The sequence below is a fragment of the Ranitomeya imitator genome, chromosome 1 (genome assembly GCF_032444005.1).
Source record: "Ranitomeya imitator isolate aRanImi1 chromosome 1, aRanImi1.pri, whole genome shotgun sequence".
NCBI classification, from domain to species: domain Eukaryota; kingdom Metazoa; phylum Chordata; class Amphibia; order Anura; family Dendrobatidae; genus Ranitomeya; species Ranitomeya imitator.
This window is the reverse complement of record NC_091282.1, coordinates 766,765,780-766,837,868: the sequence shown is the minus strand read 5'-3', so window position 1 is coordinate 766,837,868 and position 72,089 is coordinate 766,765,780. Positions and strand designations below refer to the sequence as shown.

Below are 72,089 nucleotides of genomic sequence, written 5' to 3'. Positions count from 1 at the left end.
AATGAACTTTTTTGAATTTTTACCAAATGGCTGCAATGAAACAAAGAGTGAAAAATGTAAAGGGGTCTAAATACTTTCCGTACCCACTGCACATACATCCCCAATACCCATTGTGCCTTTCCACTAGTGCTGCTGACTTCTTCATCCCTGGGTTAATTGTCGCTACTCTGCCCTCATTCTTACTTTTTGCCCATTTTTTCATGTATTTTAAATGTGTGTATTTTTCAATTAACATTTCTTTAATTTTTAATCATGTAGCATTGACTCAGAGTTCTCTTTATGTGTAAATGAGACTATTAGTGTGAAGGGCTGAAAACATACCCTGACCTATTGCTTCTCACAGCTGAGGATTCGTTACAATTGTATCCAGTATAGGGAATTATAAACTGAAGACCTCAGCCGCACAAATCTCCCTTCTGCCCGGGTCTCTACAATGTATCAATCTGGAATTCAGGCTCCTGGTGCATTGTTTAGACTGATACACTGTAACAAACCCTCTGCTTAGAGAAGCATTCGCTCTTGCAGATGCCTCAAGACTGTGGAGCCCACCCTAAATTTACTGTTACAAGGGGTCTGTAGCCCCTGATCTTGGCCCTGGCAGGGGACAGTTCTTAGGAAGTGATTCCCGGTTCCTGTACTAGGTTATTATAAGCAGTTTTCATGGGAGATAGATAAAAATGAGTTTACATGATAAGACGCTTACAATTCTCCATATCTTTCCATGTCTTGGAGCTGACACCATGACACATCTTCAAATCCTCCGAATCTGAGGTCATCGAGCGCTGTCCTAATAAGGCCGGGGGGCCATAATCGCTAATCGTCTTGCCAGCACACTCATGTTACACTGTATCTTAAAAATATATTTATTTGTTGATGCCATCTTCTTAGAGCATTTTTGTCCTTTCACACAACACATGTAGCAAAGCACTGTCTCGCTATCTTCATCCACCAGAAGTTAATAACATACCAGCCTAATATGTCCAAGGACTGTCCTGGTTGTAGCATTCTGCAGCACTATAGGTGCTGGAACATCCTCTCCCTCACTTCCCAGCTTACATTGCTCCTCATTAGATGCCTCAGAGAAATTAGAAGAACCCTACGTACCCTCTGACCTTTTGGTTTTGTGAAGAGCCCTGGGCTAAATGACCACTCCACATCAAAACGTCGACAAGTTTGCTGACTACTTTTCTACATTTTTACCTAAAATCTTCCCCCCTCTCCCAAACTTGGGACTCTGTGAACCAGTTAAGATTCCTCTGACATGCACTTGTGGTCCTTCAAAATCTATAAGCTCTCGATTCCCCATCTTAGATTTATTCCGACCAGATGGGCTTTGTCCCTCACCGAGAGGCCGCTGAGAAGACCACGACCCTCTCACAAAAAAACCTTATTGTAGATGCCCAAAAGCACAGAGTTTCATCTCCTCCTGTGTAAGATATAAGCCCCTTCTTTCCTCATTTCACCAGATTTTAGATTGATGGCGCCCTCTCGGACACTATGGCCCCAGCCAGGACACTCATTGTCACACTTCTAACGTTTTGCGCTAGAGAATCCGTTATCCTCCATTCTGGGCATCATTAACGGAGAATAGGAACGTGTCTGGATTTTGCGATATATTAAGTGGCCATTTTTCGCTTTTGTTTGTTTTTTCCTGCCCTTCTTCTAAGAGCCATAACCTTTTATTTTTCCGTCCACATTTCTGTATGATGGTTTGTTTTTAGTGAGACGAGTTCTAGTTTTTAATGACACCATTCATTAATGTACTGACAAGCGGAATGTTTTTTGAAAATCCTTTTTAATGTCTTTTATACTTTTAATTAGTCCACTTAGGGGACTTGAACCTGTAATCACTTGATGGCTTATACAGTCACTGATGAATGTGCTATGGCACCCACTGGGTGATCGCTTTTTTTTTTTTGAGTGGGTTAATGGCAAAAAAAATGTAGAGCCGCCATGTTGAAAACCTTTCAAATGCCTGTCATGCTTAAGGGATCGGAGGTAGTTCCAATACTCATTATGCCAGCTGTATAACAGCCCACTCCTGTGCTTTAGGCCTGTCCCACACATCCAGATAATTCCGGTACCGGAAAAATCGGTACCGGAGTTATCCGAGTCCGTGTGCTCACGTGGCACATCAGTGTGGCACACGTGCGGCAGTCGTATGCTGCCCGTGTGCCGACTGGGTACCACACGGACCGTGCAGGAGACAGCGCTAGAGTTAAGCGCTGTCCCCTACTTTGGGTGCTGAATCCGGAATTCATTCCTTCTTCCCAGCAGGTTCGCTGGAGAGAAGGAATGAAAAATCATTGTTGTTTTTATTTTTTTTGTTGTTAAAATAAAGTTCCCGGTAATCTCCCCCCTCCCACCCCCTGTGCGCCCGCCCGCTCGCTGGCATTAAAATACTTACCCAGCTCCCTCGATGCTTCCTCTCAGCGTCGCAGCTTGTCCTGTATGAGCGGTCACGTGGTGCCGCTCATTACAGTGATGAATATGCGGCTCCACCCCTATGGGAGACACATTGATTTTAATGTGTCTACGTGAGTCAGTGTCTCCGGTACGTGAGGAAACTGTCACCTCACGTACTGGAGCCACTGACGTGTGAAACCGGCCTTATAGTGCTCGGTAAAGACCAAGCCCTAGATCCATAAACACTTTGTTTGGTTCATCTACAGAATAGATGAAAATTTTATGATTTCTGGGGGTCCGTCAACTGATCCTGAGACTGGGGTCTTGAAGTGTTACATTCATTCTCAATAGTGCTACCTCTGACATTCCCATAGACTAAGAACGGATCGGTGGTGCTCATGCTTATTTCGATGGGGATTAATCAGTTCCCCAATCTCAGGATAAGGCTGGGGTCTTATCACCTCCATATTTTGTCTCATCTGACAGGTTCAGGTTGATTAAGCCAAGTTTCATCATACTGTGTTCCAATTTTTTCAGATGCAGAGAAGATGGAAAAAATAATATCTCCATTCTGTGAGTCTGTTGAAATCGGACTGCAATCAGATGTCATCCAAGCGCAGTCTGATGTTTTCCTCTGACTTATTGGTTTGCATGGCCGAGTGCGATCCGAATATAAGACGCAAATTGTGCCTGCTGCAATGTTATCCTCGGCCAGATTCAATCAGAGAACAATATCGAACAAGTGCACAACCCCACAGAATAACATTGGCCAGAGTGGGTTTCGGATATTTTGTAGGATCACACTCGGACCGATAATATGGTCGTCTGCACCTGCTCTTAGTGAGATTTCGGATTCTCGGTCCCTCACCCGTGATCAGCAAGTGACCCCCTGTGACATCTGTGATTGAGGTCATATAGGCTTTCCCAGAAGCGGGTAGATTTCGGCAGAAGGCGATGACTCTGCGACTTGTGTTCACTGCTGATATTGCAGATGTCAATCTATCTGTGTTCCTCCGATAGCACGCAGCAGATCTGATCACCGGCCATGGAGGGGCGCCCTTATATCCAGCCAGTTTAATATAACTTTTATACTCCGTGTCTATTTCTCACCATTTCCCAGATCTTGGCTTGCTGTCAGTGAATGAATACCCACTGGTACTGTGCGCAGCTGGAGGTTTGCTACAATTGTATCCGGTCTAGAGCCTGGGACATGGTTACTCTCTAGCTGCACTGATACATTGTAGCAATGTGGATGTTGGCATCGTTGGATACATTATTAGGCTGCCATCACACTAGCAGTATTTGGTCAGTATTTTACCTCAGTATCTGTAAGCCAAAACCAGGAGTGGGTGATAAATACAGAAGTGGTGCATATGTTTCTATTATACTTTTCCTCTGATTGTTCCACTCCTGGTTTTGGCTACAAATACTGAGGTAAAATACTGACCTAATACTGATGGTGTGATGGCAGCCTGAGGCATGCCATCCTCTTTGGATCTGTTTTCAGCCTCTAGATGTAAGAACGGTTCCCATCCCGAGATTTGAGAAATTGGGACACAAAGTATATTAAAAAGTTGTAAAGCTTTCTTATTCTGCGGCTTTATGTTACGATCAGTGTTTACTTATCGTAAAGAAGTGACGTCCAGAAAATCGTTGTCAGCGTCGCCCCTCGCCATTATCAGGCCTGACCATAGGGACGATGAGAACTTCTTCTGCTGAAAACAAACTGCTGTTTTTCTTACTGATTTTACTCTTATCATATCGGGACAGAAGCGAATGAGGCCGGTAGGGATCTGTGGGATAGCTGAAAAACAATCCGGCAGCTGGGGGGATCAGCTGTGGCGGCGGACCCCTTTGTCTCCCCCCCTCTTCTCTCTACAAATTGCTGCATCAGCAAACTTTTTCTTAGAACTTTGAGTTTTTAACAAGAGTCTGCAAACTTCCTGCTGTCGTGAAGCCATTGCATCCTGCGCGCACGCTGGAGGTTGTACTTCCACAAATAAAATGTACCGGTATTTTATTTCTAAAAAAAAGTTTTATTGAAAGAATCTGAATCTGATTAAACCAGACCCCAAAATAAATGATTCCCTTTAGCTGTAAATTCATATACCTACAGCAAATTTTCTTAAAGGGATCCTATCAGTAGCCCAGGTCTTGCGTCGTCATCGGGACCTGACTGCACATGTGCAGAAGGATAGCCCAGGTTTCGCGCCGCTTCCAGTAATGATGACACTTGTGCGAGATCTCGGGCAGGGGGTCTAAAAACTACAACAGGATCCCTTTAAATCTATTATTTGTGGGGCATTAGCCAATAGGAATCTGAGTATATGTATATATTTACTAATAATTGCACACCTCTTTCCTAATAAACCGTGATCTCTTCCAGCTTTTGTCATCATATCACCAATCGGAGATGGATGGGATTTGTGTTGTCAGAAACCCAAAAGTCCAAAATCTCAGGGTTTTATTCCACTTGCAAGATTTGGACTTTGATTGCGTGCTGAAGTCTCCTTGTGTCAAAAAAAATAAAATCAAAGAAATGAAAATAAAATGGATATCTCCACATTCATGAAGGTATGGGAGAAAAAAAAGCCATGTCAGAATTGCTGTTTTCTTACATCTCTTTCCAAATAATAAAGATAAGAAAGTGACTTCTGTTCCCTAAAATGGTGCAAAAAAAAAGACTCCTCGCCCCACTAGAAACTAGCTCAAAAGTTGGCTCCAGTGAAAAATAAAATAAGTGTCAGTCTGACAATATGGTGCCACAAACCAAAGGTTTTTTTTATTTTTGAAGGTAAAAAAAAGAAAAAAAATGAATTACATTTTGTATTTCCAAAGTGGACAAATTCAGCTCAGTAAGTGTAAATAAAAAGCAAAATTGCTGTTTCTTTCTTTTTTTTTCACCCAATAAAGAATTATTTGACTTTTCCTGCATTTTTCATCAGTTTTCCCTTCTACAGGCTCTACATCTAATTTGCAGTCGACTCTAAGCTGGTGGGAGGAAACCTGCTGCTATGATCTCTACCCCAGAGGATATCTGCTCTTCTTTCCTCTTTTAGCACAAGCATGGTGGAAATTATACAGTAACACTGGGCTGTGTAGATGTGAGAGAGTACGGTAAATGGTCCAAGGACATCAAAAAAGACCTTTTAAAACTTATAATTGTTATTAGATATAGTTTAAAATTGTCTTGCCATTTGTGTCTTATGTAGATGATGTGAAATAGATGCTGCTAATATTAACTATAAGACCGGGGTCACATTTGCGAGTGTGATGCGAGAAACTCGCATCAATACCCGGCACTGCCGCCGGCACCCGGGACCGGAGCGTTCAGCTACATAGAAATACATGCAGCCGCATACTCCTGTCCCGAGAGCTGGGTAGTGATGCACCAGTGTAACCTCGTCCTAACGGCCCCTTTCCACTTGTGAGAAAAACGGACGAGTGCAATCCGATAAAAAATCGGATTGCACTCGGACCAATGTTTTTCAATAGGTGACATTCCATTTGCGATTTTTTTCCCAGCCGAAATCGGACTGAGAAAAATCTGTGTCGGCTGAGAAAAAAATCGCAGCATGCTGCGTATTGCTGAGATTCTCGGACGAGACTCGCCAATGCAAGTCAATGGGTGCGAGAAAAAAAACGCATGGAATACGGACCATCCGTATTCCATCCATTTTTTACGGATACCTTACCATTCTGTGGCACAGAACACTGTAAATAGTCCTGTAAATTACTGTATAAAAATAGTTGCAGAGAAAAAAAACGGATTGCATACGGATGTAAAAACGGATGATGCGATTAAAAAATCGCATTACACTCGCTTGACAACGTTACATCCGTTTTTTCGGTCCGTAAATCGGATCGTTTTTTTCTCACACAAGTGGAAAGGGGCCCTAATTGTGAGGAATTCATTATCTGTCAACCACCCTGGTTTTGCACATAGTGATGATGGTGATAAGTGTTTACACTATTGTCCTTGAACCAGAGAATCTGGAAACAGGGATCTGCAGGGGCAGCCATCGAGCAACCGGGACACCAATTGTCGTATCATTTAGGGTGCAGAGTAGACCCAGAGGTTAGGGCCTCCTAGGGCTTGTCAGGGTGGACATTTTTCTAATATTTGTGTCCTTGTTTGTTCTTTTTGTATTGTCTTTATATTTAAAAACATCTACTATATAATTGTCTAAGGGTCACTTCCGTCTGTCCTTTTGTCTCTCTGTCTGTCCCGGATATTCATTGGTCGCGGCCTCTGTCTGTCAAGGAAATCCAAGTCGCTGATTGGTCGCGGAAAAAAAGCCACGACCAATCAGCGACGGGCACAGTCCGGAAGAAAATGGCCGCTCCTTACTCCCCGCAGTCACTGCCCGCATACTCCCCTCCGGTCACCGCTAACACAGGGTTAATGCCGGCGGTAACGGACCGCGTTATGCCGTGGGTAACGCACTCCGTTACCGCCGCTATTAACCCTGTGTGTCCTCAACTTTTTACTATTGATGCTGCCCATGTGGCATCAATAGTAAAAAATCTAATGTTAAAAATAATAAAAAAACAAAAACCTGCTATTCTCACCCTCCGTTGTCCGCCGAGCCGCTCGCGGCTGCCGCCATCTTCCGTTCCCGGTGATGCATTGCAAAATTACCCAGAAGACTTAGCGGCCTCGCGAGACCGCTAAGTCATCTGGGTAATTTCGCAATGCATCCTGGGAACGGAAGATGGCGGCAGCCGCGCGCTCATCGCCTGCGCCAGTTCCGAAGGTGAGTATGTCACAACCACAATGGGCCCTCGGATCCAAAGGTGAGTATGTTTATTTTTTATTTTTTAACCTGTGACATACGTGGCTGGGCAATATACTACGTCACTGTGCAATATACTACATGGCTGGGCAATATACTATGTAGCTGGGCAATATACTACGTGGCTGGGCAATATACTACGTCACTGGGCAATATACTACGTGGCTGGGCAATATACTACGTGGCTTTGCTGTATACTACGTAGCTGGGCAATATACTACGTGGCTGGGCAATATACTATGTAGCTGGGCAATATACTACGTGGCTGGGCAATATACTGCGTCACTGGGCAATATTCTACGTGACTGGGCAATATACTACATGGCTGGGCAACATACTACGTGGCTCTGTGCTGTATACTACGTCGCTGTGCAATATACTACGTCACTGGGCAATATACTACGTGACTGGGCAATATACTACATGGCTGGGCAATATACTATGTGGCTCTGTGCTGTATACTACGTCGCTGTGCAATATACTACGTCACTGGGCAATATACTACGTAGCTGGGCAATATACTACGTGGCTGGGCAATATACTACGTCACTGGGCACTATACTACGTGGCTGGCCAATATACTATGTCACTGGGCAATATACTACGTGACTGCGCAATATACTACGTGACTGCGCAATATACTACGTGGCTGGGCAATATACTATGTGGCTGGGCTATATACTATGTGGCTGGGCAATATACTATGTGGCTGGGCAATATAGTATGTGGCTGGGCAATATACTACGTAGCTGGGCAATATACTACGTGGCTGGGCAATATACTACGTCACTGGGCAATATACTACGTGGCTGGCCAATATACTATGTCACTGGGCAATATACTACGTGACTGCGCAATATACTACGTGACTGCGCAATATACTACGTGGCTGGGCAATATACTATGTGGCTGGGCAATATACTATGTGGCTGGGCAATATACTACGTGGCTGGGCAATATACTATGTGGCTGGGCAATATACTATGAGGCTGGGCAATATACTACGTGGCTGGGCAATATACTATGTGGCTGGGCAATATACTACGTGGCTGTGCAATATACTACGTGGCTGGGCAATATACTATGTAGCTGGGCAATATACTACGTGGCTGGGCAATATACTACGTCACTGGGCAATATACTACGTGGCTGGGCAATATACTACGTGGCTTTGCTGTATACTACGTAGCTGGGCAATATACTACGTGGCTGGGCAATATACTATGTGGCTGGGCAATATGCTACGTGGCTGGGCAATATACTATGTGGCTGGGCAATATACTACGTGGCTGGGCAATATACTATGTGGCTGGGCAATATACTATGTGGCTGGGCAATATAATACGTGGCTGGACAATATACTATGTGGCTGGGCAATATACTACGTGGCTGGGCAATATACTATGTGGCTGGGCAATATACTACGTGGACATGCATATTCTAGAATACCCGATGCGTTAGAATCGGGCCACCATCTAGTATCTAATAAAAATGATACGTTTTAAAAGGTCTCTTTTTGATGGCGCTGTGTAGATGTCCAGCTTTGGGGTGAGATAAAAGACTTGTTAGAAAGCTCAGCAATATCTTTCCTCTGCTCCTCGCTACTCCTCTAGCCTCCATTTTCCGTAGAATATAGTGGGCTGTATCCAATGAGACACATGACAGTGAGGTGTCCATCCGTCTTGTTGCTTTCGGAGTGAATTGTGACGGGATGTGTGACAGAGCAGTCAGGAACAGTAGGCCAATGAACAATCCAACGACTTTTATGGAGTTGGAGAAAAGAGAACACCAAACGTGTTAAGAGTCTGCAAGGTGGCCACACAAAAGGGACAAATCCGGGGGCGCCACCTGGTAATCCGAAGCCAAGGAATCTGTAACAACAATCTATAGATTCGGTCTTCAAATCCAGCTGGATTGTAAGACATCACAATCCCACGTGGCAAATGATCTTCCGACTCCATTCATGTCACAGGACTTCGCAGTAGCTGCAGATCCTCGTCCTTCCCAAGACACAGCATCAACTAACTGAAAATGTGGATTATTGTCCTATCACTCTTGGGATCAGCCCCCTTGTTGGGCAGAGACAGGGCCCTTACTGGCGTATGGGGCCCGATGAGCAGAAGGAGCCCGCACCGGGCCCCCTCTTCTCCGCTCAGTGGGCCCCAGCGGCAGGCTTGTGCCGGCTCAGTAACTGCCCGTGCGTCCTCAGACGTACAAGCAGTTAAAATGTGTTGCCGTGCGGGAGATTGTTCCCACACGGCAACAGTTAACAGCCACCAGCCAATCACAGGATGGCAGCTGACAGCAGCGGGCATATCGCAGGCGTATGACATCACTGTCATACGCCGGAATTACTCAACGCACCTCAGATGTATCGAGCATAGGACATTGCTGGATCTCGGCCAGGTAAAGATAACCTTTTTTATTTTATTGCAAAGCCGTGGTATGGGGGTGCATTATACCCCTATGGGGGAGGATTATATTATGGGGGTGCATTATTCCTCTATGGGGGAGCATTATATTATGGAGGTACATTATACCCTTATGGGGGTTCATTATAGGTGCATATACCCCTATAGGGCTGCATTATACCCTTAAGGAGCTGCATTATACCCCTATGGGGCTGCATTATACTGCTATATATGACTATGAGATGCATTATACTACTATGTGACTATGGGATGCATTATACTACTATATATGACTATGGGATGCATTATACTACCATAGATGACTATGGGATGCATTATACTACTATATTTGACTATGGGATGCATTATACTATTATGGATGACTATGGGGGCAATATGGAGAGACATGAGGCAGAATGGGAGGCCACGTGGGGTCCAGAATGTGGGATATTATTACTGTATGCTCTAATTAAAGGATATTATTTTTGAGGATATTGTTTTCAGTGTGGGAGAGAAGATCTCCTGTTACTGTGCAGGGAGACACGGTTGCTTTTTTTTTTTTTTCATCTGGCGTAGTATAGAGGTTGGGGAATGTGCTTTAGATAGCTGTGTTATTTTCTGCAGGGAAAAGTCCTGGCTGGAGCAAGTGATGGTGGTCTGAACTGGATGAAGAAAAGTGAACATGAAGGACTTCAACTAGAGACTTCACCGGTGAGTCAGTGTGTTACCTGTACACTTACACTATATACTATATACAGAGCTCCTGTGTATGTCACTGGGGATCCCTGTATTACCTGTACACTGACACTATATACAGAGCTCCTGTGTAAATTGTCACTGGTGATGCCTGTATTACCTGTACACTATATACAGAGTTCCTATGTATAATGTCACTAGTGATCACTGTATTACCTGTGCACTATATACAGAGCTCCTGTGTATAATGTCACTGGTGATCACTGTTTTACCTGTACACTGACACTAAACACAGAGCTCTTGTGTGCAATGTCACTGGTGATCACTGTATTACCTGTACACTGACACTATATACAGAGCTCCTGTGTATAATGTCACCAGTGATCACTGTATTACCTGTACACTATACACTATATACAGAGCTCCTGTGTATAATATCACCGGTGATCACTGTATTACCTGTACATAGACACTGTATACGAAATACAGATCTCCTGTGTATAATGGCATTAGTCTTGTGGTTTTTTTTTATTAATGATCAGTATTGTAGTATTCGGTCGCTATTTGGTAGTAATATCTGGTCCAGTCATGGTGTGGCGGTATTTGTTCCTTGTATGTGGTATTATTTGTCTCCATGTGGTGGTAATATATGGTCTGGTCATGGTGTGGCGGTATTTATTCCCTGTATGTAGTATTATTCGGTCACTGTGGTGTTAATATGTGATCTGGTCATGGTGTGTTGGTATTTGTTCCTTGTACAGGTCCTTCTCAAAAAATTAGCATATAGTGTTAAATTTCATTATTTACCATAATGTAATGATTACAATTAAACTTTCATATATTATAGATTCATTATCCACCAACTGAAATTTGTCAGGTCTTTTATTGTTTTAATACTGATGATTTTGGCATACAACTCCTGATAACCCAAAAAACCTGTCTCAATAAATTAGCATATCAAGAAAAGGTTCTCTAAACGACCTATTACCCTAATCTTCTGAATCAACTAATTAACTCTAAACACATGCAAAAGATACCTGAGGCTTTTATAAACTCCCTGCCTGGTTCATTACTCAAAACCCCCATCATGGGTAAGACTAGCGACCTGACAGATGTCAAGAAGGCCATCATTGACACCCTCAAGCAAGAGGGTAAGACCCAGAAAGAAATTTCTCAACAAATAGGCTGTTCCCAGAGTGCTGTATCAAGGCACCTCAATGGTAAGTCTGTTGGAAGGAAACAATGTGGCAGAAAACGCTGTACAACGAGAAGAGGAGACCGGACCCTGAGGAAGATTGTGGAGAAGGACCGATTCCAGACCTTGGGGAACCTGAGGAAGCAGTGGACTGAGTCTGGTGTGGAAACATCCAGAGCCACCGTGCACAGGCGTGTGCAGGAAATGGGCTACAGGTGCCGCATTCCCCAGGTAAAGCCACTTTTGAACCATAAACAGCGGCAGAGGCGCCTGACCTGGGCTACAGAGAAGCAGCACTGGACTGTTGCTAAGTGGTCCCAAGTACTTTTTTCTGATGAAAGCAAATTTTGCATGTCATTCGGAAATCAAGGTGCCAGAGTCTGGAGGAAGACTGGGGAGAAGGAAATGCCAAAATGCCTGAAGTCCAGTGTCAAGTACCCACAGTCAGTGATGGTGTGGGGTGCCATGTCAGCTGCTGGTGTTGGTCCACTGTGTTTCATCAAGGGCAGGGTCAATGCAGCTAGCTATCAGGAGATTTTGGAGCACTTCATGCTTCCATCGGCTGAAATGCTTTATGGAGATGAAGATTTCATTTTTCAGCACGACCTGGCACCTGCTCACAGTGCCAAAACCACTGGTAAATGGTTTACTGACCATGATATTACTGTGCTCAATTGGCCTGCCAACTCTCCTGACCTGAACCCCATAGAGAATCTGTGGGATATTGTGAAGAGAAAGTTGAGAGACGCAAGACCCAACACTCTGGATGAGCTTAAGGCCGCTATTGAAGCATCCTGGGCCTCCATAACATCTCAGCAGTGTCACAGGCTGATTGCCTCCATGCCACGCCGCATTGAAGCAGTCATTTCTGCCAAAGGATTCCCGACCAAGTATTGAGTGCATAACTGAACATTATTATTTGATGGTTTTTTTGTTTGTTATTAAAAAACACTTTTATTTGATTGGATGGGTGAAATATGCTAATTTATTGAGACAGGTTTTTTGGGTTATCAGGAGTTGTATGCCAAAATCATCAGTATTAAAACAATAAAAGACCTGACAAATTTCAGTTGGTGGATAATGAATCTATAATATATGAAAGTTTAATTGTAATCATTACATTATGGTAAATGATGAAATTTAACACTATATGCTAATTTTTTGAGAAGGACCTGTATGTGGTGGTAATGGTAATATGTGATCTGGTCATGGTGCGGTGGTATTTGTTCCTTGTATGGGATATTATTGATCATTTTAAAAATTGAAAAATAAATACAAATATACCTAAAATTGTATTGGATATTTTAACAAATGATTACTAGATTAGAGTAGGGCCCGGCCAAAAGAGTCTGCCTTGTCATTATAGCGAATTTAAAAATATTTTGGCCAAAACCAAAGCTGCTGGCTATATGTGTGAGTTGGTGATGGGAACTGTTAATGTGTGGTTTGGAGGACATGGTGCAGAAGTGGAGTTTTTACAAGAGAGGGTGGTGGGACTGTGGAATGTTCGAGAGGCGGGGCTAGGGTGGAGCCTGGGTGGAGTTTCAAAGGGGCCCTGAAAATGTTGCCAGTATGGGGCCCTGAAATTCCTAGTGGCAGCCCTGGGCAGAGATACTAACACCCAACCCCTTAATTATAGCTCCAAGGATTAAGAATGTTCCAGAAACCCTGTCTGCAGTCTGTCTACAAGTTTGTGTATTGGTGATGCCCCCTGCAGAGAGTAACAAAGGCTACGTTCACACTAGCGTTGTGCGCCGCTGCGTCGGCGACGCAACGCACAACGCACGCAAAAACGCACACAAAAATGCTGCGTTTTGCGACGCATGCGTCTGTTTTTGCCGAAATTTGGACGCAAGAAAAATGCAACTTGTTGCGTTTTCTTGGTCCGATGCTAGCGGCAAAAAAGACGCATGCGTCGCACAACGCAACAAAAAAAACCGCATGCGTTCCCCATTTTAATATAGGGGCGCATGACGCATGCGTCGCCGCTGCGTCGCCCGACGCAAACTAGCATAACACTAGTGTGAACGTTACCATAGACACACGTGCCCCCACCAGATGCAGGACAAGGAATGTTAATGTAGGCCTGACTACAGTATGGTCCATGTGTACAGGCTGGGGGGACACTATGTTACATGAGTGATATCTTGAGGAGGCAGTGAAAGAAGTGGTTCATAAGTGGAGAAAGAAGGAGATTTCCCTGCTAGGCTATAGTCCAAGGTTTCTTAGGCTCTGTTCACATGTCCAGTTGTGACTTCTATGAAACAGATCACGCATTATAAAGCAAAGAACTGGGATCCATTACAAACTGAGCAACAATCGATGGTTTTTGTGCTGCATCCATGTTTGTTACATCCTTTTTTACTATCTGTCTCCGAGCACTTCTAGTGTTACAGCTCACTATTTACAAGACCTCTGCTGCCTGTCCGTGATTGTTAACCTCAAACCCTGTAGAACTCTAATATCCCTATTCTTTGCTACATACTCAAGGCTGACACATTTACCTGCACCGATACATTGTAACAAATGCTACTTTCTGGAAGGAGAATTGTGCTGTTGATGCATTTAAAGGGAATCTTTCAGCAGGTTTCTGCTATGAGGACAGCAGGAGGAAGGGACTGAGACACAGATTCCAGCGATGTATCACTTATTATGCTGGGAGCTCTTGTTTACTTACAATGAATGTTTAATCACCAGGAGATTATCACTGCCTAGATTACAGCTCCTGTGAGCCCAGGTCTGACCAAGCCCCATCCTGTAATTAGCAGCTCACTGTCAATAGACAATGTACATACAGAGTCTGATGAGGGGGGTAGCTTTTTGAGGTCTGCTACATCTAAAAACTCTAATGCTGCTGAGAATGCACAATTTTTGGAAGTCTTATGTAAGTGAATAGAACGAGCTGCACAGGTGAAGAGGTAGGATCGCGATTTATCAGACATTTATGGCATATTCTGTGCTTGTCTAAAACTGCAGGAAACCCTGAAGGGCGACTCGGTGAGGACGCTTTCCATTCAATGACAGGAAGCAGAGATCTGGAAAGTGTATATTACAGCGTTTAGTATAAATTGTGCGGACAGGACTCAAAACTCTTCTTACTTGCACTGATACATTGGATCGTCCTCCAGTCTATTCAATGACAGCAAGCAGAGATAAAGAAATCTGTGCGGAATTTATTCCAATACATTTTCGAACGTTCCATCGTCATCTTTATTTCTTGAATTTTTAAGCCTTTGTTCCCCTATAGGTGAGCGCTTCTTGCGTCCTCTTCTGGGGCCACTAGACGGTTGTGTGCAGCCGTGTGATCCCTCCTTCGTACAGTTGGGGGTGTGATAAAAGCCCATCGCTCGGATCTCAGCTGCAAAAACACTCGAAACACCGAGGAATCAGCTGCGGTTAATCAGCGGAGCCGGCTCTGCGCAACGCCCTACCGCCAAGGTAAAAAGCGTAGGGAAAAAGGGAATGGTGGGCGGCATGGCACATACTTACCTACATGTAGATGTAGCAGAGCTGGAATTGTCATTGAACCTGTGCAGGAGCTGAAGTGCTACCAGCACAGTGTGAATAGCGCAGGAGGTTTACGCGCAGCCTCGTCTAACTCTGAAACAACTGACAAACTCAGCTCTGCTACTTCCATTTTTTTTGTATATGAGGATAAGTTCAAAAACTTCAGGAAAAGGCAGGAAAAGGAAATATTAAGCGTTTTCTTCGGATCCTATTTATCACGAATTCTCACTTTTTTTTTAACCCTTGGCATACGTGGTCTCCCGGTTACGTGTTACATAGGAGAAGCTCCGTGCATTTATTATGTGGAGAGAAGTGTGTCAGATGCAGCAGGGCTGAGATTGTTGTTTTGCGCAGAGGACATCATTACATTGTAGAAAATAATAGGCGGACGTATGACAAATCCAGCTCTGCTGCATCTGTAGGAGAGTTACTGTTTTTAATTGCTTATTAATATATTTTCATTTTTTGTCTAATATCTTCCTTATTTTTAAAACCGTTGGTTGCTGTCGGTGAATGAAACGTCTTCCTTTTTTTTGTCATTAATATTGCAAACCTGTACAGACCTGATGTCTGTCACAGCTGAGGGTTTGTTATAATTGCATCCAGTATGTGCAGCCCTCTGTAAGCGAAACATCTGAGATGAATCATTCTTCTTTCCTTGTATTCATCTGTTGGGTGTTGAGCATTATTCGGTCGCTTCGAACACTGATCCATAAATTTCCCCACATACAGCCACTCAGCCCCCACTAAATAAACTAACCGCATTCAGGATTGTCATCACTGGCAGCAGAAATTGATGTGACGTGGCTCACTATGGATGAATATATGGTTAGTAGAGCTACTTCTTTGTGGTTTTACATGGGACTGCAGTTAAGCCTGATAAATCATGACAGTATATAAGAAAATATCAGCATTTCCAAAAGACTTAGGGGAGGGGGAAATGTAAGAAACTTACAGCTACAAAACAATTTTCCTAAACCTCCCTTATTTCCACCTGTTGTCAGCATAGCCCAGAATTAATCCTAAGAATAATCAGTCACTTTGTAAAAGATTTATCTAGTACATGTCCTCAATTACCTCCTGTATTATACTCCAGAGCTGCACTCACTATTCTGCTGGTGCAGTCACTGTGTACATACATTACTGATCCTGTACTGATCCTGAGTTACATCCTGTATTATACTCCAGAGCTGCACTCACTATTCTGCTGGTGCAGTCACTGTGTACATACATTACATTACTGATCCTGAGTTACATCCTGTATTATACTCCAGAGCTGCTCTCACTATTCTGCTGGTGCAGTCACTGAGTACATACATTACATTACTGATCCTGAGTTACATCCTGTATTATACTCCAGAGCTGCTCTCACTATTCTGCTGGTGCAGTCACTGTGTACATACATTACATTACTGATCCTGAGTTACATCCTGTATTATACTCCAGAGCTGCTCTCACTATTCTGCTGGTGCAGTCACTGAGTACATACATTACATTACTGATCCTGAGTTACATCCTGTATTATACTCCAGAGCTGCACTCACTATTCTGCTGGTGCAGTCACTGTGTACATACATTACATTACTGATCCTGATTTACATCCTGTATTATACCTGAGAGCTGCACTCACTATTCTGCTGAAGCAGTCATTGTGTACATACATTACATTACTGATCCTGAGTTACATCTTGTATTATACTCCAGAGCTGCATTCATTATCCTGCTTGTGCAGTCACTGTGTACATATATTACTGATCCTGAGTTACATCCTGTATTATACCCCAGAGCTGCACTCACTATTCTGCTGGTGCAGTCACTGTGTACATACATTACATTACCGATCCTGAGTTACATCCTGTATTATACTCCAGAGCTGCACTCACTATTCTGCTGGTGCAGTCACTGTGTACATACATTACATTACTGATCCTGAGTTACATCTGGATTATACTCCAGAGCTGCATTCACTATTCTGCTGGTGCAGTCACTGTGTACATACATTACATTACTGATCCTGAATTACCTCCTGTATTATACCCCAGAGCTGCACTCACTATTCTGCTGAAGCAGTCAATGTGTACATACATTACATTACTGATCCTGTACTGATCCTGTATTATACTCCAGAGCTGCACTTACTATTCTGCTGGTGCAGTCACTGTGTACATACATTACATTACTGATCCTGATTTACATCCTGTATTATACCTCGGAGCTGCACTCACTATTCTGCTGAAGCAGTCACTGTGTACATACATTACATTACTGATCCTGTACTGATCCTGAGTTACATCTTGTATTATACTGCAGAGCTGCACTCACTATTCTGCTTGTGCAATCAGTGTACATACATTACTGATCCTGAGTTACATCCTGTATTATACCCCAGAGCTGCACTCACTCTTCTGCTGGTGCAGTTACTGTGTACATGCATTACTTATCCTGTGCTGATCCTGAGTTATACTCCAGAGCTGCACTCACTATTCTGCTGGTGCAGTCACTGTGTACATACATTACATTACTGATCCTGAGTTACATCCTGTATTATACCCCAGAGCTACACTCACTATTCTGCTGGTGCAGTCACTGTGTACATACATTACAATACCGATCCTGAGTTACATCATGTATTATACTCCAGAGCTGCACTCACTATCCTGCTGGTGCAGTCACTGTGTACATACATTACATTACTGATCCTGTACTGATCCTGAGTTACATCCTGTATTATACCCCAGAGCTACACTCACTATTCTGCTGGTGCAGTCACTGTGTACATACATTACATTACCGATCCTGAGTTACATCATGTATTATACTCCAAAGCTGCACTCACTATTCTGCTGGTGCAGTCACTGTGTACATACATTACATTACTGATCCTGAGTTACATCCTGTATTATACTCCAGAGCTGCTCTCACTATTCTGCTGGTGCAGTCACTGAGTACATACATTACATTACTGATCCTGAGTTACATCCTGTATTATACTCCAGAGCTGCACTCACTATTCTGCTGGTGCAGTCACTGTGTACATACATTACATTACTGATCCTGATTTACATCCTGTATTATACCTGAGAGCTGCACTCACTATTCTGCTGAAGCAGTCATTGTGTACATACATTACATTACTGATCCTGAGTTACATCTTGTATTATACTCCAGAGCTGCATTCATTATCCTGCTTGTGCAGTCACTGTGTACATATATTACTGATCCTGAGTTACATCCTGTATTATACCCCAGAGCTGCACTCACTATTCTGCTGGTGCAGTCACTGTGTACATACATTACATTACCGATCCTGAGTTACATCCTGTATTATACTCCAGAGCTGCACTCACTATTCTGCTGGTGCAGTCACTGTGTACATACATTACATTACTGATCCTGAGTTACATCTGGATTATACTCCAGAGCTGCATTCACTATTCTGCTGGTGCAGTCACTGTGTACATACATTACATTACTGATCCTGAATTACCTCCTGTATTATACCCCAGAGCTGCACTCACTATTCTGCTGAAGCAGTCAATGTGTACATACATTACATTACTGATCCTGTACTGATCCTGTATTATACTCCAGAGCTGCACTTACTATTCTGCTGGTGCAGTCACTGTGTACATACATTACATTACTGATCCTGATTTACATCCTGTATTATACCTCGGAGCTGCACTCACTATTCTGCTGAAGCAGTCACTGTGTACATACATTACATTACTGATCCTGTACTGATCCTGAGTTACATCTTGTATTATACTGCAGAGCTGCACTCACTATTCTGCTTGTGCAATCAGTGTACATACATTACTGATCCTGAGTTACATCCTGTATTATACCCCAGAGCTGCACTCACTCTTCTGCTGGTGCAGTTACTGTGTACATGCATTACTTATCCTGTGCTGATCCTGAGTTATACTCCAGAGCTGCACTCACTATTCTGCTGGTGCAGTCACTGTGTACATACATTACATTACTGATCCTGAGTTACATCCTGTATTATACCCCAGAGCTACACTCACTATTCTGCTGGTGCAGTCACTGTGTACATACATTACAATACCGATCCTGAGTTACATCATGTATTATACTCCAGAGCTGCACTCACTATCCTGCTGGTGCAGTCACTGTGTACATACATTACATTACTGATCCTGTACTGATCCTGAGTTACATCCTGTATTATACCCCAGAGCTACACTCACTATTCTGCTGGTGCAGTCACTGTGTACATACATTACATTACCGATCCTGAGTTACATCATGTATTATACTCCAAAGCTGCACTCACTATTCTGCTGGTGCAGTCACTGTGTACATACATTACATTACTGATCCTGAGTTACATCCTGTATTATACTCCAGAGCTGCTCTCACTATTCTGCTGGTGCAGTCACTGAGTACATACATTACATTACTGATCCTGAGTTACATCCTGTATTATACTCCAGAGCTGCACTCACTATTCTGCTGGTGCAGTCACTGTGTACATACATTACATTACTGATCCTGATTTACATCCTGTATTATACCTGAGAGCTGCACTCACTATTCTGCTGAAGCAGTCATTGTGTACATACATTACATTACTGATCCTGAGTTACATCTTGTATTATACTCCAGAGCTGCATTCATTATCCTGCTTGTGCAGTCACTGTGTACATATATTACTGATCCTGAGTTACATCCTGTATTATACCCCAGAGCTGCACTCACTATTCTGCTGGTGCAGTCACTGTGTACATACATTACATTACCGATCCTGAGTTACATCCTGTATTATACTCCAGAGCTGCACTCACTATTCTGCTGGTGCAGTCACTGTGTACATACATTACATTACTGATCCTGAGTTACATCTGGATTATACTCCAGAGCTGCATTCACTATTCTGCTGGTGCAGTCACTGTGTACATACATTACATTACTGATCCTGAATTACCTCCTGTATTATACCCCAGAGCTGCACTCACTATTCTGCTGAAGCAGTCAATGTGTACATACATTACATTACTGATCCTGTACTGATCCTGTATTATACTCCAGAGCTGCACTTACTATTCTGCTGGTGCAGTCACTGTGTACATACATTACATTACTGATCCTGATTTACATCCTGTATTATACCTCGGAGCTGCACTCACTATTCTGCTGAAGCAGTCACTGTGTACATACATTACATTACTGATCCTGTACTGATCCTGAGTTACATCTTGTATTATACTGCAGAGCTGCACTCACTATTCTGCTTGTGCAATCAGTGTACATACATTACTGATCCTGAGTTACATCCTGTATTATACCCCAGAGCTGCACTCACTCTTCTGCTGGTGCAGTTACTGTGTACATGCATTACTTATCCTGTGCTGATCCTGAGTTATACTCCAGAGCTGCACTCACTATTCTGCTGGTGCAGTCACTGTGTACATACATTACATTACTGATCCTGAGTTACATCCTGTATTATACCCCAGAGCTACACTCACTATTCTGCTGGTGCAGTCACTGTGTACATACATTACAATACCGATCCTGAGTTACATCATGTATTATACTCCAGAGCTGCACTCACTATCCTGCTGGTGCAGTCACTGTGTACATACATTACATTACTGATCCTGTACTGATCCTGAGTTACATCCTGTACTATACTCCAGAGCTGCACTCACTATTCTGCTGGTGCAGTCACTGTGTACATACATTACATTACCGATCCTGAGTTACATCATGTATTATACTCCAAAGCTGCACTCACTATTCTGCTGGTGCAGTCACTGTGTACATACATTACATTACTGATCCTGAGTTACATCCTGTATTATACTCCAGAGCTGCACTCACTATTCTGCTGGTGCAGTCACTGTGTACATACATTACATTACTGATCCTGAGTTACATCCTGTATTATACTCCAGAGCTGCACTCACTATTCTGCTGGTGCAGTCACTGTGTACATACATTACATTACTGATCCTGAGTTACATCCTGTATTATACCTGAGAGCTGCACTCACTATTCTGCTGGTGCAGTCACTGTGTACATACATTACATTACTGATCCTGAGTTACATCCTGTATTATACTCCAGAGCTGCACTCACTATTCTGCTGGTGCAGTCACTGTGTACATACATTACATTACTGATCCTGAGTTACATCCTGTATTATACCTGAGAGCTGCACTCACTATTCTGCTGGTGCAGTCACTGTGTACATACATTACATTACCGATCCTGAGTTACATCATGTATTATACTCCAAAGCTGCACTCACTATTCTGCTGGTGCAGTCACTGTGTACATACATTACATTACTGATCCTGAGTTACATCCTGTATTATACTCCAGAGCTGCACTCACTATTCTGCTGGTGCAGTCACTGTGTACATACATTACATTACTGATCCTGAGTTACATCCTGTATTATACTCCAGAGCTGCACTCACTATTCTGCTGGTGCAGTCACTGTGTACATACATTACATTACTGATCCTGAGTTACATCATGTATTACACTCCAGAGCTGTACTCACTATTCTGAATGTTCATCTGTGTATATGGTTAATAGATTTCTATGTAAGGTTTGTGGGACCCTTAAGTTTTGGCGTCTGGTTTCCGTTACATCATCCATCCACAGTTGGCGCTCAGGTTGATTCTCGGGAACAGACGCCCCATTGTCGTCTGAGTAGTGATGTATTGTTGATGTTCTCACTATTCCAGCATCTCCTCCATTAGTGAGGAATTCTTTGGTGTAAATACAGCTCCATTACTGACTATAATCGCCCCCTTTTCTTTCATTTTTTATTTTTTGCTGTAAAATCGTTTTCCCTCAATTTGCAGTAAGTTTCCAGACAGTGTGATGGGTACAGATGTAGCAGAGGTGAACTTGTCACTCGGGCCATAATACAATATAAGAGCTTGTATCTAATATATAATTGCCTAGAATACTACTTCCTGCAATTTGTGCCAACTACCTGTCCGGAGCTAATGTCCGGAGCTAATGTCCGGAGCTAATGTCCGGAGATAAGTGACGTCAACAGTGTCCAGTGTCTGATTGGTTGCCGCCTGCTGCGAGCGACCAATCAGAAACGTGCCGTACTGTGACACACTCCGCCCGCCATTTTGGTGTGATTTTTGAATTTTTACCTCACAGCAAGTTTCTACTGCGTGGAGGCGGGCCCAGTGACGTTGCTCTTCAAGCTCCTGCCGAATTTCGTCAAAAAAATGATAATACCATTTACCAAAACTATATATATTTAGTTGTGAAGTGGTTCAGTGACATTTTCACACCAATTTTGAACTTTTGTTTGGTGTTTTCTCCATATACTGCCTATTATTTTTGTTCTTTCTTACTATTATTTATTAATGGTATTATTCTTACATTTGAATAAATAAAGTATATATGGATTCTAGACTCCCAATTCTTTAGAATCGGGCTGCCATCTAGTATAATATAAAACCCTCTGTCTCCCCACTGCTGCCTGTCTGTAGTGCATCACTGCAGGGTCTGACTGCACAGAGCTGCCTGTAGTCTGTAACTATGGACACATGCAGTCATGGCTGAAAGTGTTGGCACCCTTGAAATTGTTCCTGAAAATTATTGAAATTCCACATGTTTTGTGATACACACGTTTATTTCCTTTGGGTGTATTGGAACAACACAAAAAAAAGCAGAGAAAAGGTAAATTGGCCATAATCTCACACAAACCCCCTAAAATCCTCTGGACAAAATTGTTGGCCCCTTTCCATAATTGTGAGTGAACCACTTTGTTTCCAGCATGTGATGCTCATTCAAACTCACATGTGGCAAGTAACAGGTGTGGGCAATATGAAAATCTCAAGTGAAACTAGATAAAAAGAAAAGTTAACTCAATCTTTGCATTGTGTGTCTGTGTGTGCCACACTAAGCATGGAGAACAGAATGAGAAGAGAACTGTCTGTGGACTGGAGAACCAAAATTGCTGAAAAATATCAACAATCTGAAGGTTACAAGTCCATCTCCAGAGATCTTGATGTTCCATTGTCCATGATGAGCAACAGTATCAAGAAGTTTACAACCCATGGTGCTGTACCTAATCTCCCTGGATGTGGACAACAGAGAAAAATTAGCAAAAAGGTTGTAGCCAGGATAGTCCGGATGGTGGATTAGCTCCAGTCAAGCTACAGAGAAATTCATGCTGTCCTGAAGGATAACAGGGTGCGTCAGTGTCAACGCCAACTCTCCATACACATTTGAATGAAATGAAACGCTATGGCAGGAGACCCAGGAGGACCGCACTACTGATACAGACATTAAAAAGCTAGACTGCAGCTTGCCAAAATGTGCATGAGTAACCAAAATCCTTCTGGGAAAGCGTCTGGTGGACAGATGAGACCAAGATGGAGCTTTTTGGTAAAGTACATCATTCTACTGTTTACTGAAAATGGAATGAGGCCTACAAAGAACACAGTGCCTATAGTCATATATGGTGGAGATTCAAAGATGTTTTTTGGCTGTTTTGTTGCCTCTGGGTGTCATTAATTTGTTCAAGGCATTATGAAATCTGAAAATTACCAAAGGATTTTGTGTGGCAATGTATGTCTAGTGTCAGAAAGCTGGGTTTGCGTCCTAGGTCATGGGTCTTCCAGTAGGACAATGACCCCAAACATACTTCAAGAATCCCTCAGAAATGGATGGAAAGAAAGCACTGGAGAGTTGTGAATTGGCAGCAATGAATCCGAGTCTAAATCCCATTGATCATCTGTGGAGATATTACAATTGCTGTTGGGAGAAGGCGCCTTCACATATGAGAGACCTGGAGAAGTTTGTAAGAGACGTCCAAGATACAAGCTGAGAGGAGTATGAAGCTTGTGGATGTGGCGTACGTTTTCTGGAGCAGTTTCAAGGGTGCTCTGCCAACACTTTCATCCATAAATTAGCAATAGCAAGCCATAGTAATAAGTAGAATGAACTCGTGTGAACTTGAGTGCCAAGATCATTCTACTTACTACTTACCACTTTCATTCCTGACTGTAGGTCTGCACAGGAGCTGTATGCATACAATTATATATTTTTTTTAATCAAAACTATTTGCAAAGTGGCTTCATATTATGATTTATATGAGGATATAGTGCAAAATAAAATGGTTGCAAGAGGATACATACCCTGTAATCTAAGATCTAGAAAAAAAATGTGTCCTGATCCTCCATTCCCCTCTTGCCCATCTTTATGCAGAACTTTTCCCTCCCTCTTGGGGCCAATAGTTGTTTTGTAAGGGTGGTTTCACACTTGCGTTTTTGTCTGCAGCGTTTTTTGCACAAAAAAACGCATGTGTTTTTTCCCCTATATTTAACATTGAAAACGCATGTGTTTTTTGTGTACGCGTTTCGGTCACGTTTTCAATCGCATGCGTTTTTTTACTGCATGCGTTCATTTTCAAAAATGCAACTTGTAGTATTTTTGAGAGGCGTTTTTTGGACACAAAAAAACGCATGCGTTTTCATGCGTTTTTTTGGGGTCAAAAAACACATTGGAGTCAATGGGAACGCATGCGTTTTTTCGTGCATGCGTTTGCATGCGTTAAAAACGCATGCGTTTTTATTAAAAAAAACATAAAAACACACTGATAAACCACCCCACACCATAAAATTGATAAAGGGATCCTACCCCTACCCCTACCCCTAACCCTACCCCTAACCCTACCCCTAACCCTACCCCTAACCCTACACCTAACCCTACCCCTAACCCTAATCCCTTTAAGGGTAGGGTTAGGGGTGGGGTTAGGGGTAGGGTTAGGGGTAGGGTTAGGGTTAGGATCCCTTTAGGGTTAGGGTTAGGATCCCTTTAGGGTTAGGGTTAGTATCCCTACCCCTAACCCTACCCCTAACACTAGCTTTTTCTGTTTATAGTGGGTTTTTTACTTTATTTTGATGATTGGCAGCTGTCACAAATTTATCTGCATGCGTTTAAAAAACGCAAACGCATGAAAAAACGCATGTAAATGTGTCAAAACGCCGCGTTTTTTTCACCACATGCAAAAACGCATGCGTCAAAAAAACGCAGCGTTTGCACGCGTTTACATGCGTTTTTTCACCATGCGTTTTTTTTTTAAACGCATGCGTTTTGAAACGCAAGTGTGAAACCCGCCTTAGTGCAGGGAAATGAGATCAACTGTTTCTAAAATGTAACGTTCCAAGTACAAGTATCGCCTCCATATACTGTAGATATTGTGGTGACGGGTTACACGACCAGCTACTCTTCTAGTGACAGATGTTGCAAAATAAGGGGAGCTGGTTTCTGCGCTGTGGACCTGTGTGTGATATCAGCAAATGCCGGAGATCTGCAATAAACAAGGGTTAGGTTTCAGAAGCGGAGATGGACACTTAATACCCAGCTGCTCCATAAATGTCATGTGTCATCAGTGCCTCATTCCCTCCTGTCCCCGGCTGGCCAGTGTGTCAGGACCTCAGCATCACTCTTATCATCTAACACTTTACAGATAATGAGGCCTGGAGGGATTTCTAGGGTTTTGTGATAGTTACTCCTTGTGTGTCTTATATGATCTATTATCTATCTATCTATCTATCTATCTATCTATCTATCTATCTATCTATCTATCTATCTATCCATTATCTATCTATCTATTGTCTATCCATCTATTTATTATCTATCTATTATCTATCTATTATCTATTTCTCTATTGTCTATCTATTATCTATAATCTATCTTTCATTTATCTATCTATCTATCTATCTATCTATCTATCTATTAAATATTAGATTATATATATATATATATACAAAAAGAACACAGCAGCATATGTGCATGGATCTAGGCCTTGTGAAAACACAGACAAACATTCAATATAGATTATACTTCCCAAAAATATTTTTCACAAATTTAAAAAAAATATATATTTTTTTTTCATAAAACTTACAGTAATAGATCAAAATGAAAGTTCTTAGCGCATAAATTGGCCAATTCATGTATGCCTATCAACCACAGCAAGGTGACTTCCCTCTGATGGGTCCTACTCTACTGTACATGCCACTTTTGGGCCACCAGCCTACAACTATGGAAAAAACATGTCACTCTTGGGCTAAGCCTACAATTTATGGGCAGGTAGAGCTGACTACGGCCACCTGCAAGGTCAATGTGACCTTCATTTTCATCTATTACTGTAAGTTTTATGGAAAAAAAAATTGTGAAAAAATATTTTTGAGAAGTATAATCTATATTGAACGTTTGTCTGTATTTTCACATGGCCTAGATTCATGCACATGTGCTGCTGTGTTATTTTTTGTATATATAATGCAATTTTGCAACATGCACGTGTTCACATTAGGAGTGCTGGTTGTTTTTTTTTATATATACAGTACAGACCAAAAGTTTGGACACACCTTCTCATTTAAAGATTTTTCTGTATTTTCATGACTATAAAGATTGTACATTCACACTGAAGGCATCAAAACTATGAATTAACACATGTGGACTTATATACTTAACAAAAAAGTGTGAAACAACTGAAATTATGCCTTATAGTCTAGGTTCTTCAAAGTAGCCACCTTTTGCTTTGATGACTGCTTTGCACGCTCTTGGCATTCTCTTGATGAGCTTCAAGAGGTAGTCACCGGGAATGGTCTTCCAACAATCTTGAAGTTCCCAGAGATGCTTAGCACTTGTTGGCCCTTTTGCCTTCACTCTGCGGTCCAGCTCACCCCAAACCTTCTCTATTGGGTTCAGGTCTGGTGACTGTGGAGGCCAGGTCATCTGGCGTAGCACCCCATCACTCTCCTTCTTGGTCAAATAGCCCTTACACAGCCTGGAGGTGTGTTTGGGGTCATTGTCCTGTTGAAAAATAAATGATGGTCCAACTAAAAGCAAACCGATGGAATAGCAGAAACCGCTGCAAGATGCTGTGGTAGCCATGCTGGTTCAGTATGCCTTCAATTTTGAATAAATCCCCAACAGTGTCACCAGCAAAGCACCCCCACACCATCACACCTCCTCCTCCATGCTTCACGGTGGGAACCAGGCATGTAGAGTCCATCTGTTCACCTTTTCTGCGTCACACAAAGACAAGGTGGTTGGGACCAAAGATCTCAAATTTGGACTTATCAGACCAAAGCACAGATTTCCACTGGTCTAATGTCCATTCCTTGTATTCTTTAGCCCAAACAAGTCTCTTCTGCTTGCTGCCTGTCCTTAGCAGTGGTTTCCTAGCAGCTATTTTACCATGAAGGCCTGCTGCCCAAAGTCTCCTCTTAACAGCTGTTGTAGAGATGTGTCTGCTGCTAGAACTCTGTGTGGCATTGACCTGGTCTCTAATCTGAGCTGCTGTTAACCTGCGATTTCTGAGGCTGGTGACTCGGATAAACTTATCCTCAGAAGCAGAGGTGACTCTGGGTTTTCCTTTCCTGGGGCAGTCCTCATGTGAGCCAGTTTCTTTGTAGCGCTTGATGGTTTTTGCAACTGCACTTGGGGACACTTTGAAAGTTTACAGGGTGGGCCATTTATATGGATACACCTAAATAAAATGGGAATGGTTGGTGATATCAACTTCCTGTTTGTGACACATTAGTATATATTCCAGGTGACTAGCTTTTACACCCTAAATACACTTATTTTGGCTTCCTTCCTTTTCTGGTGTTTTTTCCACAACATCATTTCTCAGTCTTACAGATATGCCACAATGCAGCAAGATCTTATGCTGCAGAAAAGTGTTATTTTGCACTTAATATGTTAAAGGGCTTTTCTGTGTTAAAAGTTCAGATATAGCTTTGTGCTTTTTTGTGCCTTTCCGTGACGTGCTGTTACTTAAAGGGGTTGATTTCAATGTCTTAAATGGGTAAACTTGCAAAGTGCATGGAAAAAAACAAATACTTTGCAATTTACTTCTTTCTATTCTCAAAAGTGGATTGATTCTTAATTGAATAGCAGGGCAGTCACCAGGAATTTCAGGGCCCCATAAAGGCAAAAATTTTGGGGCCACATTGAGACTCCACCCAGGCCCCAAACCAGCTCTGCCTCCACCCCTCAAACCTTCCATAGTCCCACCCACTCTTGGAAAACTCCACTTTTGCACCACATTCTCACCAATCACACATTAACCGTTCCCATCTAACACCAGATCACATATATAGTCAGCAGCTTTTATTTTGGCCAAATATTTTTTAAGTTGCCACCACGACAAGGTAGACTGTTTTGACCGAATCATACACTACTCTAACCAATTAAACCTTTGTTATTTGTTATACTTTTTAGGTATATTTGTATTTATTTTTATTTAAGGGAATGTGTCACATACATTTTTTTAAATGATCAATAATACCACATACAAGGGACAAATACCATCACACCATGGGCGGATCACATATTACCACCACATAGTGACCGAATAATACCACATACAAGGGACAAATACTGCCACACCATGACCAGATCACATATTACCAGACATAGTGACCGAATAATACAACATACAAAGGACAAATGCTTCCACACCATGACCAGATCACATATTACCAGACACAGTGACCGAATACTACAATACTGATGATTAATAATTAAAAAATGCACAATACTAAGTGCCATTAAACACAGGAGCACTGTATATAGTGTCAGTGTACCGGTAATACAGGGATTCTCAGTGACATTATACACAGGAGCTCTGTATATAATGTACAGGTACTACACTGACTCACCAGTGACTTCTCTATTTTGTTTTTCATTTTTGCTTTTCTTTCTCATCCTGCGCAGACCGCCATCACTTCTTCCAGCCAGGACTCGTCTCTGCATAAAATAGTACATAGTTACCTAGAGCACCACTTCCAGAGCACATTCCCCTCTTTTTCCCTTCTTCTACACTACACATCTGAATAAAGATATGCACCCACCATTAATATATAGTTGGTTATTATACAACCCACCATTCCAAATATAAAATATAATCCACCACTGTGACCCTACTAACTATAAATATAAATGTTCACTTTCCCCACCTAATAAATATATAAATTAATTAGCCTCTGTAGTTGTACCCCAAATTCAATAAAAGTCATTAGATCTTCAGCGCACCCACTTTGTACGTCCCGCTCCCCCGATTCAATATATTTAAATGCCCCCCTACTCCCCAATTCGTTATGTCATGTCCTCGCTCTCTCCCACCCCCACCCTCTATTCATTTTCAACTGCTCTCCCCCACATTTAATACATCATTTACTCTCCCACACCTTCAATTTATCATTATTTGCTGCCCCACCCTCAATTCATCATTAGCTGTCCCCCACCCTCAATTCGTCATCATTTTCTGTCCCCATCTCCCAATCTCAATACATCACCATTTATCCTCAAAATGCATCATTATTTTGTTTTCCTCACCCCCACCTTCAATTCAATTGCAGTCCCCCATCCCCCACCCTCAATTAATTATTTGCAGGAATGCTTGGCCAAGCCGATATTTCCAGTGTTTACAGGTGTCAAAAGAGGTAGTTTTCCTTTTTGTCATTGTCATGTCACTAATGACTAATGGGCTTCAGTGCTGCGGTGGTGATTTCACTCAGTGACGTGTATTAACCACTGGTTAAAGTGATCGCCACAGCCCTGGTGCCCGGACCGGGAGAGCACTCACAATTCATTACCGTGATCTGAGCAGATCAGTCATGTCATTGCGGTGCTCAGATCATAGTAATCACCGTTGACTGCTTATCAGTTCCGGGTACCTGCGCAGCTGCGATGACTTCATTCAGTGGTGAGTATACATCACTAGCACAAATCATTGCTGCAGCACTGCACTGGTGCCTGGACCAATGACATAACTGCTTTGCCCAGTTCACAGCAACTACAGTTGAGCTGTAGATCTAACTCTGTCATGTGATATACAGTCTGCATACCTCTGTATTAGTGTATTAGTACACTCGTTACTCGAGATTTCACGAGCACGCTCGGGGGTCCTCAGAGTATTTTTTAGTGCTCAGAGATTTTGTTTTCATTACCGCAGCTGAATGATTTACATCTGTTAGCCAGCTTGATTACATGTGGGTATTCCCTAGCAACCAGGCAACCCCCCACATGTACTTATGCTGACAAGCAGCTGTAAATCATGCAGCTGCGTCAACAAAAACTAAATCTCCGAGCACTTGCAAATACTCCGAGACCCCCGAGCGTGCTCGGGAAATCTTGAGCAACGAGTATACTTGCTCATCACTACTCTGTATATGATCTAATAATGTGTGATACTTGCTGCTGAACTGTGTAATTACTGTGATCTGAGTCCTGCAGTCACATTGATATGACTGCTTTCTCGGATCTCCTTAAAGACCAATAAGCAACGCAGTGCTGACGGGCACAATTGCCGAACGTCAGGAGCTGCATCCCATATACTCGTAAAAGTTGAAAATATCAAAACTTTTTCAATCGTTTTTCACCTTCAAACAATTAAACATTAACTCTTTACATTTTCGTTCAATTTGATTATTTTTTTAAACACGTTTCCCTGTGATTTCCCACAGCCGATGTCTTTCTGTTCTGCCGTAGTTTTCAAACTGCACCCACGTGCCGAGGACGCTGATACAGTACACAGGCTTCTTGCCCAGGAGATTTGCCAGTTCCTCCAGGAGTGTGGGGGTCTCCCCTGATTCTGGGAGCCGAGGGAGATGACAGGTGTGATCAGTCTGGGAAAGATTTGAGATGGAAAGGCAGACATTGTAATGATAGATCTCAGATCGATAGATGTTATATCTCTTCTCTCTATTTCTACGTAAGACCTTGTGCAGGGTTGGACATACCATTGGTGCAACCTGTGCAGCCTCACAGGGGCCCAGGAATTAAGGGGGCCCTAATCTACCTCCATTGCAGGTGGATTGTGCTTTATGACGAGCTCTTGGATTGCAGATGGCCCATATATTGCTCCTGCTCAGGGGCCTCCTCTGTCTGTGTCTGCCCCAGTCTCACATGTAATAGTTTTCCCATCACATTTCCATGTTCCGTAAAACATCCCAATCACATTTCCTTGGATTTCAGTTGTCGTCCGGCGCCGTCCTCGCAGTCATGAGGCGGTAGTCACATCCTTTTTCTATTCCTCTTTGCAGTCTTTCCAGGTGGGCGGCGTAGGGGTACGGCACGGTAGGTCCAGAGATATTTATTTCTCTGGTATTTTGTGAAGCTTCCAGCGTCTTCTCTGGGGATTCACCTTTCATTGTTTACATGGAAACTCCAGGACGGGAACGGTTCTAAAAACTGTGAATTGTTCCACGAAGCTTCTGGCTCTGGGCCAATGTAAATGAAGTCTGACAACTGACACCTAATTATTTTCATCATCTATTTCCCAGAAGCCAGAATTCTGAAAGATGAAACAATGTTACAATAACATTCAACATAGATGAACTTGAGTGTGCACTGCGCCTGAGCCCTCGTTAGGGCATGTTTGCCTGGAGAAGCATTTGTAGCCCTCATCGTGGCGGTATATGTGGCCGTGCCATTTAATTTTTTTCCTTCTGTACTGGAGACTGCGCTTGTCTACACATTAGCCCACAGTAAATGTATCCTCAAGGTATAAGGGCTTTTATCACATTGTGACATGTACCTCCAAAGAGAAGCTCAAACGCAAAGCTCATAGCGCCATCATTTCCTGCAAAGTGGTCCCACCCCCGCATCCGCTTCGCTAAGCGGAGGCGGGACATAAACAAGCCTGTGCAGCCTTAAGAGGCAGTTTGATATCTAGAAGATAGAAGTGCTGATCACCACTTTAAAAACTGGCAAAATAGTGCAGATACGTCATGCCCCCTGTGGGTTATCACATGATAATGCCTTCCATGATGACCCTTTGCCAGTTTGTAAGGAGCCCTTGGTACCTGGTCCTCAGAGAACCATGTTATCTTCATTGTTACTGTTCTCTTTGGCGATAAAGTAGGAGGCCAACTAGGTTCATCTGTATGGAGACAGTTGGGCTATATGTGGCTCTGTATGGGCCATAGCTTCTACTTTATGGGGCACATCTTGTACTGTATGGAGCATTCTCTACATGATTCTTTATTAGGATTGTAATAGTATGTATATACAGTGGTGTGAAAAAGTGTTTGCCCCCTTCCTGATTTCCTATTCCTTTGCACATTTGTCACCAAACAAATGTAAATATTAGACAAAGATAACACAATTAATCACAAAATGCAGTTAATAAATGAAGGTCTTTACCATTAAGGGAAAAAGAAATCCAAACCTACAGTGCCCTGTTTGAAAAAGTGATTGCTCTCCCTCCTTCCCCTCTTAACCCCTTAATGTCTATTGACGGACACAGCCCGTCATGACCGGACAGCTGAGAGGCACGGGAAGAGGTGCAGGGACCCATGCCGTCGGTCCCCGCACCCGGAACGTTGTGATCAGTCAGTCAATCTGACTAACCGATCACAGCTTGACCGCGCAGGAGATGCTGAAATATTAGCACCTCCTGCCCAGTCAGTGTAGGAGCTCAGCGCTGCGAGTGGCTGAGCTTCTGCACTAAACAGTCAGGAGCAGTGTGTGCGCCGTCCCTGGCTGTTAATCCCCTAATTGCTGCAATCAAGCACAATTGCAGCATTTGGGGGGGCAGAGGGATGAGAGCTCCCTCTGCCTTCAGATCGGCGTCCACGCGACATCATCGCGGGGCCCAATCTCTGCCTCGATGACCCGGTGTCGTCATGATGAAATAATAATAAAAATTTTAAAAAATCCAATAATAAATACACATTTTTATGTAAAAAAATAAACAAAAAAAGTACACGTTTGGTATTGCAGTGTCCGTAAAAATCCCATCTATAAAAGTGTCACACTAGTTAACCCCTTCAGTGAATGCCGTAAAAAAACACACAAAAAAAGTAGCGAATTATACTTTTTCCAAGCGGTATCATCATAACTCTTCGCTAAAGTGGAATAAAAAGCGATAAAAAAAACGAATGGTAATAAAAATAGTATCACTGAAAGCGTCATCTTGTCCCGCAAAACATCACCAGAAAAATATAAAAGTTACAGCTCTCAGAATAAAGCAATGCTAAAATAATTATTTTTGCTATAAACGTTTTTATTGTGTAAAAACGACAAAACATAAGAAAATTATATAAATGAGGTATCGCTGTGATCGTACTGACCCGAAGAATAAAACTGCTTTATCAATTTTGCCACAAACGTAACGGAGAAAAAAAAAATCCTGAATTGCTGGTTTTTGTTCATTCTACCTCCACAAAAATCGGAATAGAAAGCGATCCAAAAATTTCATGTGCCCGAAAATTGTGTCAATAAAAACATCAACTTGTCCCGCAAAAAAACAAGACCTCACATGACTGTCGGCTGAAATATGGAAAAATTACAACTCTCAAGATGTGGCGATGCAAAAACTTCTTACAAAAAAAAGCGTCTTTTAGTGTGACAGCAGCTAAACATAAAAATAGGATATATATATGGTATCGCTGTAATTGCACCAACCCGAAGAGTAAAGTCGTCTAATCACTTATACCGCACGAGGAATGGCATAAAAAAGAAAACAAATTCTTCACCTTTTGTGGATTTGTTCATTCTGCCTCCCAAAGATCGCAGTATGGTGATCACAGTGGTTTACCCCCACATAAGGGGTATCAGCATACTCAGGACTAGTGTTGAGCGATACCGTCCGATACTTGAAAGTATCGGTATCGGATAGTATCGGCCGATACCCGAAAAGTATCGGATATCGCCGATACCGATATCCGATACCAATACAAGTCAATGGGACACCAAGTATCGGAAGGTATCCTGATGGTTCCCAGGGTCTGAAGGAGAGGAAACTCTCCTTCAGGCCCTGGGATCCATATTAATGTGTAAAATAAAGAATTAAAATAAAAAATATTGATATATTCACCTCTCCGGCGGCCCCTGGACATCACGCGGGTAACCGGCAGGCTTCTTTGTTTAAAATGAGCGCGTTTAGGACCTGAGGAATGACGTCCGGCTTCTGATTGGTCGCGTGCCGCCCATGTGACCGCGACGCGACCCGCGGTGATGTCCAGGGGCCGCCAGAGAGGTGAATATATCAATATTTTTTATTTTAATTTTATTTTAATTCTTTATTTTACACCTCACTATGGATCCGATACCGATACCCGATACCACAAAAGTATTGGATCTTGGTATCGGAATTCCGATACCGCAAGTATCGGCCGATACCTGATACTTGCGGTATCGGAATGCTCAACACTACTCAGGACAAATTGCACAACAACTTTTGGGGTCCTATTTCTCCTGTTACCCTTGGGAAAATAAAAATTTTGGGGCAAAAAGATAATTTTGTGGAAAAAAATATTTTTTATTTTCACGGCTCTACAATATAAACTTCTGTGAAGCACTTGGGGGTTTAAAGTACTCACCACACATCTAGATAAGTTCCTCAAGGGGTCTAGTTTCCAAAATGGTGTCACCTGTGGGGGGTTTCTACTGTTTAGGTACATCAGGGGCTCTGCAAACGCGACATGGCGTCCTATCTCAATTCCAGTCAATTTTGCATTGAAAAGTCAAACGGCACTCCTTCCCTTCCGAGCTCTGCCGTGCGCCCAAACAGTGGTTTACCCCCACATATAGGGCATCAGCGTACTCAGGACAAATTGTACAACAACTTTTGAGGTCCAATTTCTCCTGTTACCCTTTGGAAAATAAAAATTTGGGGGCAAAAAGATCATTTTTGTGGAAAAAAAATATGATCTTTTATTTTCACAGCTCTGCATTATTAACTTCTGTGAAGCACTTCGGGGTTCAAAGTGCTCACCATACATCTAGATAAGTTCCTTGGGGGGTCTAGTTTCCAAAATGGGATTATTTGTGGGGGGTTTCCACTGTTTGGCTGCCGTCACACTAGCAGTATTTGGTCAGTATTTTATATCAGTATTTGTAAGCCAAAACCAGGAGTGGAACAATTAGAGGAAAAATATACTATAAACATATGCACAACTTCTGCATTTATCACCCGCTCCTGGTTTTGGCTTACAAATACTGATGTAAAATACTGACCAAATACTGCTAGTGTGACGGCAGCCTTTAGGTACATCAGGGGCTCTCCAAACGCGACATGGCGTCTGCTCTTGATTCCATCCAATTTTACGTTCAAAACCTCAAACGGCCCTCGTTCTCTTATGAGCCCTGCCGTGCGCCTAAAGAGTGGTCTTCCTCCACACATGGGGTATCGGTGTACTTGGGAGAAATTGCACAACAAATATTGTGGTTCATTTTCTCCTGATACCCTTGACAAAATAAAAAAAATTGTGTCCAAAGTAAAATTTTTGTGAAAAAAAAAGGGTAAATGATCATTTTTTTCCTTCCACATTGCTTCAATTCTTGTGAAGCGCCTGAAGGGTTAATACATTTTTTGAATGTGGTTTTGAGCACGTTGAGGGGTGCAGTTTTTAGAATGGTGTCACTTTTGGGTATTTTTTGTCATATAGGCCCCTCAAAGTCACTTCAAATGTGACGTGGTCCCTGAAAAAAGTGGTTTTATAAATTTTGTTGAAAAAAATGAGAAATCGCTGGTCAAATTTTAACCCTTATAACTTCCTAACAACTCTCTGATTTAACGGTATAAAAATTAAAATTTTAAAAATTGCTAAATATTTGAAATTTTCGCCATATTTCCGTTTTTTTAATAAATAAACGCAAGTTATAGCAAAGAAATTTTACCTTTAACATGAAGTACAATATGTCACGAAAAAAGATTCTCAGAATCATTGGGATCCATTGAAGCTTTCCAGAGTTATAACAACATAAAGTGACAGTGGTCAGATTTCAAAATTAAGAACTGGTCATTAACCTACAAAGTGGCTTTGTCCATAAGGGGTTAAATCATAAATTAACTGTGGTTTATCACATCTTTTGAAAGCTGAGTTAACATTCCCTATTACATTACTGCCACACCTTGAACCTGCCTGACAAAGTGAAGTAGACCTAAAGTCTTCAAAATCTAGACATCATGTCGCAATCTAAAGAAATTCTGGAACAAATAAGTAACAAAATAATTGAGATCCATCAGTCTGGAAAAGGTTATAAAGCCATTTCTAAAGCTTTAGGACTCCAGTGAACCACAGTGAGAGCCATTATCCATAAATGGTGAAAACATGGAACAGTGGTGAATCTTACCAGTAGTGGCCGGCCAACCAAAATTACCCCAAGAGCGCAGCAATGACTCATCCAAGAGGTCATAAAAGACCCCACAACAACATCCAAAGAACCGCAGGCCTCACTTGCCTCAGTTAAGGTCAGTGTTCTTGTCTCCATCATAAGGAAGAGACCGGACAAAAATGGCCTGCATGGCAGAGTTCCAAGACGAAAACCACTACTAAGCAATAAGAACATAAAGGCTAATATCAGTTTAACCAGAAAACATGTTGATGATCCTCAAGAGTTTTGGGAGAATACACTGTGGACCAACGAGACAAAAATTGTACTTTTTGGAAGATGTATGTCCCATTACATCTGGCTTGGAAGTAACATAGCATTTCAGAAAAGGAACACCATACCAACAGTAAAATATGGTGGTGGTAGTGTGATGGTCTGGGGATGTGTTGCTGCTTCAGGACCTGTAAGACTTGCCGTGGTAAATGAAACCATGAATTCTGCTGTCTACTAAAAAATCCTAAAGGAGAATGTCCGGCCCTCTGTTCGTGACATCAAGCTGAAGCACACTTGGGTTATGCAGCAGGACAATGATCCAAAACACAGCAGCAAGTCCACCTCAGAATGACTTAATAAAAATAAAATTAAGACTTTGGCGTTGCCTAGTCAATGTCCTGACCTTAAATCGATTGAGATGCAGTGGCAGGACCTTTAAAAGGCTCGGAAACCTCCAACAAGGCTGAATTACAACAATTCTGCAAAGATGAGTGGGTCAAAATTCCTCCAGAGCGTCGTAAAAGACTCATTGCCAGTTATCACAGACGCTTGATTTCAGTTATTGCTGCTAAGGGAGGCCCACCCGGTTATTAGGTTTAGGGGCAGCCGCTTTGTCTAATATTTACATTTGTTTGGTGATCTGAAACATTTAAGTGTGACAAACATGCAAAAGAGTAGGAAATCAGGAAGGGGGCAAACACTTTTTCACACAACTGCAGGTATGTGGGGCACAATATTCGAGATATGTGGCATTGGGTATGTGATACAATGCGTGGTGGTATTTGAGATAATTTCTGGAACTGCACGTGATACATATGCAGAAGAGACAACAAAAACAAAGACATACTGATAGGGAATTTAGATTGTGAGCCCCATCGGGACAGCGATGATAATGTGTGCAAACTGTAAAGCGCTACGGAATATATTAGCGCTATATAAAAATAACACCAAAATTAATATTTGGTACAGAAACCTTTGTTTGCAATTACAGAGGTCAGATGTTTCCTGTAGTTCTTGACAAAGTTTGCACACATTGCAGCGGGGATTTTGGCCCACTCTCCCATACCGATCTTCTCCAGATATTTCAGGTTTCAGGGCTGTCGCTGGGCAACATTGAGTTTCAGCTCCTGTAGCCCATCCCAGCCTTGCGCAGGTCTACAATTTTGTCCCTGGTGTCCTTAGAGCGCTCTTTGGTCTTGGCCATGGTGCAGAGGTTGGAGTGTGATTGAGAGTGTAGAAAGGTGTCTCTTATACAGGTAACAAGTTCAAACAGGTGCAATTACTACAAGTAATGAGTACAGCGTAGGAGGCATCTTTAAGAAAAACTATCAGGTCTGTGAGAGCCAGAATTCTTGATGGTTTGTTGGTGATCAAATACTTATTTCATGCAATAAATTGCAATTCAATTAAGAATATTAAGAATAATGCAATGTGATTTTCTGTATTTTATTTTTAGATTCTGTCTCTCACAGGTGAAGTGTACCTACGATAAAAATGACAGACCTCTCCATTCTTTGTAGGTGGGAAAACTTGCAAAATCGACAGTGCATCAAATTATTTTCCCCACTGTATGTATGTGTATATACAAAATATAAATATATATATATATATATATATATATATATATATATATATTCGCCTGTTCAAATCCATTCTCATCACACCATTTGTATCAACTACACTAAATAAATAGTCATCCTTCAACTAAATCAATTGTTTAGATCAAGAATTTACCTAATGGTGAATTTCACCACGTTAAAAGATGAAGTACAAATTTCTGAATAAAACATAATATTATATTGATATAATTCTTATAACATCAATTTAAAATGGAAAGGTGCTGAAAAAGGAAAATAAAAACAAGGGACACTAATCGATGGTTTACAATGCGATAAGGATAGATCATACATATAGGTATTATGAAAATCGCTAACTTGATGTGCACACTCAAGGAGCAAGGATGTAGAAAGACTATTACCTGTCACTAAGGATACGATTGCATCCCTTTGCCCCGACGCGCGTTTTGCTCAGCTTCTTCGGATGGCGTTTTGCAGTAGTCACCACATAGCAAAGCAGCACTAGTATTATTTCCCTGTGTTTCTTGGACCTGAAAGTGGTGGCCATAGTAACTTTTCATGATACCTATATGTATGGACTAACCTTATCGCATTTTATACCATCGATTAGTGTCCCTTGCTTTTCTTTTTCAGCACCTTTCCATTTTGAATTGATTTTATAAGAATTATATCAATAAAATATTATGTTGTATTAAGATATTTGTAATTCATCTTTGATAGTGGTGAAATTCATTATTAGGTAAATTGGTGTAAGTAAAGCCAGTATCTGCATACCCATAGAATAAAATAGACTAAAACATGATTTGATTCCTTTCTAGGAACAGCTCAACACTTGTCCGGTGTCTATTACCTATGTAAGATTATTGGGCTGAGCTGCAATACCAGACAGAGTCTATTGACAAGGATAGCGCTGTTTCTGTAAAAAAATAAAAAACAGAATTCTTTCACATCTCAGACAAAGCTTTTAATGTATAGCTTTGAATGGATAGGTCACTTTTAGTTCCTCTAGTGAGACACAGACATCAATCACCGATTATCGCCCGGCTCCATCCTCTCCAGTGACTTCTATCGTGTTTGCATGAGATTTTGCTCAGATTAACAGCCACAATCTCAGAAATACATGGATTGTGACAACGAAAGTAACTTTTATTTCTGCCATATTAGGAAGTGGAGAGCGACCATCGGGGCACAATGGCGTTGGCTTAATTCTTCCTATGCGGTCATCAGTGGTAGGACTGAAGTGAAAATAGGGATAGATAAGGCTACGTTCACATTAGCGTCGCGTCGCTGTTGCGTCGGCGACGCAGCGGCGACGCACGGAAAAACGCGCGCAAACGCGCTCAAAAACGCGTGCGTTTTGCGACGCGTGCGTCGTTTTTTGCCGAAATCGGACGCAAGAAAAATGCAACTTGTAGCGTTTTCTTGCGTCCGACGCTAGCGTCTAAAACGACGCACGTGTCGGAAAACGCGTGCAAAAAGACGCACACGTCCCCTATGTTAAACATAGGGGCGCGTCGCCGCTGCGTCGCCGCTGCGTCGCCGACGCAACAGCGACGCGACGCTAATGTGAACGTAGCCTAACATCTCAGGGAGGGTGAAGAAGTGCCGTAAGGAAAAGTTAAAGGAGTTCTACTCGGTTAGAAAAACACTTTGGATTTTTTTTTTTAACCAAAATAGCGCCACCACCATTCACAGGTTGTGTCTGGTATTGCAGCTAAGATCTTTTAGAGGGAAGCTGCACTACTCTCCACGACCAGTAGGCAGGTACTTAATGCATCCATATTCTGTACTTATCACCGTTGGAGCTTACAGTATCGTCCACCGAGTTAATGGCAGTCTACCTGGTGGGTCATCTGGAAGATGGTGGTGGTGATTCTCCACTGCTTCTGGCATCTTCTGCCAAGACGTAATCACCAATGAATGAGTAAGCATAAATTCCTTCACCAGTGCCGCAAACATGGAAATGCATAGTTCGGCATAGGAGCTGCGTACATGGTAGAAGGCAGTTTTGAATCCAGTTTTGTGCTCTGGTTTGGAGGTTGACTATATATTATTCCTCAGTATTGGACAAAGTTATTTTAATTTATCTAGAGGTAAAGTTTGGATTAAAGCTCTTGTAATGTAATCTTCCTGGATTAACGATGGAGCTGCCGTTGGCAGTAGAAGAGAAGAAATAGACGATGGGATCATATGTTCAGCCCAACAAAGGAGGAGAAGCCTGGCCAAGGTCCAAATTATGGTAAAAATGTGCAAATAGACCCACGTCCTGCCGACCGGACAGATTTATATCTATTTATCCATATTACATCCATTGACCTACGAAGAAAATCACTGAGAGCCAAACTATGGACCCCGTCTGAGCAGTAATTTCACATTTCTGCACATGGCGCTAACATATACTGCATCGCTGGACATAAATCGTGCAACACTCTTGTCCAGGGTTAGGAAAGCTGTGGCCTATTCAAGTTTGTTGCCACCATAATAATGCCCGTTAGCCACATAACCCCCATTTTACAGTTTATGGTTCCTATAAAATTGTCACCCATACACAGGTGCGTCATAAGAATGTCAGCCGCAGCGTCTATTGCCGTGTCAGATAGTCACAGTGCCGCCATGTCAGTGTGGCAGGCAGGGTCTGGCTGGCAAGTTTTACACTGGGGGAAGCACATAGCACTGGCCGACGAGTTGCCAATCTTTAACCTGCTAATCACAGGCTGCTGTATAAGGCTATGTTCACACGTTGCATTTTTTCTCTGCAAGCAAAACCTGCACTCTTGGCAGTAAAGAAGCTGCTTACAAAAAGTAGGTTTTACTGCGGTTTTGTTGCTTTTTTGTTGTCTTTTGTGCATATTGATAAAGTTTAGTGCCCCCATAGAAATCATGATGTAACTTCCTTAAGGTTTTTGCACCAAAACCTGATACCTGCATTTACCCATTCTATGGGTGAAAAAACGCTCCAAGAATTGACATGCTGCAGTTTTCAAAAATGCAAAAGTTTTCAAAATCAGTTAGAGAAAAAAACAATCTGAGTGCATGAGATTTCTGAAATCTCAGCCTTTTCTTTTTACTGTAAAACGCAGCTGAAAATTTGCAGCAAAAACGCAACGTGTGAACATAGCCTAAAACAGCAGAGGTGGCAAAGCTTTAAAAAAACGGTAATTGGTGCTGTTTTCATATTGGGATCACACACACCTTTGCAATTCTTCATACATTATAGAGCTGTTAGTAACTGTTTGATCAATTAGAAAGCCTAAGAATTAGTATTGTCATTTATTTTGCATTAGATGTAGTTGGTGCAGCATTTTACTAGTTGTCTGTCTCAGACTTGGAAAATCAGCAACCCAGATACAAATCTAGTAGTCCACTACACCAAAGTCACCATTGAGTGGACTCCATACATTGCACTCTATATATAGAAATATCATTACCAAAGATCCAACGCTTACTACATAGATACAGAAACAGAACCACATTTACTACACATATAAAGGACAGAACCAAGCTTACCACATAGTAACATGAACAGAACCGAGTTTGCTACAAAGATGTTGTAACAGAAACAGTCTTAATACATAGACGCAGGAACAGAAACCAGCTCATTACACAGATACAGGAACAAGCTTCTATATATATATATATACAGTGGGGCAAAAAAGTATTTAGTCAGTCAGCAATAGTGCAAGTTCCATCACTTAAAAAGATGAGAGGCGTCTGTAATTTACATCATAGGTAGACCTCAACTATGGGAGACAAACTGAGAAAAAAAAAACCAGAAAATCACATTGTCTGTTTTTTTATCATTTTTTTTGCATTTTATGGTGGAAAATAAGTATTTGGTCAGAAACAAACAATCAAGATTTCTGGCTCTCACAGACATGTAACTTCTTCTTTAAGAGTCTCCTCTTTCCTCCACTCATTACCTGTAGTAATGGCACCTGTTTAACCTTGTTATCAGTATAAAAAGACACCTGTGCACACCCTCAAACAGTCTGACTCCAAACTCCACTATGGTGAAGACCAAAGAGCTGTCAAAGGACACCAGAAACAAAATTGTAGCCCTGCACCAGGCTGGGAAGACTGAATCTGCAATAGCCAACCAGCTTGGAGTGAAGAAATCAACAGTGGGAGCAATAATTAGAAAATGGAAGACATACAAGACCACTGATAATCTCCCTCGATCTGGGGCTCCACGCAAAATCCCACCCCGTGGGGTCAGAATGATCACAAGACCGGTGAGCAAAAATCCCAAAACCACGCGGGGGGACCTAGTGAATGAACTGCAGAGAGCTGGGACCAATGTAACAAGGCCTACCATAAGTAACATACTACGCCACCAAGGATTCAGATCCTGCAGTGCCAGACGTGTCCCACTGCTTAAGCCAGTACATGTCCGGAAACCGTCTGAAGTTTGCTAGAGAGCATTTGGATGATCCAGATGAGTTTTGGGAGAATGTCCTATGGTCTGATGAAACCAAACTGGAACTGTTTGGTAGAAACACAACTTGTCGTGTTTGGAGGAAAAAGAATACTGAGTTGCATCCATCAAACATCATACCTACTGTAAAGCATGGTGGTGGAAACATCATGCTTTGGGGCTGTTTCTCTGCAAAGGGGCCAGGACGACTGATCCGGGTACATGAAAGAATGAATGGGGCCATGTATCGTGAGATTTTGAGTGCAAACCTCCTTCCATCAGCAAGGGCATTGAAGATGAAACGTGGATGGGTCTTTCAACATGACAATGATCCAAAGCACACCGCCAGGGCAACGAAGGAGTGGCTTCGTAAGAAGCATTTCAAGGTCCTGGAGTGGCCTAGCCAGTCTCCAGATCTCAACCCTATAGAAAACCTTTGGAGGGAGTTGAAAGTCCGTGTTGCCAAGCGAAAAGCCAAAAACATCACTGCTCTAGAGGAGATCTGCAGGGAGGAATGGGCCAACATACCAACAACAGTGTGTGGCAACCTTGTGAAGACTTACAGAAAACGTTTGACCTCTGTCATTGCCAACAAAGGATATATTACAAAGTATTGAGATGAAATTTTGTTTCTGACCAAATACTTATTTTCCACCATAATATGCAAATAAAATGTTAAAAAAACAGACAATGTGATTTTCTGGATTTTTTTTTCTCAGTTTGTCTCCCATAGTTGAGGTCTACCTATGATGTAAATTACAGACGCCTCTCATGTTTTTAAGTGGTGGAACTTGCACTATTGCTGACTGACTAAATACTTTTTTGCCCCACTGTATATAATTGTCTAAGGTCCACTTCCGTCTGTTTATCTGTCACGGAAATCCCGCGTCGCCGATTGGTCGCAGCCGGCTGTGCGCGACCAATCAGCGACAGCCACAGTCCATCCGTGAATTGGCCCCTCCCTACTCCCCTCCAGTCAGTGCCCCTCCATACACCCCTCCAGTCAGCGCCAACATAGCGTTTTAGCAGTCCATTAATGCTGCCATTAACCCTGTAAGTATGACCAACTTTTTAGTATTGATGCTGCCTATGCAGCATCAATAGTAAAAACATATAATGTTAAAAATAATAATAATAAAAAATCATTATATTCTCACCTTCCACTACTCGCGATGCTCCGGTCCCAAGAATGCATTGCGGCAATGACCCCAGATGCGGTCTCGCGAGACCAGTACATCATCACGGGTTATTGCCGCAAGGCATTACTGGGAATGGAGCGTCGCGAGGGGCATCGCTAAAGGACTGGGCTGGATCCGGGGGCTGCCAGAAGGTGAGTATATAACTATTTTTTATTTTAATTCTTTTTTTAACAGGGATATGGTGCCCACATTGCTATATACTACGTGGGCTGCGTTATATACTATGTGGGCTGTGTTATATACTGCGTGGGCTGTGTTATATACTACGTCACTGTGCTATATACTACGTGGGCTGTGCTATATACTACGTAGCTGTGCTATATACTACGTGGCTATGCTATATACTACGTGGCTATGCTATATACTACGTGGCTGTGCTACATACTACGTGGGCTGTGTTATATACTACGTGGCTATGCTATATACTATGTAGGCTGTGTTATATACTGCGTGGGCTGTGTTATGTACTGCGTGGGCTGTGTTATATACAACGTGGGCTGTGTTATATACTACGTGGGCTGTGTTATATACTACGTGGGCTGTGCTATATACTACGTAGGCTGTGTTATATACTGCGTGGGCTGTGTTATGTACTGCGTGGGCTGTGTTATATACTACGTGAGCTGTGCTATATACTACGTAGGCTGTGTGATAAACTGCGTGGGCTGTGTTATGTACTGCGTGGGCTGTGTTATATACTACATGGCTATGCTATATACTACGTAGGCTGTGTTATATACTGCGTGGGCTGTGTTATGTACTGCGTGGGCTGTGTTATATACTACGTGAGCTGTGCTATATACTACATGGGCTATGTTATATACTGCGTGGGCTGTGTTATATACTATGTGGGCTGTGTTATATACAACGTGGGCTGTATTATATACTATGTGGGCTGAGTTATATACTATGTGGGCTGAGTTATATAGTGTGGGCGCTGTGTTATATACTGTGTGGGCTGTGTTATATACTGCATAGGCTGTTTTATATATTATGTTGCTGTGCTATATACTACATGGGCTGTGTTATACAGTATACTGCGTGGGCTGTGCTATATACTACATGGGCTGTGCTATATACTACGTGGGCTGTGCTATATACTATGTGGGCTGTGCTATATACTATGTGGGCTGTGCTATATACTGCATGGGCTGTGCCATATACTACGTGGGCTGTGCTATATACTACGTGGGCTGTGTTATATACTGCGTGGGCTGTGCTATATACTACGTGGCTGTGCTATATACTACATGGCTGTGCTATATACTATGCGGCTGTGCTATATACTATGTGGCTGTGCTATATACTACGTGGGCTGTGTTATATCCTACGTTGGCTGTGAGACTCTTTCGCCGAGGCCCTCAAAAATCTGGAGCTGGCCCTGGCTTCACTGATTGGTCGTGCCCGGCTGGCCGCGAACAATCAGCGACAGAAGCAGTCCGGTCGCGAATTGGCGCGGGATTTGAACCACGCTTCGCTAATTGGTCGCGCCCGGCCGGCCGAATCCTGTGTATTCATTGCGTTATTTTGAAATCTTCATAAATAAACTACATACATATTCTAGAATACCCAATGCGTTAGAATCGGGCCACCATCTAGTATTACATAAATACGGGAGCAGAACTGAGCTTATGACACAGATATGGGAACAGAACAAATTATAAATATTACAAATAATTAGGATTCTTCAGGTCAAAGTCTGTGTCAAATCCAACAAATGTCTCGGACAACCAGTTTTAACAACAGCATTGCACAGTCAGCAGAAAACCATTGTAACACATAGCAAAAACAAATCCATCTGAACCAGTCTATAGTTTGCATACAGAGCATATCCTTGTCTCTGACTACAACATTTGTATTTTTTAAATTGTCCACATTCGGCAAAGCAATATCATAATGTCTATTGTATATTAGGAACAGATCGGTGGAATTAATGTACAAAACAGAGAACCACACAGCTTCCACTTGTACTAGTTATATAAATGTTCGGGTTTGTGCTTTAATTGCACTTGTCTGTCCCTAAAACAGAAAAAACAAATGTAACTCCCTAAGGCCTCGTTCACACATCCATGTTTAACCCCTTAGTGACGGAGCCACATTTTTTAAATCTGACCAGTGTCACTTTATTTGGTAATAACTCTGGAACGCTTCAACAAATCCCAGTGATTTTGAGATTGTTTTTTGTGACACATTATACTTTATGATAATAGTAAGTTTAGGTCGATATGTTTTGTGCTTATTTATAAAAAAAATCCAAATTTGAGAAAAATGTTGAATGATTATCCCCTTAAGCTAGATAGTCATACCACAGCAAAACATTAATAAATTACATTTCCCTCATGTCTGCTTTACATCAGCACCGTTTGTAAAATGTTCTTTTATTTTGTTAGCATTTTAGGAGGTTTAAAAATGTAGCAGTAATTTTTATTTTTTTCTAGGAAATTTACAAAATTTATTTTTTTAGGCACCTATCCAGGTTTGAAGTGCCTATAGGGGTCCCACATATTGGGAAACCCCCCAAAGTTATACCATTTTAAAAACAGCACCCCTTGAAATATTGAAAACTGCAGTCAGGTAGTTTATTAACCCTTCAGGTGATTTTCAGGAATTAATGCAAAGTGGTATGACAGAAATGAAAAAGTGTATTTTTACCACCTAAATGCCTCTAACTTCTGAACAGGTTACAACAGCCGGCAGATTGTAAGGCCACTATTTGGTCATGAATTGCCATGGCAAACATCAGGACCACACAATCATGATCTGAAGGCACCAATTGGGATAAAGAGGAAGCCCCCACACTTTGTGAACCATTTATATGATGTAGTCACTATTGACAGCAGCAAGGGGTTAAACAGATATGGACGGTGCCAACACTGATCGTGGCTGATGCAGCAAGTTGTCAGCTATAGTGTACAGCCGACAGCTGCTGGGTTGTCTCCTGTATGGGGATGCTATACTCTTATATCTCGTCAGTAAAAAGACGTATTGGCGGTCATTAAGGGGTTAAACCCATACGTTAAAAAAATGGTACCGGTGTCATCAGTATTTTGCATCAGTGTACAATGTGTGCCCGTTTTTACCAACCATCAGTATCTTTCACATATTGATAAATCACAAAGATTCTTCTATCCTTTGCACGTCCTTGTTAAGTATGTGCAGCTCACGGATTGCACACTGATTATACACTGACGCCATCCGTTTTCACGGACCCATTGACTCGTATTGGCCCTTATCATATGAGACAAAGGAGAAAAACGGACATGTCTCAGTGAGTTTTGCATGGACACGGGGTCCGGGAAAAAAGGTGGACATGTGAATAGCAGCATTGATTATAATATATTATATAAAACTGCATACAACACGGATGTCTGAGCGAGGTCTTGGGCAGATTCGAAAGAGTTTTTACAGATTTAGTAAATATGCCCCAAACATGTGAATATGATTTTACACTCTCTTTTCTACCAAAAGTATCCGCACACCACAATACACTGTTACACACAGACGCACAGCTACAAACACGTATGGAAATAATTCCGGTCAGACTGGGACTAAGGAGCCGCCCTAAATACAAACCCACAACAGCCTACACCCAATAACACTCCAGCGTAATTCGCGGTGGAAAATAAAAATAGTTTTATTTGCTCATTTACCCAGAAACAAAGATAATTAAAAAAAAAGATAATTTATATTAAAAGGAAACCTGTCACCCCCAAAATCGAAGGTGAGCTAAGCCCACCGGCATCAGGGGCTTATCTGCAGCATTCTGGAGATAAGCCCTAATGTATCCTGAAAGATGAGAAAAAGAGGTTAGATTATACTCCTGGGTTGGTGGTCCGATCCGATGGGCGTCGCGGTCCGGTCCGAGGCCTCCCATCTTCATAGGATGACGTCCTCTTCTTGTTCTCATGCTGTGGCGCAGGCGTACTTTGTCCTGTTGAGGGCAGAGAGGGCAGAGAGGCGCTGGGCCTCTCTGACCATTCTTGGTGCCTGCGCACTGCAGTACTTTGCTCTGCCCTCAACAGGACAGACAAAGTATGCCTGCACCGGAGCCGCAGCGTGAATACAAGAAGAGGACGTCATCATAAGAAGATGGGAGGCCCCGGACCGGACCGCGACACCCATCGGACCAGGGTGAGTATAATCTAACCTCTTTTTCTCATCTTTCAGGATACATTGGGGCTTATCTACAGCATTACAGAATGCTGTAGATAAGCCCCTGATGCCGGTGGGCTTAGCTCACCTTCAATTTTGGGGGTGACAGGTTCCCTTTAAGTGCTTTTCGATTTCTGATGCTCGCATTGAGAATGAATGGAGCAGAGGAGCACATGATGGGCCTCTGCTCCTTTCAGATGGGGCTGTTTACAGCATTGGTGGGGGTCCCAGTGGTCAGTCTCCCAGCGCTCAGGAAGTTATTCCCTATCCGATGATTACAGGACTTGGCACAACCATTTTAATAGGGTCTGTCACTGCTTAATGGGAGAAGACGTATGCTGGGCCTCTCAGATTAATCTCTGCATGTTGTTAAATGAGTTTTCAGTGACATTCTTTTTTTTACTATGGGCCTAAGAACTAATAGGCAGGTAATTGCTACCTACCTGCCTGTAATACCCATCACTGGCTCATTGCAGTCATGGACCGCTGTTGTGAATTCTGTGGCAGAGCTCCCTCCTGTGGTCACAAGTGGTACTTCGGCTGATTCTCTCTGTGAGCTTCCGTTGGTGGAGGAAAGTGGTACTGCGGCTTCTGAGTTTCCTCCCTCAGGTGATGTGGTGAGGTCGTTAGGTGCTGCTCTACTTAACTCCACCTAGTGCTTTGATCCTGGCCTCCTGTCAATGTTCTAGTGTTGGACTTGTTTCCTCTTGGATCATTCCTGTGGCCTGCTGCTCTGCATAGCTAAGTTTTCCTTTGCTATTTTGTTTGCTGTTATTTCTGTCCAGCTTATCTATTTGTTTGCTGGAAGCTCTGGGACGCAGAGGGTGTACCTCCGTGCCGTTAGTTCGGTACGGAGGGTCTTTTTGCCCCCTTTGCGTGGTTTTTTAGGGTTTTGTGTTGACCGCAAAGTTACCTTTCCTATCCTCGCTCTGTTCAGAAAGTCGGGCCTCACTTTGCTAAATCTATTTCATCTCTACGTTTGTCTTTTCATCTTAACTCACAGTCATTATATGTGGGGGGCTGCCTTTTCCTTTGGGGGTATTTCTCTGAGGCAAGGTAGGCTTATTTTCTATCTTCAGGCTAGCTAGTTTCTCAGGCTGTGCCGAGTTGCATAGGGAGCATTAGGCGCAATCCACGGCTGCCTCTAGTGTTGTTGGAGAGGATCAGGGATTGCGGTCAACAGAGTTCCCACGTCTCAGAGCTCGTTCTATGTTATTGGGTTATTGTCAGATCACTGTATGTGCTCTGACCTCTATGTCCATTGTGGTACTGAATTGCCTTCATAACAGTACAGGAGGCCAAAAGTACTAATGATTCTCAATAGAGGGAAAAAAGAAGTTCTGAGACCATTTTTTTTTCTCTGCACTGTGTTTTGCCTTTTTTTTCCCCTAGACATTTGGGTGGTTCAGGACACAGGTGTAGCAATGGACATTAAAGGTCTGTCTTCATGTGTGGATCAGCTCACGGCAAGAGTACAAAATATTCAAAACTTTGTGGTTCAGAATTCTATGTTAGAACCGAGAATTCCTATTCCAGATTTGTTTTTTGGAGATAGAACTAAATTTCTGACTTTCAAAAATAATTGTAAACTATTTCTGGCTTTGAAACCTCGCTCCTCTGGTGACCCAGTTCAACAAGTTAGGATCATTATTTCTTTTTTGCGTGGCGACCCTCAGGACTGGGCATTTTCTCTTGCGTCAGGAGATCCTGCATTAAGTAATATCGATGCGTTTTTCCTGGCGCTTGGATTGCTGTACGATGAACCTAATTCAGTGGATCAGGCAGAAAAAAATTTGCTGGCTCTTTGTCAGGGTCAGGATGAGATAGAGGTATATTGACAGAAATTTAGAAAGTGGTCCGTACTCACGCAATGGAATGAAGGTGCGCTCGCAGCGATTTTCAGAAAGGGTCTCTCTGAAGCCCTTAAGGATGTCATGGTGGGATTTCCTATGCCTGCTGGTCTGAATGAGTCTATGTCTTTGGCCATTCAGATCGGTCGACGCTTGCGTGAGCGTAAATCTGTGCACCATTTGGCGGTATCACCTGAGCCTATGCAGTGCGATAGGACTTTGACCAGAGTTGAACGGCAAGAACACAGACGTCTGAATGGGCTGTGTTTCTACTGTGGTGATTCCACTCATGCTATCTCTGATTGTCCTAAGCGCACTAAGCGGTTCGCTAGGTCTGCCACCATTGGTACGGTACAGTCAAAATTTCTTCTGTCCGTTACCTTGATCTGCTCTTTGTCATCGTATTCTGTCATGGCATTTGTGGATTCAGGCGCTGCCCTGAATTTGATGGACTTGGAGTATGCTAAGCGTTGTGGGTTTTTCTTGGAGCCCTTGCAGTGTCCTATTCCATTGAGAGGAATTGATGCTACGCCTTTGGCCAAGAATAAGCCTCAGTACTGGACCCAGCTGACCATGTGCATGGCTCCTGCACATCAGGAGGTTATTCGCTTTCTGGTGTTGCATAATCTGCATGATGTGGTCGTGTTGGGGTTGCCATGGCTACAAGTCCATAATCCAGTGTTAGATTGGAAATCCATGTCGGTGTCCAGCTGGGGTTGTCAGGGGGTACATGGTGATGTTCCATTTCTGTCAATTTCGTCATCCACCCCTTCTGAGGTTCCAGAGTTCTTGTCTGATTACCGGGATGTATTTGATGAGCCCAAGTCCGATACCCTACCTCCGCATAGGGATTGTGATTGTGCTATCAATTTGATTCCTGGTAGTAAATTCCCAAAAGGCCGACTGTTTAATTTATCTGTGCCTGAGCACGCCGCTATGCGCAGTTATGAGAAGGAGTCCCTGGAGAAGGGGCATATTCGCCCGTCATCGTCGCCATTAGGAGCAGGGTTCTTTTTTGTAGCCAAGAAGGATGGTTCGCTGAGACCTTGTATAGATTACCGCCTTCTAAATAAGATCACGGTTAAATTTCAGTACCCCTTGCCGTTGTTATCTGATTTGTTTGCTCGGATTAAGGGGGCTAGTTGGTTCACCAAGATAGATCTTCGTGGTGCGTATAATCTTGTGCGAATTAAGCGAGGCGATGAATGGAAAACTGCATTTAATACGCCCGAGGGTCATTTTGAGTATCTAGTAATGCCATTCGTACTTGCCAATGCTCCATCAGTGTTTCAGTCCTTTATGCATGACATCTTCCGAGAGTACCTGGATAAATTCCTGATTGTGTACTTGGATGACATTTTGATCTTCTCGGATGATTGGGAGTCTCATGTGAAGCAGGTCAGAACGGTTTTTCAGGTCCTGCGTGCTAATTCTTTGTTTGTGAAGGGATCAAAGTGTCTCTTTGGTGTGCAGAAGGTTTCATTTTTGGAGTTCATCTTTTCCCCTTCTACTATCGAGATGGATCCTGTTAAGGTCCAAGCCATCCATGATTGGACTCAGCCGACATCTCTGAAAAGTCTGCAAAAGTTCCTGGGCTTTGCTAATTTTTATCGTCGCTTCATCTGCAATTTTTCTAGTATTGCTAAACCATTGACCGATTTGACCAAGAAGGGTGCTGATGTGGTCAATTGGTCTTCTGCTGCTGTGGAGGCTTTTCAGGAGTTGAAGCGTCGTTTTTCTTCTGCCCCTGTGTTGTGTCAGCCAGATGTTCCGCTTCCGTTCCAGGTCGAGGTTGATGCTTCTGAGATTGGAGCAGGGTCTGTTTTGTCGCAGAGAGGTTCTGATTGCTCAGTGATGAAACCATGCGCCTTCTTTTCCAGGAAGTTTTCGCCTGCTGAGCGAAATTATGATGTGGGCAACCGAGAGTTGCTGACCATGAAGTGGGCATTCGAGGAGTGGCGTCATTGGCTTGAAGGAGCTAAGCATCGCGTGGTGGTATTGACTGATCATAAGAACTTGACTTATCTCGAGTCTGCCAAGCGGTTGAATCCTAGACAGGCTCGTTGGTCGCTGTTTTTTGCCCGTTTTGACTTTGTGATTTCGTACCTTCCGGGCTGTAAAAATGTGAAGGCGGATGCTCTGTCTAGGAGTTTTGTGCACGACTCTCCGGGTTTGTCTGAGCCGGCGGGTATCCTCAAGGAAGGAGTAATTGTGTCTGCCATCTCCCCTGATTTGCGGCAGGTGCTGCAAAAATTTCAGGCTAATAAACCTGATCGTTGTCCAGCGGAGAAACTGTTTGTCCCTGATAGGTGGATGAATAAAGTTATCTCTGAGGTTCATTGTTCGGTGTTGGCTGGTCATCCTGGAATCTTTGGTACCAGAGAGTTAGTGGCTAGATCCTTTTGGTGGCCATCTCTGTCGCGGGATGTGCGTACTTTTGTGCAGTCCTGTGGGATTTGTGCTCGGGCTAAGCCCTGCTGTTCTCGTGCCAGTGGGTTGCTTTTGCCCTTGCCGGTCCCGAAGAGGCCTTGGACACATATCTCTATGGATTTTATTTCAGATCTTCCCGTTTCTCAAAAGATGTCAGTCATTTGGGTGGTCTGTGATCGCTTTTCTAAGATGGTCCATTTGGTACCCTTGTCTAAATTGCCTTCCTCCTCTGATTTGGTGCCATTGTTCTTCCAGCATGTGGTTCATTTACATGGCATTCCAGAGAATATCGTTTCTGACAGAGGTTCCCAGTTTGTTTCGAGGTTTTGGCGAGCCTTTTGTGGTAGGATGGGCATTGACTTGTCTTTTTCCTCGGCTTTCCATCCTCAGACTAATGGCCAGACGGAACAAACCAATCAGACCTTGGAAACATATCTGAGATGCTTTGTTTCTGCTGATCAGGATGATTGGGTGTCCTTTTTGCCTTTGGCTGAGTTCGCCCTTAATAATCGGGCCAGCTCGGCTACCTTGGTTTCGCCATTTTTTTGCAACTCTGGGTTCCATCCTCGTTTCTCTTCAGGACAGGTTGAGTCTTCGGACTGTCCTGGTGTGGATACTGTGGTGGACAGGTTGCAGCAGATTTGGACTCATGTAGTGGACAATTTGACCTTGTCCCAGAAGAAGGCTCAACGTTTCGCTAATCGCAGACACTGTGTGGGTCCCCGACTTCGTGTTGGGGATCTGGTTTGGTTATCTTCTCGTCATATTCCTATGAAGGTTTCCTCTCCTAAGTTTAAACCTCGTTTCATTGGTCCGTATAGGATTTCTGAGGTTCTTAATCCTGTGTCTTTTCGTCTGACCCTTCCAGATTCTTTTTCCATACATAACGTATTCCATAGGTCATTGTTGCGGAGATACGTGGCACCTATGGTTCCATCTGTTGACCCTCCTGCCCCGGTTTTGGTGGAGGGGGAGTTGGAGTATATTGTGGAGAAGATTTTGGATTCTCGTGTTTCAAGACGGAAACTCCAGTATCTGGTTAAGTGGAAGGGTTATGCTCAGGAAGATAATTCCTGGGTCTTTGCCTCTGATGTCCATGCTCCCGATCTTGTTCGTGCCTTTCATGTGGCTCATCCTGGTCGGCCTGGGGGCTCTGGTGAGGGTTCGGTGACCCCTCCTCAAGGGGGGGTACTGTTGTGAATTCTGTGGCAGAGCTCCCTCCTGTGGTCACAAGTGGTACTTCGGCTGATTCTCTCTGTGAGCTTCCGTTGGTGGAGGAAAGTGGTACTGCGGCTTCTGAGTTTCCTCCCTCAGGTGATGTGGTGAGGTCGTTAGGTGCTGCTCTACTTAACTCCACCTAGTGCTTTGATCCTGGCCTCCTGTCAATGTTCTAGTGTTGGACTTGTTTCCTCCTGGATCATTCCTGTGGCCTGCTGCTCTGCATAGCTAAGTTTTCCTTTGCTATTTTGTTTGCTGTTATTTCTGTCCAGCTTATCTATTTGTTTGCTGGAAGCTCTGGGATGCAGAGGGTGTACCTCCGTGCCGTTAGTTCGGTACGGAGGGTCTTTTTGCCCCCTTTGCGTGGTTTTTTAGGGTTTTGTGTTGACCGCAAAGTTACCTTTCCTATCCTCGCTCTGTTCAGAAAGTCGGGCCTCACTTTGCTAAATCTATTTCATCTCTACGTTTGTCTTTTCATCTTAACTCACAGTCATTATATGTGGGGGGCTGCCTTTTCCTTTGGGGGTATTTCTCTGAGGCAAGGTAGGCTTATTTTCTATCTTCAGGCTAGCTAGTTTCTCAGGCTGTGCCGAGTTGCATAGGGAGCGTTAGGCGCAATCCACGGCTGCCTCTAGTGTTGTTGGAGAGGATCAGGGATTGCGGTCAACAGAGTTCCCACGTCTCAGAGCTCGTTCTATGTTATTGGGTTATTGTCAGATCACTGTATGTGCTCTGACCTCTATGTCCATTGTGGTACTGAATTGCCTTCATAACAGACCGCTCTCCATCTCCCAGGCTGCTCTGTCGATGAGGTGTGACTGTCGGTGTCATGCTAATTGACAGTCTGCTTCCCTCAGGCAGCAGTGAGCCAACTGTCAATCAGCATGACATCTTCAGTGACACCCCATCAACAGAGCAGAGCGGAAGAGTAGCCGCTGCTCTGTCAACGTGACGTCAGCGTAATCAGCAAAATTGCCGGCAGGAGGGATTTGTGACTCTTCTGTGCCGGCAGAGATCAGCGCCGGGCACAACAGGCAGGTAGGTAGCGACAATTTTTTTCAACTGTGGGCCTCAGTGATAAAAGGCAGGTACCCATTTGTACTTAGATCCATAGAAGAAATAAATAATCAGGGATAATCCCTTTAGCCAGCTCCACGGTTTTAAATCATTCAGAGACAATACACCACGCTCCTCACACATCTTATATACTGTAACACCCCCAGCCCATCAACGATCACAGCAGCCCAGGGTAGGTATACAATGATGAAGTGATCCCCATACCCCTCATAGTATAACACCCACCAGCACCCCAAAGTATCCAATGCAACATGCAGTACACAGGGCAATCTGTCCCCTGCACAGAACAGAAGACAGTGCAACACCCCTATCCCCCATACACACAGGGTATAAAGTGTAGCAGACCCCAGCCACTCATAATTGACTTTGTCTCAGACCCCCATAATATACATGGCCGCAGACCCCCCAGTACCTCATAATTTTTACATGGCTGCAGACTCCAGCCCCATATAATATACATTGCAGCAGACCCCCAGACACTTATAATACTGTATATATTACTGCAGACCCCCAGCCCCTCTTATCATACATTGCTGCAGACCCCCCCAGTCACTCATATTGTACATGTTCACAGATCCCAGCCCCACATTATATTACATTGCTGCAGACCTCCACATAATATGCAATGCTGCAGACCTCACCAACCCTTAATAATACACATTGTTGCAGACTCCCCTTTAATAACACCCACTAGCACCCCAAAGTATCCAATGCAACACACAGTACACAGGGTAATATGTCCCCTGCTCCTAACAGTAGACAGTGCGACACCACTCCGCCTCATATACACAGTGTACAAAGGGTAGCAGACCCCCAGCCCCTCATAATATACATTACTGTAGACTCCCCCAGCGCCTCTTATTATACATTGCTGCAGAACCCCCAGCCCTTCATAATATACATTGTTGTAGACCCCCCAGCCCCTCAAAATATACATTGCTGCAGACCCCTTATAATATACATTGCTGCTGACTCCCACATAATATGTATTGCTGCAGACCCCACCAACCCCTATTAATACACATTGCTGCAGACTCCCCTTTAATAACACCCACTAGCTCCCCAAAGTATAAAACGCAACACGCAGTACACAGGGTAATATTTCCCCTGCTCCTAATAGTAGACAGCGCGACACCCTCCGCCTCATACACACAGTGTACAAAGGGTAGCAGACCCCCAGCCCCTCATAATAAACATTGCTGCAGAAACCCGAGAACCTCATATCATGCATTGCTGGAAACCCCCACAGCCCCTCATAATAAACATTGTTGCAGACCAACAAAAATGTACATTTATGCATACTTCATACTCCCCCATAATATATGTTGCAGTAGACCCCCTAGCCCCTCCATAATATACACAGTCCTGGACTGCAGAGAAGACAGTAATCCGTTTCAAGCAGCTACTCAGGGCAGTGTCGTTCTGGGGTAACAAGGGCCCACCAGTAACATTGACTTTGGGAGGGGGGGCATTTTTGACCTGCATGCAAATATTATTCTACCTTCGTTCACAAACTTACCTATATCTCTGTATAATAATAAACTGGGTACTTTGTCTGTACAGAGTGAATCAAGTGCATTATACCAAGTACTGCCTATACCATGGGGTTGGGGGCCCAGATCTACACAGGGGTCCACCGGGGGATTTCCATGTTATCCTGTGGGCCAGTCCGAGCCTGACTCTGTGACAGGATGTCTCCATACAGAGGTGCTGCATTGGCACGTCTGATGCTGCCAGGCAGTAAAATGTAAAGGTACAGAGCCGCCCAGCAGATGCTGAAGCTGCAGATGGATAGGGCAGCCCTGAACAGCTGCAGAGCGATCTGCCCGGGTGTCCCCCCCTCTGGCCCAGCCAGCCTCTGGTGGCAAGTCACGTGCCCATATTAGCATCATTTAGAAACTATGCCCCCTACACCAGTATCCGCCAACCACCGTACCCTTATACCAGTATCCGCCAACCACAGTGAGCCCTATACCAGTATCCGCCAGCCACAGTACCCCTATTCTAGTATTTTTCAGCCACAGTGCCCCTATACTAGTATCCATCAACCACGGAGCACCTGTACTAGTTATTATTTTTGCCAAGCTGCACCATAAATCGTTACCTGGTGGCCACCATACTCCCCAATCTCAGTACTGGCCAGCTACCATGCTCCTGTTACAATGCCAGCCATCCACTGTGCTCCTATTCTTACCAGTATGGGCAGGGTGTGTGTGTGGCTTCTTGGGTGTTTCCAGTTGACGGCTGATTGCTGATGGGGTTGTTTTTTGGGGAGGGGTTGGTCAAGGACAACAATAAGGCTATGTGCACACCTTGCGTCGGGTCCCTGCGGGTTCTCCCGCAGCGATTTTGATAAATCTGCAGGGCAAAACAACTGCGGTTCTCCCTGCAGATTTATCGCGGTTTGTTCCGCGTTTTCCGCTGCGGGTTTCCGCCTATACTATTGATGCTGCATATGCAGCAATATGCAGCATCAATAGTAATGTTAAAAATAATAAAAATTGGTTATACTCACCCTCTGATGTCCGGATCTCCTGGGCGCTGCACCCGGCGGTCCGGTTCCAAAGATGCTGTGGGAGAAGGACCCTTCGTGACGTCACGGTCATGTGACCGCGACGTCACCGCAGGTCCTGGTCGCACAGCAACTCTGACCGGACGGCCGCGTGCAGCGCCCAGGAGCTCCGGACATCAGAGGGTGAGTATAACCAGATTTTTTATTTTTTAACCCCAAATATGGTTCCCAGGGCCTGGAGGAGAGTCTCCTCTCCTCCACCCTGGGTACCACCCGCACATTATCCGCTTACTTCCCGCAACGTGGGCACAGCCCCATGCGGGAAGTAAGCGGTTCAATGTATTCCTATGGGTGCAGAATCGCAGCGATTCTGCACAAAGAAGTGACATGCTGCGGGTTGTAAACTGCTGCGTTCCCGCGCGGTTTTTCCCGCAGCATGTGCACAGCGGTTTGCGGTTTCCATAGGGTTTACATGTTACTGTAAACGCTATGGAAACTGCTGCGGACCCGCAGCATCAAAATCGAATATAGCCTTACGTTTTCTTCCCCAAAATTAAAAGAAACAGTCAGGATTATAAAATCTCAACCACTTTCTTGTACAAACAGCACCATGCCCTGTCTATGGCTTGTGTCCGATATACTGGCTTACTATAGAGTGGGGCTGATTTTGTTTTTTTTTGTTTTTTTAAAGCCATGTTTTTCCAGTCCGGGACCCCTCCTTCAGATTCTCCTTTCAATAGTAGATAACAGCAGCAATTAAATCGAATGTCAACTAATATAATTAATGACCATGGGACCTGAGCAGAGAGAGAACAGGTTGTGCCCGGTCTGTGGACACATTTCACAATGGTCTGACCTCCGATGCATGACGGTAACAATCTTATCCTAATGGTAAGATTATTATTCCTCTTCCTTAGGTCAATACACGTTCTGCATTTCCCACCATGCCATGGTGGGTACCAGTCTCTGCAGGATTTCTCGAGCTGCCTCCACCTGCTTGGCTCAAATTAAAATTTCCACGCCACTAAACTTTGGTTAATGAGGCCGAGCAGCAGTGCATCATGGGAATGTTTAATTTTCGCCCACACATCTCCACATTCATCTTCAGTATTTACAGCAAAGGCCTGGAGATCATGGGATCCCAGTGCTTTGGCTTAGAGACCCACCCAACACAGCAATGAACTCTGAACCTCAGTCACTTGTGAGTGGGGGAGGGGAAGTGAAATCGGATCTAAGCAGCATATAATGCTCCTTGTGGTCTAGGTGAATATTTATGCCCACTCTCCCAAATTCCTTTCTGGTTCAGTTTTTAGGGAGATGAATAATACGCCAAATATTTGGAATCGGGACCCTTGGCCATGGATAAAGACTGTAGAAACCCTTTTGGTCACTGTATCTGTGGCGCCCCAGGGTCCTGGTTGTCACAGTAGAATTGCTTTCCTCATGGGGAGAGTGATGTTACGTTTGGAGGCATGAAGGGATAACTGTAACCAGGTAAACACAAGCATGCAACACATTCACCCTCCAAGCCACTAGGGTAGCTTTTGATCCTATTTACTAGGTGACTCACCAAATATATATGGTAGTCTGTAGGGAAAGTCAGTCAGTTCTTGCCAGGAAACAGACTGGAGCAGGCTGAGGCAGAAGAGGGTTTACGGAGCTGTGTAGCCACAGTGCTGCATCTCCTGGAAAGAGACATACAGAAAGCCGAATAGGTTGCAGTGAGCGTGCAGGAGAGCAAAGCACAGGAGAGGAACACCAGTGGGAGACCAGCCACGAGCAGGCTGCTTCCTTCTGAGGTGCAGAGACCGGTAGCCAGAACACTGAGGTTGTAAGGACCTCTACGACTTACATCAGAGACCGTCAGGACAGCTGAACTCCAAGTTACCTGTCCGCCCTAAAACCCAGGAGACACGGTGACACCTATAGAGCCTGGGGCATGCTAGGGCAGATTCAAATCGCCAGTCATACGGGTTATGTCTTATCCTATACGGGGGACAGAGAGAGAGAGAGAGAACACATCTGTGAGGACCATATCTGAAGCCATAGGCAGCAAGTGACTACAACACCGCTAGAGGAAGGCTTGGATTTCCACCTGGATTAGGGGACTCCTAACTTACCTCCAAGCCGGCCGGACCCTGCCTGCCCTGCGATCTGCTGCTCTGGACTGTGGTTGCTGAAGTCTTCAGTAAACCAGGTAAAGAGACTGCAAACCTGTGTCCTCATTCTTTACTGCACCATTCACGATCTACCATCTACACCCCGGGAGCCCTGGGGATATACTTCACTTGTGAGAAGGTATACCATCTAGCTGCCATAACATCACCCCAGAGAACCCCTTAAAGCAGCATTAGTCCCTACTGACCACAGGTGGCGTCACAAACATAAACTTTATTACCTTTAAAGACCTTTCCCTTTTACATGGGCGCCCAGGGTCACAGCCACCGTGACATCCCCCTGTGAACGCAAGACCCCACCCCACGGCCCTGGCGGGCGACTCATATCCTTGTTGGATTTCTATTGGCCAATGTATGTGATGGATGGTTGCATTGATCCCCCTCAGATGGTCCGGTGACTCTGTAGAGGTTTAGACGGAACTTTACTAGTATTGGGCACTTTGGTCAACCTTTAGAGACTTAGTGAAGAGTTGAGCTGCAACAGGTCACAAAAAGCCGATCATCCTGTGCTGGAAGTGGAAAGTTCAAAATCCATTATGGTGGTCTCCAACTTGTGGCTGTCTCTGAAATTTGGTGACATTTCACTATCAGTAACCTGCATAAATATTGTGGCACTAGCATTTCTCCATGGTGTAAGAGTACAGGCATACTGATTTGCAGCAGAACACCCAATCAATCTATATTCTTTCCACCTAATGTACGTGGCTCTTTTTGGGTTTCTCCAAATTTTCATATCATACATACACTTTGATGTTGCATTGCTGGCTTTATACTGATGAACATATTGGTCAAAACAATTAAAAAAAAAGATTTCTTTGTGTTTCCAACAGGAATCCAAGTGTACAGAACCCAAGATGATGATCGAACAACCTAATGTGACCGTGTCGGCTAATATCAAGGCACCCCCAGGAAATAACTGCATAGATGTTGCACAATTTGAGTGGCTCTTCACCTATCAGCCCATCTATATGTGGTTCATCTTCGTTCTGGGCTTCATAGAAAACTTGTTTGCCATCTCAGTTTTTATCCTTCATAAGAGTCGCTGTACAGTGGCGGAAATCTACCTGGGCAATATGGCTGCTGCCGATCTGATTTTTGTCAGTGGCATACCCTTCTGGGCTATATATATCTCCAATAGGTTCTATTGGCCATTTGGAAGTTTCATGTGTGTGGCCGTCAACGGCTTGATTCAACTCAACCTCTATAGCAGCATCTACTTCTTAATGATGGTCAGTATTGACCGATATCTGGCTCTGGTGAAGACCATGTCTGTTGGTCGGATGAGACGACCATGGTGGGCCAAAGTGAACTGTGCCATCATCTGGATGTTTGCATTTGTGTTAAGCTTGCCCTCTGTGGTCTACCGAAGAGTGCAGTTCTATGAACCCCTTAATACCACAGCCTGTTTAACAGTACCACCATTTGAAGACTGGGAAATTGCCACAAATATGATTCTGAATATCCTTGGCTTCTTGGTGCCATTGTTTGTCATCGCCTTCTGTACATTTCAAATTATTTGTGTCTTGAGGAACAATGCAATGCAACAGTTCAAGGAAGTCAACAAAGAGAAAAAAGCCACTTGGCTGGTATTATCTGTGCTCTTGGTTTTCGTAGTGTGCTGGCTCCCATTCCATATTTCCGCTTTTATTAACACATTGGAACGTTTCAAAGTCTTTTCCTCATGTAATGTGGAATCGGTGAATCATATTTTGAACCAAATCTCTACATATATCGGCTTCAGTAACAGCTGTATCAATCCGATCTTGTACATCATGGTTGGCAATCACTTTAGACAAAAAGCCATAGAGGTTTACAGAGCACTTCTATGTAGAGGAACCAACAGAAGAAAGTCCTCATTCGGGCTAGATGAATCCAGTTCAACACAGATTTCATTCTCCACTGGACTCAACAAGAAGAAATCAATTGGTTGAATCTATGATTGCAGCTTTTTAGTTCTAATGTTTTTTTGGATTTTTTTTTAGCCTGGGCATAAAGGACTGGTATTTATTTGAGGACTATGAAAGGATGTAGTATAATCTTATAGAGGATGTAGATCAGTTTAAAAATTATATCAACACTAGTGATGAGCGAATATACTCGTTACACAAGATTTCTCGAGTATGCTCGGGGTTCTCCGAGTATTTGTTAGTGCTCAGAGATTTAGTTTTTCTTGCTGCAGCTGAATGATTTACGTGTTAGCCAGCCTGAGTACATGTGGGGGTTACCTGGTTGCTAGGGTATCCCCACATGTACTTATACTGGTTAACAGATGTAAATAATTCAGTTGCAGCAAGAAAAACTAAATCTTCAAGCACTAAAAAATACTCTGAGGACCCCTGAGAATGCTTGAGAAATCTCGAGTAACGAGTATATTCGCTCATCACTAATCAACACATTTCCAAGAGGACCAATTCAGATCAAAGATCCAGAAGTCCTCATCACCCTGCACGGATTTAGTTTCTTACTGTTCTTTGTAGTCAGTGGCATTTAAATCCATCCTATACCATTTCTAAAGATGCCTTGGGTTGGTATTCCTAAGACCCCTTTATTTGGTGGAACCCAGCTCTTACTCCTCTACAAAATCACATTGTCAGCACTTGTCCGGGATTTGTCGCTGATGACTTTCTACCTGAGGCTCAAACACAAAGGAGATCTTTGTAAAAGTTATGTCTCATCAAAGTGTGCTTTATGGACTTCCACCACTCCTTTATTTTGGGAACCTGGAGCAAAGGTGTGCATACCTTGGAGGTAAAAGCAGTGAGGCCCCTACAGAGAGGTTTCCCAATCCTAGTTGACTTCAACCCTTTGCTAATCAATGGCAAAAAACTGGAAAGGCCTTCCGACTTCAGAAGAAGACTCAATTGTTGGGAATGATGGGGAGAATAAAATGTGGAAAGGAGATAGAGGGAAATCAAACACCAGGACCTTGACTCCTTGGTGGCAAAACCAGTCACCATAACAGGGGTAAATTATGATTCTGTCTAAGGTTCCATTACTTCATTCTCATAGACCGGCAGGACAGCCGATACCTTCTGGCACCAGAGGATGGACTTTGGTGTACAAGACCTCAGATGTTATGTTTCCGTTACCAATGTTTCTGCATCTGTTGTATATTTTTGTGTAGCTGGTCATCTACAAAAATGCTTATTTTTTCATATATATGAAAAAAAAGAAATGTACTTTGCTGGAGTGCAAGAGCAGAGAAGACGCCAATAGTCGCTGGATCCAGACAGTCCTGTTCAGTCTTGGTCTTGGGCTACTTTGTGTGGAGACCTTTTTGAAAAGGTGGGCTTTGCTCATTAAATGGCTTTTAGGGTACCGTCACACATAACGATATCATTAACGATATCGTTGCTTTTTGTGACGTAGCAACGATATCGTTAACTAAATCGTTATGTGTGACAGCGACCAACGATCAGGCCCCTGCTGGGAGATCGTTGGTCGCTGGGGAAAGTCCAGCACTTTATTTTGTCGCTGGATCACCCGCTGACATCACTGAATCGGTGTGTGTGACGCCGATTCAGCGATGTCGTCACTGGTAACCAGGGTAAACATCGGGTTACTAAGCGCAGGGCCGCGCTTAGTAACCCGATGTTTACCTTGGTTACCATTGTAAATGTAAAAAAACAAACACTACATACTTACATTCCCGGTGTCTGGTCATGTCCCTCGCCTTCAGCTTCCCGCACTGGCTGGTGAGCGTCGGCCAGCCGTAAAGCAGAGCACAGCGGTGACGTCACCGCTGTACTTTACGGCCAGCGCTCAGTCAGTGCTGGAAGCTGAAGGTGAGGGACCTGACCAGACACCGGAATGTAAGTATGTAGTGTTTGTTTTTTTACATTTACAACGGTAACCAGGGTAAACATCGGGTTACTAAGTGCGGCCCTGCGCTTAGTAACCCGATGTTTACCCTGGTTACCCGGGGACTTCAGGATCGCTGGAGAGCTGTCTGTGTGACAGCTCTCCAGCGACCAAACAGCGACGCTGCAGCGATCGACATCGTTGTCGGTATCGCTGCAGCGTCGCTTAGGGTACCGTCACACATAACGATATCGTTAACGATATCGTTGCTTTTTGTGACGTAGCAACGATATCGTTAACTAAATCGTTATGTGTGACAGCGACCAACGATCAGGCCCCTGCTGGGAGATCGTTGGTCGCTGGGGAAAGTCCAGAACTTTATTTTGTCGCTGGATCACCCGCTGACATCACTGAATCGGCGTGTGTGACGCCGATTCAGCGATGTCGTCACTGGTAACCAGGGTAAACATCAGGTTACTAAGCGCAGGGCCGCGCTTAGTAACCCGATGTTTACCCTGGTTACCGTTGTAAATGTAAAAAAACAAACAAAAAAACAAACACTACATACTTACATTCCCGGTGTCTGGTCATGTCCCTCGCCTTCAGCTTCCCGCACTGACTGGTGAGCGCCAGCCAGCTGTAAAGCAGAGCACAGCGGTGACGTCATCGCTGTACTTTACGGCCGGCGCTCAGTCAGTGCTGGAAGCTGAAGGCGAAGGACCTGACCAGACACCGGAATGTAAGTATTAAAAGGAGGTGTGGAAACCACAGAAGAACGACCAATATTTTGTAAATCACATATATGAAAAATCTTTATTAATACAAATACAACAAATAAAGAGCGTAAAAATCCCTGGACCACAATAGTACATAGTGAGGAAATGGTGGCGGCCGCTGCAACAGATCGCCACCGTACAAAAAGGACGCGCAGACCGTATATCCCAGACTACCATGTAGTATAGACATCCGCCAGTAAATACAACCATATATGGGAGTTGCTAGCTAAAAAAATTATATAGTGGGCACCTGCATTAAAGATAAATGACGCTTGCAGCAAGCTATATACACCAAAAAGACTATATACCACAGTGGGTTACTATCATGCTGCACCATATTAAGCAGGGCCACAGTATGGGTACCGTCACACTATACGATTTACCTACGATCACGACCAGCGATATGACCTGGCCATGATCGTAGGTAAATCGTAGTGTGGTCGCTGGGGAGCTGTCACACAGACAGCTCTCCAGCGACCAACGATCCCGAGGTCCCCGGGTAACCAGGGTAAACATCGGGTTACTAAGCGCAGGACCGCGCTTAGTAACCCGATGTTTACCCTGGTTACCAGCGTAAAAAAAAACAAACAGCACATACTTACATTCTGGTGTCTGTCAGGTCCCTTGCCGTCTGCTTCCCGCACTCACTGACTGCCGGCCGTAAAGTGAAAGTGAAAGCACAGCACAGCGGTGACGTCAGGATATGTGCACACGATGCAGATTTAGTGCAGAACTGCAGCAGATTTTTCTGCAGCAAAAACGCTGCAGAACTGCACTGTGATTTACAGTACAATGTAAATCAATGTGAAAAAAAAAGCTGTGCACATGGTGCAGAAAAATCTGCGCAGAAACGCTGCAGATTTCAAAGAAGTGCATGTCACTTCTTTTGTGCAGTTCTGCAGCGTTTCTGCACCCCTCCATAATAGAAATCCGCAGGTGCGTTTTTTATGCAGATTTGTGCATCAAAAACGCATCAAAAACGCACAAAAAACGCACAAAAAACACACCTGCGGATTCTGCCAGGAGATGCAGATTTAGTGCAGATTTTATGCAGAAAATTCTGCACCAAATCTGCATCGTGTGCACACAGCCTTAGAGCGTAGCTGGGTCCGGTGCACACGTCCGCCCGACGCGCGTTTCGGAGCGGAAGCTCCTTCGTCAGGGGGCGTGCCTGCGCTTAGTAACCCGATGTTTACCCTGGTTACCCGGGGACTTCAGGATCGTTGGTCGCTGGAGAGCTGTCTGTGTGACAGCTCTCCAGCGACGCTGCAGCGATCGACATCGTTGTCGGTATCGCTGCAGCGTCGCTAAGGCTACGTTCAGACTAGCGTTGTGCGCCGCTGCGTCGGCGACGCAACGCACAATGCACCGAAAAACGCGGCAAAACGCACGCAAAAACGCTGCGTTTTGCGACGCGTGCGTCGTTTTTTGCCGAAAATCGGACGCAAGAAAAATGCAACTTGTTGCATTTTCTAGGTCCGACGCTAGCGGCAAAAAAGACGCACGCATCGCAAAACGCAACAAACAAAAACGCATGCGTCCCCCATGTTAAATATAGGGGCATATGACGCGTGCGTCGCCGCTGCGTCGCCTGACGCTAACGCGACGCACACTAGCACAACGCTAGTCTGAATGTAGCCTTAGTGTGACGGTACTTTTAGTGTGACGGTACCTTAAGTCTGCAAAAGAACAGACCTTGCCAAAACCCAAGGGTTCTGTTATAATCCTCATCTTTGCCATCAATAACTGATATGGACTGTACTTTATTTGAGCTGCTGGACTGGGAGCTTTTTAGGAGGGGAAACCTCAATATTTAGAGTTGAGCAAAAAATGTGATGGTCAGTGGTCGATTGACCAGAGCCCTATGACCCTCCTCCTTCTTGACAGCAATCTGGGTGCCTCTTCTGATTATTAGAACGCACACGATTCTCACAACATGAAAAGGCACTGGAGATGCCACCAGATAGGAGGAGGTTCGTAGGGCTCTGGTCTGGCAACAATTGGCCACCAACGTAGTCGCTGAACCAAGGTCCTGCAAATCTTTGTGCTCAACTCTATCAATTATTTCTACACAGTGGCAGGAAGATCCCAGGTTTATTTTTTGTATAGTGATGTAAATTTTTTACCCGTGTGTATGAAGATAAAGCTGTGATTGCCACCAGATTTGATCGGCCATACACAGTGTCAGAGTGAATGTTCTTCTTGTGCCATACATATTAAATGAACCTGCCATTGACCTGAACATATTAGGCCCTGCCATAGCAAACAATCTAAAAATGTGTCAGCTTTCTGCACATAGCAAATATGGCTGCCACAGCAAAACCGAAAATGGGCACCATCTCTGAAAGTAGAAGAGACACAAAGACAAAACTTTGGCTGCTGCTTTAATTTCTGATTTACTAGTATTTTGATTAAATTAACTTTGTAGGTGAAAATCCTCTTTAAGTGGCGTCTCAATGTATCATTATGCTTGTGTTGATATTATAGACACTTATTTTATAGTTTTTTTTTTACCTTAATGTTTTGTAACGGGTGTCCATATTTGTTATATCCATCAGGAATGCTGTTGGGTACAGAGTTCTTGCCCTTTATTTGGCTGACAAGATGATTTTAATTAGTCTGAATGAAAAATAAAGTGTACATATGACATCCTATAAACGTTTCAGTTGCATTTTATGGAAATATGACTATAATTTTTATTTCGCCTAGGGTTGAAAAGGGGACCCCACAGTAAACTTGCAAAAGGGCTCCCTCAGCAAGAGGGGAAACTGGATGTGGGATGTGTTATGGTCTTTTTTCTTATCCTCTGGGGGTCTGTGTATAGAAAAATATGGACCAAGCTTTGTGGATTTTGTTTTCGGCACTATGTGATGTAAATATGTGATGCTAGGAATGGCGCAAGTGCAGGACATGTGCCTGCACCACTGACAACTGGTGTTACCTATATGGTATAGCTTGATACTCACCTGCAACAGCCTGAATTGCAGAATACTCTGAATCTGGCTGATGAGTTTCCTGAAATAAAACTCCCAAGTCTGTCAAGTTTGTGCTCAGACATTGGACCGGCCTGATAAGATTTCCTTCAATTTTAGACTAGCAGGCATACATTACCAGAAAGGAGTAGGTGGACCTTTTGCGTGGCTATCAAAGAAAACACGCCCAACACTTGTTTTGCATCAAGCTTTGTCAGGGGTGTAAAAATCCCTGAAGAAGTTTGATGCGAAATGTGTGTCAAGTGCGTTTTCTTTGATAGTAGCGCAGAAGGTACACCCACTACTTTCTGGCATATTACTGTGTTTTTTATAACCCGTAGAACTGTAGCAGCTGATATTTTGTTGTGTAACTTATTGTCTTTGAGGATTAGGACAAATGGTGGCATCTAGCTCATATCAGCCTCTAAGTCAGATACATTGATGACATCCTCATACTCTGGTCTGGCCCAGAAGCTGATTTCCTCTCTTTTGTTGATTGTCTTAATGTCAACATGCTTGGTTTAAGATTTATGTGTGAATACAATGCCAAAGAAATTGCTTTCCTTGACCTTTGCATATGAAAAGATGAGAATGGCCTTCTGAGTACAGTACATACAGCAAGCCAACTTCCACCAACAGCTTGGTTAAGTGGGATAGTCATCACCTGCTGACTTTGAAACAGGGAATACCAAAGGGACAGTTCCTCCGCATTAGGAGGAGCTATACCCTTACCAGCTAATTCACAATACAGGAGAAGTATCTCCACAAGAGATTCCAAGAGAGGAGCTATCCATGATCTGTTATTGAGCAATCATATGCCCACGCATGCAGCAGCAATAGAGACTCCCTTCCCATCAACCAAAAGGAGACATTGGTTAATAAGTGTCAGTGACGAAAATAACATCAGAGTCATCGGGACCTATGATAGTCAATCTGGTAGTTTATAGTGTCTTGAAGAAACACTGGGGCATTTTGTTGGTGGATTTCAACCTTAATGGGCTTGTCCCACCAACCCCTAAGGTCACGTATCATAGGGGAAAGTTGATAGGGGACCACCTTACTCATAGTCTTTATTCTAGACCCCCAATATGCTTGACAGGCACACAGCTTGGCAGGAAAATATGTGGCTCATTGAGGTATGGTAACTGACGGACTTGTAAATGGATGAATCCCTGTAAGACCTTTATTAGCTCAGCATCGGGAAAAAACTTTTATATCAGAGACTTCAGGAACTGTAAGTCATCAGGTGTGGTGTACAAGGCCACTTGTACCTGCCCGCTTGATTATATCAGTAAGACCACGAGGGAACTTAGAAGATGGGTGGGTGAACACCTGGGCGACATCCAGAGCAGACACATTAACAGTGTACACAATGTCCACCTGATTGACATCTCATTTTACATGGTGGAACTCATTAGGCCTAAACTGAGAGGGGGCAATCTCAACAAGAGAATCCTCTAAAAAAGAGTCTGAATGGATATTCAGAATCCAATCACTGAGTCCTAAGGAACTTAGCGAACAAATCCTTTACAGTTATTTTCTCTAATTTCACGGGATTTATGCCTTCCACCCTGGGACTATTCCTATGGCCCCTAAGAATACGGACATGCGTCACTTTGTGACTTCCCCATTGTGAGTTTTGTTATATGTATCTATTTCGGTGTTTTATCGATGTTGATGTATCTACAGTGCATGTCCCGGACTATGGCTTTCTGTGTAGATCTTTCCCTATGGTGGATGGGATGTATGCACTAAGCTTTGGGGTTTTGGTTTCGGCACTGTTTTGGCTGCAACAGCCCGGCTTGGAGAATACTCTGAATCTGACTGATGGGTTTCCTAAAAATAGGCTCCCAAGTCTGTAAAGTTTGTGCTCTGACATTGGACAGGCATGATAAGATTTCCTTCAATCTCAGACTGGTAGACATAATACTTTACCAGAAAGGAGTAGGTGCTATCAAAGAAAATGTACCCAACTGGCGTTTTTCATCAAGCTTTGTCAGGGGATACGACACTACCTGAAGAAGCTTGATACAAAATGCGCATTGGATGCATTTTATTCGGTCTCCCATGACAGCACCACGAGAGAGGGGATGCGTCCTTCAAGGACAGGAAACCTACAGGCAGAAAAGGGCGGCACCTCTCCCACACATCAGTTGGCTTCCTGTCCTTGACGGGTGAACCTGTGAAGGTAAAAGATGAGTTGGATTCTCATGCCAGGCCAGTCGGTTCAGGCAGTGGAGGTCCCCTGCCTCAGCCGGTACTGGGTTCCTGGAAGCGTCACAGTGCGTCCAGGGTGGACCGCACGGTAGTGAGTGGAGCAGGTGGAGCAGTGTCCTGGGAGGATTACCAGCTCCGGATGGTCAGCGCCTGAAGGAAGGTGAGTATGCCCTGGATCTTGCCGGCGGTGTCTCCTGCATGACGCACTCTGGGATATCCGGCGCGCCCTGACGATGTGCTGTCAAATCCTAGTGGTGCGTCCATGGACCCCCGTTGACGCGCTCTCGGGCGAGTCCGGGGAGGTTTTGCGTGATGCGTCCGGCCCTGGTGATACGTCCGGGGCAGGCCCTGATGACACAGCTTGGGAGCACCTGGCTACGCGGCCATGGGACCTCCTACTGATGCATCCGGGGTCTCTGCTGGCATTCGGTGGCGGCGTCACGGCTCAGGGGTCACATTGGCAATGTGTTGGCCAGAGGTCATGTGGCACCCCAGGTGTTCAGGTACCACAGTAGTGCTGCCTTCCTCTCGGGGAGGGTAGTGTTATGCCTGGAGACAAGAGGGATCCTTTTGGCAGGTAATCCCACACACAACACCTTCTGAATCCAGGCCAGGAGGGGGAGCTCAAAGCCCGATTTTAGGGCAGCTTCCCTGAATAAGGATCCTGGTCTGGAGGAGGAGTCAGACAGTTGGTCCAGAGAGACCAGAGAGTTTAGTTCAGTCTGGAGCAGACAGGAAAGGAGCAGAGGAGAGATTGAGGGCTCAAGCAGGTGACGATTAGGCCCCTAAGAGCCAGAGCGCAGAAACCGGGCACCGGGAGCCTGAGGTTGTGGATAGCTGTAAGGTCCACAGCAGAGCTGGAGGGCATAGGACTATAAGTATACTGCCCATATGATACCTGAGGCAAAGCAGCAGATAGAGCCTGGAGTCACCTTGTCAGAGACCCCCAAGAGTACGGCTCAAGCTGCCTGCAGTTCAGATTCTGTCCCAGGACAGGAGAGAGAAAGGAGTACTTTGCCAGCAAACCACAGATAGCAAGGTACCAGAAGCCCAGCGCATAGAGGAACCTTCCCAACCTGACCTGCCAAGGGGACTTCTTCATGTTTCCGGGCTGCCTGGACTTCTTCTGTACCTGTTGCCGGTGCCCTGGACTGTGGCATGCTACCAACAGTAAACCAGGTAAAGACTGCAACCTTGAATCCTCTGTTATTTACCAGCAACACATCATCCCTGCCATATATCTTGGGAGCCCTGGGGACCCCGCTTCACCCGTGGGAAGCGTCACCATCCAGCCACCATACCATCATCCCAGAGAAACTCTTTAAGTGGCGAGAACTACAGGTGGCGTCACAAAAATAGACTTTCACAATACCCCTTAAAAGACCGTTCCCCTATAATTGAGTCCCAGGGCCACGGACCGGGTCGCAGCCACCGTCACATCCCCTTTAAGACCAGACCCAGTACTGAGCACCCCACTGCCCTGGTGGGCGACTCATTACTTTGGCGTCATGAACAGGATTTCGTGTCCTGGCATTGCCAGGTACTGTGTGCCAGAGACTGTGATAGTTTGTTTGCAAACCGCCATTGCCGTGCCGCGTGGAGTGCAAGGGGAATAAGGAGGCGTACTTTCATGGGCGGAGCCGGCCAAAAAGAGTGTGAAGAAGGAAAAACGGGTGCCGCTCTGCGAGAGGAACGCCGCAAGTGAAGACGCTGTGCAGCAGAGCCGGAAGTGGAGACGCGGTGCAGGGGCCCTGGACGGAGGACTGGGAAAAGTGCCCAACCGCACGAGAGGAACCGCTGCAGACTGTGCACCGGAGGAACCGCTACGTATTCCGGAGGAGAGACACCAGCCTCTACCAGGTTAGCAAGGGGGAAAAGCTATGTCTGACCCGGGAGGAGAATTGGCGGTGGTCGCAGACGCAGGCCCCATGGTACCCCCAGGCCCCGCAGCAGCCGCAGGCCCTACACTGCCACCAGGCCCCGCAGTGCCCGCAGCTCCTACAAGCTGGCCGGACCCCGCTGCAGCTACAGCGTCCATCATGCCGCTGTCCATGCCATATATTCCTGGATCAGCATGGCTTCCACAGTATTCCGGTCCCATACATTAAGTGACTTTAACCCCTTTCTGACATTAGACGTAGTATCACGTCAAGGTGGTATGGGCCCGTATGACCACCGACGGGATAGAACGTCTAATGCGATCAGCCGCACTCACAGGGGGAGCGCGGTCGATTGCGGCTGGGTGTTAGCTGACTATCACAGCGGACCGCTCCCCTGGAACACTGTGATCAATCATGATCGCAGCATTCCGGCGGCATAGGGAAGCATTGCGCTTCTCTGAATCCCTCGGAGCAACACGATGTGATCGCGTTGCTTCGAGCGTCTCCTCCGTCCTCCTCCCTGCAGGCCCCAGATCCAAGATGGCCGCAGGGCTCCTTCCGGGTCCTGCAGGGAGGTGGCTTGCAAGCGCCTGCTCCAGCAAGCCTTCTGCAGTGCCTGTCAGATCGCTGGTGTGGCACAGTGCATTGCAAAGTGTCAGATCAGCGATCTGACACTTTACCATGATGTCCCACACACAGTAAAAAAGTAAAAAAAAAAAATATTTACGTGTAAAATATATATATATATATATATATATATATATATATATATATATTGTTCCAATAAATACATTTCATATATAAATTTAAAAAAATAAATAAAAGTACACATATTTAGTACTGCCGCTTCCGTAATGACCCGACCTATAAAACTGTCCCACTAGTTAACCCCTTCAGTGAATACCGTAAAAAAAACTAGGCAAAAAACAATGCTTTATCATCATACCGCCGAACAAAAAGTGGAATAACATGCGATCAAAAAGACAGATATAAATAAGCATTGTACCGCCAAAAACGTCATCTTGTTCCACAAAAAAAAAAGCTGCCATACAGCGTCATCAGCGAAAAAATAATAGAAATCTGCAGGGGTAAAAAAAGGAAGAAATCGGCACAAAAATCTGCAACGTATGCACATACCAAAAAAAGGCGCAGATTCTCACCTGCGTTTTCTGCCAAGAAATGCAGAATCTGCACAGAAAATTCCACAGTCAAATCTGCAACGTCTGCACATAGCCATACATAGTAAATCAAACCCCCCATTATCACTGCCTCAGGGAAAAATAATAAAATAGAATAATGTATTTATTTCCATTTTCCCATTAGGGTTAGGGTTAGGGTTGGGGCTAAAGTTAGAGTTGAGGCTAAAGTTAGGTTTGGGGCTAGAGTTGGGGTTAGGGTTTGTATTACGTTTTCAGTTGGGTTAGGGGTGTGTCAGGGTTAGGGGTATGGTTAGGGTTGGGATT

At 43.9% G+C, this 72,089-nt stretch overlaps 1 protein-coding gene across 1 annotated transcript; it reads left to right on the top strand.

Moving 5' to 3' along the window:
* Positions 1–14,842: 14,842 nt before the first annotated feature.
* LOC138646071 (B2 bradykinin receptor-like) lies at positions 14,843–61,244 on the top strand. Its single transcript, XM_069735543.1, has 2 exons — positions 14,843–14,942; positions 59,811–61,244. Exon 2 carries the CDS (start codon positions 59,835–59,837, stop codon positions 60,909–60,911), a length of 1,077 nt encoding a protein of 358 aa, XP_069591644.1. The 5' UTR covers positions 14,843–14,942; positions 59,811–59,834; the 3' UTR covers positions 60,912–61,244.
* The last annotated feature ends 10,845 nt before the right edge of the window (positions 61,245–72,089 follow it).

Bases quoted from the DNA above. Each gene is read 5' to 3' on its own strand.
- LOC138646071 (XM_069735543.1), top strand. From the start codon at position 59,835: ATGATGATCGAACAACCTAATGTGACCGTGTCGGCTAATATCAAGGCA.